This window comes from Aegilops tauschii, chromosome 7 (genome assembly GCF_002575655.3).
Source record: "Aegilops tauschii subsp. strangulata cultivar AL8/78 chromosome 7, Aet v6.0, whole genome shotgun sequence".
NCBI classification, from domain to species: Eukaryota; Viridiplantae; Streptophyta; class Magnoliopsida; order Poales; family Poaceae; genus Aegilops; species Aegilops tauschii.
Window position 1 is genome coordinate 556,144,234 of NC_053041.3, and position 70,134 is coordinate 556,214,367.

The following is a 70,134-nucleotide window of genomic DNA, read 5'->3' on the forward strand; positions in this document are numbered from 1 at the left end:
CGTTACTAAACGCTTCCACTTTCAGTCTACGAGGGTACGTAGACACACTCTCCCCGCTCGTTGCTATGCTTCTCCTAGATAGATCTTGCGTGATCGGAGGCAAAATTTTGAAATTACTGCGTTCTCCAACAATGACGTCATTCCTTGCTGCAACCAATGAAATATTACAGAATGATCTAAAGAGGGTCATAGCTTATTCAACTTACAGTCAATTAAGCTATATGACCTTTGCTTGTGACATCTTCAGCTATTCGGTTAGTGTTTTTCAGTTAATGAATCACCGTTTACGGGAATGTCATTTTCCTGTGAACGTGAGGGGATTTAGGGGTAATTATACAAGATCCCATAAAGCTTTTTAGGGTTTACGAGACCCGTTGGAGGCCTTTTTTTGCCTCGACTTTCTGGTGGTTTTCTTAACGATATGGGAGCTATTGGAGTTGCTAAAAGTACATAAGTAGCTTGGTCCATCTTTATCTTTACCTAATATTATAAAGGGAGGATTGTTTCTCCACTTTTTTTGGTTTAGTGTCGGACCCAACTAATTTCCGTCTGTCATTGAACGCTGGTTATTTTTCTCGTCTGTCATGGGACGCTGGGTATGCCCTGTGGGGGGTCGAACACAGGATGTCATACTACAACGTCACACCACAACCAGTTGACCTACCAAGCTTTACTGGTTATACGATAGTGCAAAACATTAAGAACCAATCTCCAGTGCAGATATGAATATTTTTAAAATTTTGAATGCAATTGTTTTTTAAAAGAATACCATAACGTTTTGTGAAACGCAAACACTTTACAAATTTGTAAAACTATTTTGAAAAAAACTGAAACATTTTCTGAAAATCATGAACAAGTTTTTCAAACAGGAATAGTTTTTAAACTCCCGAAAAAAACTGGTAAACACAAAATAAATGTAACTCCTGCAAAAAGGAAAACATGATTTTTTTAAAAAAATTGAACAATCTGTGGAAACGGGATTGTTTTTAAAATTCCACAAAAATTCTGAAAATTTTGAACAAAAAATTCCTTTTTTAAAAAAAACTTCAAGAAAATTTGAAAACACGTTTTTTAAAACATTTTTGAACAATTTTGGAAACGAGAACATTATTTGAAATTCCTGAAAAAATGAAAGCATGATCATTTTTTCAATTTGTGAACAATTTCTGAAATCAGGAACATTTTCTGAAATTCTAAACATTTTTTAAAAGTTGTGAAAAATCAGAACAAAACCATTCCGAACAAACTTTCAAAAACACGAACATTTTCTGAAAATTCCAAACATTTTTTAATTTATGTACAAATATGAAAACACGCCCATTTTTGAAAATTTTAAAAGTACGGTCATTTTTTTATATAGAGAGGGTTTGTTTCAATATTTATCCCACCTCGCTTCGATCCACAAAAATCTACCAGTTTATATACGCCGAAAAGTTGTCGAGTAATCATCAAGCCCAACAAAGGGTAAGGTGCGGGAGTGAAGGAATTAAGGTTGGCTCTAATGAAATGAAATTGTGGGAACGGAGCCTGGCGAAAGAATTAATGTTGGCTCTAAACAGAAATGTGGGAAGTATGGCTGGATTGTTGTCTCGTGATGTGCTTGCACGTCTCATGTTGTGTATGATATGGCTGAATCTAACTAACAAAAGATATAAGATACCTGGTTGCATTGGTATATATAACTGGGGAGTGACGGCTGAATCTTAATGCACGCTAATAAAACAACCCCCGAGATGTGTGCAACACAGGAGATGTTGCTGCGTTCTTTCCATGGGATCAATCGGGTCTCGCTAGCAAACTACTGAAAAACAAAAAAAGAAGCAAACAACCTGCCTTCAGCTTTGATTTTTTTGGACGGCCTGTTAACCTTTTCAATGTGCAAAGGAATGTTTTTATTTCTTAATGTTTTTGTCGCTATCAAGTTTTACTTTTTTGGAAAAAAATACTGGGTTAATCTACATGCAACTTTCCATCGACATTGTTGCTGCAAACAGCACAAACAACAGTTTTAGGCCCGCTGCTGTTGTACAAAGCACAAGACAATGTTGGAAGGCCAATCGCTTGCTATGTTCGGAAGCACGCCAATGTAACACCAGTCGCCGCTATTATTTTTCTATTGAGAAGTTGGACCTCCATGCTGCAAAACCGATTACATAAACGCTGCCAGGACAACCAGTCACACGGAAAACGTAGCAAAGACAACCACATGGACACAACAAGGACGACCGCCATTGCCGAACGCGTGTCGTCGCGAGGTCAATCAGTGTTGCTACAGGTTGGATGTGTGGAGGTGTAAAGCTAACTAAGTGTAGATGTTAGGATTATAAGCAAAACTAATTGATCCTTATCACCGGTGTTAAGGATTATTGCGTGATTAATGGTTGACTGATATGTCTTTTAGAGCTTGATGTGCGTCTACCGTGAATCTGGATGCTATCTTGCCACACTGACTTTTCCAGATACCGCCGACCAGTGGATCAAATTAAGTCCAGCCCGTGCATGTCTGTCTCAGTCTCATGCATGTCTTCGAAGCAAAGCAAGAAATTCCTGTAATAAGAAAGAAGAAGGATAAAAGCAAAGCTAAGGAAAAATTAAATCTTCACCACCCTGCCGATCCGGCCGTCCGTCCCTTGATCTTCGCACGCATGCCAAACATGTCCGGCGGGCAACGCAAGAACGCTGTCCATCCATCGATCCATCCATATCAGCAGTATAACATTCAGGAGTGCAAGCAAACCAATGCCCCGAAACAAATCCTTCCAAGCAACCCCTTCCATTACTCCGTCCACCCGTCATCCAACATGATACAGGACACAAGATTGCCATGCGGCAAGCAATCAACAAACGCCCGCCTATAAATCGTCACTGATCGCATCTCATTCCACCCACACCAAGATCGAGCAGCAGCAAAGACGAGCAGTGCAGTCTAGAGCGCAGGAGTCAACAGTGCGACCGAAGATAGGGAGCCACGACGCGACGCGGCGGCCACTGATGGCGGCACCGGCGGCGAGGAGCGTGGGGGTGGCGGAGCGGGCGCTGCGCGGGGTGGCGGATCTGATCAAGCTGCTGCCGAGCGGCACGGTGTTCATGTTCCAGTTCCTCAGCCCGCTCGTCACCAACAACGGCCACTGCGCCGCCTACAACAAGGTGCTCTCCGGCGCGCTCCTCGCGCTCTGCGGCGCCTTCTGCGCCTTCTCCTCCTTCACCGACAGCTACGTCGGCTCCGACGGCAGGGTCTACTACGGCGTCGTCACGCGCCGCGGGATGCGCACCTTCTCCACCGACCCGGACGCCGGCGCCGCCAGGGACCTGTCCGGGTACCGCCTCCGCGCCGGCGACTTCGTGCACGCCGCGCTCTCGCTCATCGTGTTCGCCACCCTCGCGCTGCTGGACAGGGACACCGTGTCCTGCCTCTACCCGGCGTTGGAGGCCGGCGAGAGGACCATGATGGCCGTGCTGCCGCCGGTCGTCGGCGGCGTCGCCAGCTACGCCTTCATGATGTTCCCCAACAACCGCCACGGCATCGGCTACCAGCCCACGCGCGCAACCGAGGACTTCGAGCACAAGCACTAGCTTGCTACTCCTGGCTAATCCATGGCGTGGCCTGAACTGAATTGATTCATTCTTGTCAATTTCTTCGCAGTGTTTGCGTGATCAACTTGGTTAAAGTGTGGTGGTGTGATCTGTGATGTTTGAGTGACGTGTCGTCGCCTTGTAGTTCTTGATTTCTCAAAGCTTGTACTGATATATACTGTGATGCACTGGAGGTTAACGCGCGCTTCGCCGCCGCGTCGTTCTTTACTAGTGGGAATAACTCTTTTTCTATAACGGGTTATTATGCCGTTTCTTTCGACTTGGTTTTACCTGCATTGGTTTGAGTTTTAATTATGTTCTGACGGTGTCATCTTTTCATTCCTATATCATGTTTGGCTGTCTTGTTGAAGACATTATTTGTTTTGAGAGTTGAGTGGACTTGTTTGATGATGGTTGTGGTGTCTTTACACGTTTCGACCTTGGTATACTAGGTTATGATTATGTGAGCCCCTTGTGAGCTCCTATTGAGCGTTGAAATTGCGAAATTGTTAATATAATGCTCACATGAGCTGCCCATAAAACTGTCACTCGCTTAGCTTGGCTCCTTGCTTCGCCCGTTTGCTTAGTATTTGTTTGCTGGCCAATGCTAACTCATAAAACCTTCTATCGTTTTTCATTTGAAAAAGTTAGCTAAATTAAAAGATGTTCAAGGATCTTTTTTTAAAGCTTGGGTTTTAAAAATGTTGTGAATTGAAAACCATGGTTTTAAAAAGAAAACGGTGCTTTTAAAATATTTATGTATTTCATAGAATATTCACAAATTTAAATAGCTGATGGGAAAAGGTTACCTTCAGCCGGCCGATCGCATGCAAGCGTCCGCCGCCTCCGCGTCCGTTGGATTGACTCATGATTAGAAGGTCAAGAGAAACCCCTTCCTGCCGACGTTTTCTGCAACTGAGCCTATGTTTTGAAAAAGGCGGAGAATCGTGCGGCTGGGAGGGCGATGACGACGAGGATGGCGCGCGGGCAGGAGGCGGGGACGTCTGTGAGCGACAGGGGCGGAGACTCGTGTGGTTAGGAGGGCGACGGCGCTGAGGATTCTAGTCAGATCTCGCCGGATCCGACGAGGATGACGCGCAGCAGGTGGTGGGGACGTTCGGGAGCGTCAGGGGGCTCGTCTCGGAAACAAATAGAAAAGAAAAAGGAAGGTTGTTTATATTATACTCAATTTGACTTGCATGCTAGATGCCCGCTATGAAACTAATTCATTATTCATGCATGACTACAGTTTTACTAGCGGTGTGTGTATAATGTCAAAATTATGTACTGATAATAGCACATGCTATAAACTACTCCCTCCATTACAAAATAAGCATCTCAAGCTTGAGACACTTATTTTGGGACGGAGGGAGTATCAAATATTATCTCTGTGTTTTTTGTTTGTGCATACTCTTATATATTACTCCTTTCGTTCAGAAATACTTGTCGGATAGATAAATGTATATAGACGTATTTTAGTTATAGATAGATTCATTTTTAACCATTTCCTCGACAAGTATTTCCAAACTGAGGGAGCATTATTCATGTTATATTGAGTTCAAAAAAAGATTAATTTCTTTGTAGGAAAAATGATTTGTCTTTTTTTTTAACTTTAGCAACCTCTATTAAACTAGGATCATGTCTGTGATTTGTCTAGTTTCACTGGTTCTTCCGCAGGTGCCTGTCCGCCGTCCAAAGTAGTTCCCCGTTACACACGGGGCATATCAGTTCCCCGTACCCCTAAAAAAAAAAAGAACAGTTCCCCGTCGCATTCTCCGCAGCCTCGTCGCCGCCGAAAATGCTCCGCCGCCAGCGCCACTTCCTCCCCGCCAAGCCCCGCCGCCGCCCTCCGCCCCGCCCCAAACCCTCCGCCGAGCCCTCCGCCCCGACGTACACCCGCGACGTCGTCCGCCGCGTGACCAACATACTCCGCGACCACCCCTGGTCGGCGGCGCGCCCGCTCCTCCTCTCCCTCCCGGGCCTCGTCTGGGACTCGCACGTCGTGGCGCGCGTCCTCAAGACCCACCCGCCGCTCCAGAAGGCCTTCCTCTTCTTCCGCCTCGCCGCCTCCTCCCCCACACCCGGGGCCGCCTTCCGCCACGACCGCTACACCTACACCTCCATGCTCCACCTCCTCGGCGAGGCCGGCCGGGTCCCCGCCATGCTCCACCTCCTCGCCGAGATGCTCCGCGCCGGGGTGGACCCCGACGCCGCCACGTTCACCACCGTCATGCACTGGCTGGCGCGCGCCGGGGACGTGGACGCCGCGATGCGGGTGTGGGAGGAGATGCGCTCCCGCAGGGGGAAGTGCCGCCCCACGCTCGTCAGCTACACGGCGTGCGTCAAGATCCTGTTCGACGCCGGGAGGGCCGCCGAGGGCAGGAGGGTGTTCGAGGAGATGGTGGCCGAGGGGCTGCGGCCCAGCTGCACCACCTACACCGTGCTCATCGAGCATCTCGCTGACGCAGGTGAGGTGCTCGACGAAATGCCCATTACGCGTTTTCTTGCTTACCTGTGCACTCCCAACGCGGCTTTCTGTTCGATGGAATGCTTGAACGGATGGCTCCTAGACATTTGCACTGCCCCATGATTTTTCATGTTCATTTACACTGCATAAATGATAGTTGGCCCCTAGACATCTTTGTTCATGTTCATTTGCACTGCAAGACGTAATCCTTGGACCATCATATCATATACTGACATGATTCTGGTTGTCATCAGGAAAATTCCAAGCTACTCTACAAATTATGAGTGACATGCAAGATGCAGGCGTAGAACCAGACAAGCCACTCTGCAATATTCTAGTCAAGAAGTGTGCCAGCGCTGGTGAGACGTCAGTGATGACCTTCATTCTTCAGCACATGAAGGAGAAAGGCATTGTTCTCCGTAGGCCTGTCTTTTTGGAAGCACTAGAAGCTCTAAAAGCTAGTGGTGAGAGCCCTAATCTTCTTTGGGAAGTGAATCCTCATCTTGCATCCGAAGGAATGGAATATGACCCAACATTTTCTCATCTAAGCTGCATTACTGACAGAAGTACGATTATATACCTTTTGGCTTCTAGAAACTGGTCTGCTATCGAACAGATGGTAAATGAATTGACCACGAGGAATGTGAAGTTTGAATCGCATATACTATCTGATATTATTCAGGCCAGCTGTGCAAACTGCAGACCATCATGTGGACTCACAGTTCTGTACTATAGCCTAAGAGTAGGCAGTGAACTTGACAGATCTGCATATAGTTGCCTTCTTGGTCAATACATCAGAAATGATTCGTTTGATTTGGTATCTAAGATTGTTGAAAGATTGATTAAACATGGCTGCAATCTTGGAGCATATCTGTTATCTGTCTTAATACTCAGATTGGGTTCTGCCGGGCATTCTTCATACGCGGCGCATATCTTTGGGTTATCACCTGCGGACCAGAATGTGATTACCTACACTGCCCTTATGAATGCCTATTTTCAAGCTGGCGAAGTTGATAAGGCTCTTGAACTATTCTCTCAAATGATAACTAATGAGATATCTGCTTCTGCGGGTACATATGAAGTTCTGATATATGGCTTACAAAAGGCTGGGCGGAAACAGGACTCTGACCGTTACCGAAGAGAAAGAATGGAGATGCAATGGCATCGTCAGTACCGTGACAAGCATTCCCCTGAAGATAGCTTATGTGACCATTTATTTTGTGGCTTTCATGGTTAGAAGATTGTTTGTTGGGTGATGTTCTATACTTGGGGTTTCCTTAGCTGTACTCACCCAGCTTCATGTTTTCACAGATTGAAGGTGTATAAATGGATCTCCTGATATTTGCTTTGACACAAAGTTATTAGACACCGAACATGTGATTACTTTTCCATGGCATGTTAAAAGAAAATAAAACTGGTTGATCTCTACGTGGTTACAAGAACCAAGGGATGGTGAAACTAAATCGAAAGAGTCTCATGAAAAGATTGCTGAATTTGGAACCTAGGATGTATAAGCCGACTCTTTATGTTAGTGAGGACTGCTGATGTAAAGGGAGAAAATCCATTAGAGCTGAACCGTGAAAGGGTGAAAGCGCATCATTGGAGCACTATGGAGGTCACGGAGCAGCTGGAAGTCTGGAAGTGCAAAGGAGCAACTTAGTTGTTGCATAGCTTGTTGAAATTTAAGGTAATACATCCATAGCTAGCTCAAAACACACACTTTGTAGTTTGTACCAAGTAATCTACAGTTGTTGTTAGGGAGGCCTTTCCCCATGTGTTGCTTGAATTTTCTATCTCAGTCTTCTGTTCAGTCCTCTATTTTCTTGTTTGTAACAATTATTTTGGCTGATTCTCTGTCAAAATTTGAGAATTGTAAATATGAGTTATCGTGAAAATTTTGGACGACGTCCTGTAACTTTTAACATTTCCTTTTTGTGGTTGGTGCAATGTTCAAATAGTTCTAAACTGATCATCTTAAATCAAACAGGGGCTGGTACTGATCACCTGCTACCATTCAAACCAATCAAGTACAGATGAATGCATAACAGAGGACACAACCTACCCCAATTTGCTTGGGACAAAAAGGCTTTGTTGTTGTTGCATTTCCTCTCCCTGCAATTTTAAGTGGGGTGAAAGATCTGAGCTCTCAGCGTTGGCTCACCAATGGTAAAACAATCAGGTAGAAAACCGCTGAAACAGGCGAGCTCTCCCTTGACCGACCCATCTCACCCAGCTATTCCTTCATGACTAGATGGGTAGACGTGCTTCACCATCTGCAGTAACATATATTCAGTGTACATAATTAGTTTATAATCTAGTAGGAAAGAAAGAGTCATAAAGTGAAAGTATATCCTTATATGTGTGTGAAAAACAGGAAAAGCTTTTACAAATTTTCTCGGTTCCAGGAAACAATCATGTGTGTTTATGCGCAGATGGCCCTGCAACCACTTAACCCGGTAATTCATATTCACCATGTGCCATGTGAAAGTTGTTTTTAACTCAGCATCCAAGAGAGTAACTTTAGCTTGCTTCTCTTTTCAGCAAGAGCTCAAGGATCCGTATCTACCTGCTGAATTAGGTACTGCAAACAAACAGCCAACGAATTATTTTTGCAAAACATTAACTGCAAGTGACACAGGCACGCGTGGTGGATTCTCTGTTCCCCGCCGTGCAGCTGAGAAAATGTTTCCTCCGCTGGTCTCTGCTGCTTCTCTGCGCTTTCCAGCTTGAATTTTGAATTTACTTGGTTTCATGGAGTGAACCGAATCATCAACACTTCTTGTAACTTGCCTATAACATTTTTTTTGTAGGATTTCACTAGAAGGCGTGGTTACAGCACAGGAGTTGTTTGCACAAGATCTTCATGGCAACGGGTAGAAACTCATTAGAGCTGACAATGGAGGGGATGTTGCATGGCAAGAGATGATCACCTGGAGCACCCCATCTCTTTCACTTCTTCACCCCCGTCATCCAAGTCGGCTATCATGATTCTAGGGGCTTTGAGCCTATTTTCAGCACGCGTGCAGTTTGACTGACGGTGATTAATTTAAACTTGGAGGTGTGAGATAATTAAGCTCGGCTTTGCTAACCGCTCCCTTCTACCACCTCGCAAGACCATTCGAAAGCAAGATGAACCGTACAAGCATTTGCTTTTCCTCAATGGAAAAAAAGGAAAGGTGGCAGTTTAGGCACCTCCTCAGCTCGAAGCTTAACCACAATATAAAATCAGCTGGTCAGTGTTATGTCATGCGTGATTTATTCCAGTCAGGAAGGGTAGCTGGTGCATGTGGTTGCAGTTACTGACATGGTTACCTGAAGATTTCCAACAAAGGAAAGGCGTTCTCCATGGGAAACTACGAACAAGGAAAGGCTTGAATTCTCTGGACACCCTGACAACAACCACAATAACTGCCGTGTATAAACATGTCACATCAGTGAAGAAATTTTGACGGAGTGACCCGCAGGTACTCACCTCTCACCTAGAAATAGCATCTGTGGCCTGGAATTTTCCAGGGTTTCTCTGGATTTGGAAGTTACACTTGGCAGATTTCCATGGGTGGTACAGATATAGGCTGAAGAAAATTGAGACGATGCACCATTGCAATCCAAATTGAAGTGAAGCACCTGAACTGACTCTGAAGAAAGTGATCTGTCTGCGAGTCTCACTTCTTGGCTTCAACAAGTAATCTATTTCCAGATACCTCCAAGCGTCAGCGATCTAGATTTCTCGCACACAACGTCACCTCGCTGAAGGAGGTAAATTCAGGCAACAATCACAGCCAAAGAACGTTAGTTAGCTGATTGCTTCAGAAGGGCAGCTTCCAGATTGTTGGACATGCTACGCTGATCCGCTATAAGTTCAGCAGAGATGACACCATGCACCTTCAGTCCAGCATCCTCGGATGCTTAAACCTTTTGTGAAGATGGCAACGGCATCATCTCACACCTACTCCCCTCTCCTGCTCTTGTTCCTCCTGGCCTGTTCATGCAGGGCATCATCCGGCCATGCGGTCGACCCTGCCTGCCCTCCGGCCAAGGCGTCGGCGCTGGCAGTGGAAACCTCGGACTGCGGCGGACCTCGGTGCCAGGCACCGGCTCCGCACGTCCCGGTCCCGGTGTTCCCGTACGACGTCGACCCGATGCAGTTCGCGCTGAACCTGGAGTACACCGAGGCCGAGTTCTTCCTCCACGCAGCGTTCGGTGTAGGGCTTGACCAGATCGCCCCGAACCTGACGTTGGGAGGGCCGCCTCCGGTGGGCGCCATGAAGGCCAACCTCGACGAGGTGACATGGCGCATCGCCGCGGAGTTTGGCCTTCAAGAAGTCGGCCACGTGAGGTGTGTAAAAGATGGCACTCAACTCGCCTTCACCATTTTGAATTGCGCTTCATACACTTGGATAGAAGCAAGTTGGTACTGAAAATCCATGTCTTGCGGTTTGTTTTCATTGTAGGGCTATCCAGAACACAGTTGGTGGGATTCCTAGGCCAAAGATAGACCTGAGCGCCAACAACTTTGCAAGGGTGATGGACCAAGCATTTGGTTACCATCTGGACCCTCCTTTCGACCCCTACATCGACAGCCGCAACTTCCTGCTGGCGTGCTACGTGATCCCCTACCTGGGCATCAACGGCTACACCGGCACCAACCCCATCATCGACGGCTACGAGACTAAACACGTAACCAAAGTCCACCATCCAACATCGTGTCCATGCACATGCACATTGAAACCTGCAAGTTACACACAAGTTGAGTTGAGGCCACTGTATCTGCTGCAGCTTCTTGCAGGGTTGCTAGGCGTGGAGGCGGGGCAGGACGCCGTCTTCCGCGCGCTGCTCTTCGAGTGCAAGAGCGAGACGGTGCCGCCCTACAAGGGGATCACGGTGGCGGAGTTCACCGACCGCATCTCCACAGCGAGGAACCAGCTGGGGAAGTGCGGGGTGAAGGACGAGGGGCTCACCGTGCCGCCCGAGCTTGGCGCGGAGGGGAGGATCTGCACCAACGTGCTCTCCGCCGACAGGGACTCGCTCTCCTACGCACGCATGCCGGCGGAGCTGCTCAGAATCCTGTACCTCACCGGCGACGAGCACGTGCCCGGCGGCTTCTTCCCGGAGGGCGCAAACGGGAAGATAGCACGGGAGTTTCTTCGCAAGCCGTTTGCAGCTGAGGGTAACAAGACGCCAGCAAATTAAGTAGGCCCGTATGAGTGATTGCAGCGTCAATCATCGGCCTGGATGAATAATAATGTAAATAGTGTGTGGATGGCATGCTCGATGGAATAAGATGGACAGTGTTTGTGCGGCTTCTGAGGTTGTCGAAATTGAACCGTTGCGCAGGCTGCACAATGTTTGTACGAAATTGAATGGCAAAACAGAAGTTGCAGTGTAAGAAATTGGCTTAAACGTCCATGAATTTGCGGCAGAACGTACATTTATTTGCTATGGGTTTTACTCGACTACATGCTTTTTTGCAAACTAAGAATAGCAAGATCAGGAAGTCTGGACAGTTTGATCGACAGTTGATACTCATGAAGAGCTTGCATGTTCTACTCATATTGTACTACTCGCCTCGTCCCATAATATAAGAATGTTTTTCAAGCTGTTTTAGCTTGAAAAACGGAGTAGTAAAATTAGGGCTCCATCATCGGTATAATACTTCCTTTCTAACTTATTATAAGACATTTTTTGACGCTGTCATGGACTCTAAAAACGTCTTGTAAAAGTTAGAGAGGGAGTATCACGCCAAGTGACATCAAGTCTTAGCTTCCATAGTACAAAATTGAAACCAGACACCCAAGAGCTAGGTAGACATGAGAAAGAAACAAGTTCCAGGTAAACTAGTAGTAGCAAAGATCTAGAGCTGCTTGATCTCTGCCGTCCTCTCCAGCCACAGCCTGCCCAGAGAGCCATCAGCATCACCCTGCCAAAACAGATAACAAAAGCATCACCCTGAAAGGGTGAAAGCGCATCAAACTAGGGCCGCGTTCGGTTTCCCTCTGCTCCATGGCTCCGCTCCCGGAGCGGTAGTTAAAATACTTGGAGCGATCAAACAGCTGCTCTGCAGATTCTAGAATTTGAAGGAGTTGGTGGACTGCCGAACGCGCCCTAGTACTATGGAGGTCACGAAGCAGCTGGAAATCTGGAATTGCAAAGGAGCAACTTAATTGTTGGATGGCTTGTTGGAATTTAAGGTAATACTACATCCATAGCTAGCTCAACACACACACACTGTACTGAGAAATCTAGTACTCTCCGTCCCCAAATAACTGTCTCAACTCTAATACTGAGAACGGAGGAAGTACACACTGTACTGAAAACGGAGGAAGTAGTAGGTAAAATATTTCGTAATTTAACAAATATCGCCTGGTTTGCACATAATTTGTTTGAGCTGGGGGGCCATGCCCAGGTTGGGCCTCATGAAGCTCCGCCACTGGGTGGTGTCCGGACACATCCACGGACATTTGGAATGTCCGATTTGATGTATGACGATTGAAGATGCCCATAAAGCTAGAAGAAAGCATGGAAGAAGAGTTTATGGAGGTGGCTACATCTTCTTTTCAGCTTGAGATCAAGTTTAGCATTTGTGCATACGATTTCGCTGATGGAAGTGTCATCGTCCACCGTTACAGAGACTCATGGTTGGCTCCAACCGATTACATGCGCTTTTTTGTAGCGGGTGAACCGATTACATACGCTGCTCCTGCAAAATTACTGTGCGCGGGGAACTCTGCTTGGATCTCAAAATTACTCTGCCCCTAGCGACCCGGGAGGCTAGGGGCAGAGTCTCGTCTCTGTTGAAACTTCAAAGAACAGAAGAAGCAAGAAATGTCGACAAATTCAAACAGATCTGAGTTTTTCCACCGCACCTATGCTCACATTGCAACAACAAAAACAGAAGAACAAACAATTTGCTCAAATCAGAGAGATTTCTGACTTTTTCCTCTTCGCAGCACAGATCTACATCGGCACAGCAATCACCGTTACTACATAGCACTACAGCGGCTAAGCCAATCGAAGAGAGATTTTCGAATTGTTTTCTTTCTTGGCAGCACAGATCTACATCGAAACCATTAGTTCTACAAAGCACGCGTCTCTAAGCCTTCTTGTCAGCCTTCTTGGGGGATTTGGCAGTCTTCTTGGGCGACTTGCCCTCCTTGGGCTCCTTCTCCGCCGTCTTCTTGGGGAGCAGCACGGGGTTGATGTTGGGCAGCACGCCGCCGTGCGCGATGGTCACGCCGGCCAGCAGCCTCCCGAGCTCCTGGTCGTTCCTCACGGCCAGCAGCAGGTGCCTGGGCACGATGCGCGACTTCTTGTTGTCCTTGGCGGCGTTCCCGGCGAGCTCCAGCAGCTCCGCGGCCAGGTACTCGAGGACGGCCGCGAGGTAGACGGGGGCGCCCGTGCCGACGCGCTTCGCGTAGCGGCCATTCTTGAGGTACCGCCCGATGCGGCCGACGGGGAACTGGAGCCCGGCCTTGACGGACCGCGTCACCGACTTCTTCCTGGGGCCGCCGGCCTTGCGCCCGGCCGCGCCCTTCTTCGCCTTCGCTCCCGCTCCGGTGGCTGAGGCGTCCATGTCTGGCGGCTGGTGCTCGTCGGGACGCGGGAGGGGGGATTTGGTTGGTGATTTGGGATTTGTGTTCTGATGACGAGAAGAGATGCGGATGGCTGGGTATTTAAAGGAACGGTGGTGGGCCCGTCGATCCGCGTGCTCGGGCATTCGACGGTTGGGCCGCGAGGGAAACGAACGGCTGCGATGTCCTCTGGGTCAAGATATGGATTTGTTGTAGTAGTACTATGTGTTTGTTGATGGTTTAATGATACGGTGCTTGTTTTTCTATGGGCATCTCCAAAGCAATACTCAAACCATCCCCAACCATTCAGACAGTTTGGTCCTATTTTTGTCATCCGAGACACGCCTTTATCAGTTTACAGTCTGGTTCAGACGTGTTTTTTCTCATGAACTGAAGACACGCTGGTTTTTTTTTGGCGCCTGGACCTCTATCATGCCCGCTTCTAACTGCCCAGGCCCAACAAAAAATCCCTTTCTCGCGCCCGCACGTGTTTCCCCCTGAAGCCACATGCCCGCATTCATGTCGACCCGAGCGGATGCGACCACTCACTGGAGTCGGCATTGAAGCGGCTCGCCGGCCACACGCCTTCTCTCCGCACTGAAACGGCATTCGTATGCCCGCCTACCTCCATTAAACAGGCGCGTGTGTTGAGGAACTACTATGATGCCCAAAGCGCCACACGTCTATTCCTGTGCCGGCAAGCATTAAACGCCTTTTTCGGCTGGCTCCGCGCATCTGCCTGCTATGTAAATGTGTCCATGTGCCGGGCAAGAACCACACCTAGCCTCCACTCTCTCCACATCCTCCTTGTACAACACCCGCCATGGCCTCCGGCGAACATAAGGAGTTCTCCGTCATTGCAGCCGCCTGGGTTGCTCGGCGAGCCAGCCCGGTACAGGTTGGCTTGCATGCAAAACCTCCAGATCTGGCGTCACCACCACTGCCATCGCCATTCCCTCCTCGCCCATTCAGGTTGGACAACTCCGTCTCCCAGCAAATCCGTCGCGTGCAATGGCGGCAACGCGTCAAGCAGATGGGGAAAGAAGCCATGTTGATGGAGGCCGGCACGTCCGCGACCACCGCAGACGGCGATGAAAAGTAGATGATGGGAGACCTTTGCCGTTTGGGTCCCACGAAGGCCAACACCACCGCGGCGCCTGGTTACACAGCTGGTGTCTTGCCCGATGAGCGGGGTCATAGGCCACGGCGTCCGTCTCCCCCCGCCCAAAAACACCTCGATACGTGCTTCACATAAGAGAAGGGAGGCTATTCTTCCCCTCTTGCTGAAGCATATCCCTCTAGGGCATCCGGCAGTCCGATGAGCGAACTGCCGAATATAGGGAAGAGATGCCGTGAGAGCGGCGATCCATCGCGGCCGACCATAGACTAGTTCTACCGCAACGCGGTATAGTTTTGTTAAAATATGCTTGAAATGTAACTGTTTTCGTCTTGTTTGAATAAAAAACATTCGGTTTGCATGTAATTCGTCTGATTTGTTTAACACCAGTTTGAAAATGTATGCATATAGCATTGGATGGCCGGCTCCCACATCCGTGTCCGCGAATTGGCCCTCCTATCCGCGGACATATGCGGTGTCTGGTTTGCGGGAGATGCCCTTACTAGGATGTACTCTGCATAAATAAAAATATTTCACGCTGAATGGTGAAACTCTTTTTTGTTGTGTTCTTGCATTGTCATGGTATCTCTAATGTCATGCATCAAACCACCTGTAAACGTCTATAACCGTATGGATTGCACTGTCCGAATACTTTGTGCCCTCTGGCGTCGTCCATCGAACGTCCGTGGACTTGTCCGCGCATCCGAATTCATGAAAACCAAAAGCAAACCTGGCGGAGGTTTGCGGACATCCGGACAGCAGCCATGTCGGATTCCGATACCCCAGGCCCATAGACCCCCCCCCACACACACACATGAATCCTCGCTTTTCTCACTCTGTCCCTTCGTCCTTGTTGTGTATCCACGTAGTCCGAGGTCCCCGTCCCCGGAAGCAACCCAGAAAAGATCGAAACACAGTTCTTTTCGCCGCCGGTGAAGCCTCGACGACTCAAGTCGCGACTCGCCTAAGACGATGCAGATCTTCGTGAAGACCCTGACAGGTAAAACCATCACTCTGGAGGTGGAGGGTAGCGACACCGTGGACAGCATCAAGGGCAAGGTCTAGGACAAGGAAGGGATCCCGCCGGACCAGCAACGGCTCATCTTTGCCGAGAAGCAACTGGGGGATGGTCGCTTGTTGGCGACTACAACATGCACAAGGAGTCAACGCAACACCTGGTGCTCTGCCTCCGCAGTGGCACCACCATCAAGGTGAAGAGGCCCACCGCCAAGGAGATCGACATCGACATCAAACCCACTGACACGGCCGACTGGATCAAGGAGCGCGTCGAGGAGAATGAGGGCATCCCGCCCGTCCAGCAGAGGCTCATCTTCGATGGCAAGCAGATGGCCAGCGACAAGACGACGCAAGAGTACAAGGTCAAGGGCGGCTACGTGCTCCACCTCGTGCTCGCCCTCAGGGCCGGTGGCTGCTAGAATTTGGGTCTTACGGTCGCTCGCTTTTCCATGAGGGTGTAGCTTTGTGTTGGAAACGAGAGTTTTGGCAATGCTTCACGATGTATTGATCAATGCATAGCGCACGTATATATGGAGTACAAGGTGGGCCACAACCTCAACTATACAAAGACTAGGAGGTGGGCCAAGCTATACAATATACATGCACAAACCATATATTCAACACCCCCCGCAGTCGAAGCGTCGCCGGAGACGCAAAGACTGGACCTGAACTCCTCAAAGACAGAAGTAGGCAGTCCTTTCGTCATGACGTCGGCGAACTGCTGCGTCGTCGGGACGTGGAGGACCCGAATGCGCCCAAGAGCCACCTGCTCATGAACGAAGTGTATATCGAGCTCAATATGCTTCGTTCGACGATGATGGGCCGGGTTGGCGGAGAGGTAGACGGTGGAGACGTTGTCGCAGTAGACGAGTGTGGCCTTGTGAACGTCACAAAGCAACTCCTGAAGCAGCTAACGAAGCCAAGAGCATTCAGCAACGGCATTAGCCACTGCTCAATACTCAGCCTCGGCACTCGAGCGGGACACGGTGGGCTGTCGCTTGGAGGACCAAGAGATCAGGGACAGCCCAAGGTAGACACAGTATCCCGAGGTGGAGCGCCGTGTGTCCAAGCAGCCGGCCCAGTCCGCATCAAAGTAGGTAACGAGGTCGGTGGAGGCGGAGGCCGTCAGCGTAAGTCCCAAGGACTGGGTGTCGCGTATGTATCGGAGGATACGCTTCACCAGAGTCCAGTGAGAGTCGCGCGGAGCATGCATGTGAAGGCAGACCTGCTGAACAGCATACTGCAAGTCGGGGCGCGTCAGGGTCAGGTACTGCAAGGCACCCACAATGGAGTGGTAGAAGGTCGCATCAGATGCAGGCGAACCCTCCAAAGCGGAAACCTTGGCCTTGGTGTCGACGGGCGTAGGAGCGGGCTTGCAGTTAAGCATGCCAGCTCGATCGAGAAGCTCATGGGCGTAGCGCTGCTGGTGCAGGAAGAACCCATCGGGTCGTCGAACCACCTCAATGCCAAGGAAGTAATGCAGGGGACCCAAGTCCTTCAGGGAAAACTCATCGCGGAGACGAGCAGTGAGCCGCTGGAGGAGCGCGACAGTGGATGCCGTCAGAATGATGTCATCGATGTATAGCAGCAAGTAGGCCGTGTCAACTCTGTGATGATACACGAAGAGGGACGCATCGGAGCGAGTCGATGTAAATCCGAGCGTCTGCAGGAAGGCGGCGATGCGCTGGTACCAGGCCCGAGGTGCCTGCTTCAACCCGTAAAGTGAACGGGAGAGCAAGCACACCTGATCTGGATGCGTGGCGTCGACGAAGCCAGTAGGCTGCTCACAGAACACCTGCTCAGCTAGGTGATCGTGCAAGAAGGTGTTGGACACGTCCAACTGATGCACATGCCAAGCTCGGGACACGGCTAGCTAGAGCACAGCGCGGATCGTGCCCGGTTTAACAACCGGGGCAAATGTGTCGGTGAAGTCCACGCCCGCGCGTTGCCGAAAGCCCCGAACCACCCAGCGAGCTTTATAGCGCTCGAGAGTGCCATCCGGACGAGTCTTGTGCCGAAAGACCCACTTGCCCGTGATGATGTTGGCACGGGGCGGCCGAGGGACGAGCTGCCATGTACGGTTCCGCTGGAGCGCGTCGAACTCTTCCTGCATCGCAGCGAGCCAATGAGGATCCCGAAGGGCTGCTCGAGCTGACGATGGGAGAGGGGACGGCTCAGAGACGGAACCAGCGAGAAGGTACTCATCGCTGGGGTACCGTGTGCTCGGGCGGAGGTGCCAGCCCGAGAGCGAGTCATCGGGCAGGGCAGCGGGTCCGGAGCGAAGACGGGCGACGACAAGTAAGAGCCCGCCTCCTCCGAGGCCGCCGGGGAGGCCGACAGCGTGGTCGGGGCCGGGGATGTCAAGGGCGTCGCGGGCGCCGAGGGAGGTGCAGCCCCCAGGGCAGCCAACCGGGGAGAAACTCGACCCGTGGCGCGGGGGGCACCCTCAAAGCCGGGGGGCGGCCCAAGAGAGGCACGTGAGCAGCCGTCACCGGGAGCGGGCAAAGCCGCAACATCCGAAGGTACCTGCTAAAACGGAAAAACCATCTCATCAAAGTAAACGTGTCGTGAAGTGATCACCCGGTGTGAGATAGGATCATAGTAGTGGTAGCCTTTGGTGTTGGGGGGATAGCCGAGAAAGATGCAGGCCACAGACCGAGGTGCGAGCTTGTGAGGAGTAGTGGAAGCGATGCTGGGGTAGCACCGGCAACCGAAAATGCGGAGCTCAGCATAGGAAGGTGGCGTGCCAGACAAGAGGTGATGAGGTGCAAAATTCCCGCGAGTGCGACAAGGACGAATGTTGATGAGTAGTGATGCGGTGGCGAGCGCGTCGAGCCAAAAACGCGGTGGCACGTTGGCGTGAAAGAGGAGGGTGCGAACGCAGTCGTTAAGAGTGCGAAGCACACACTCAGCGCGGCCATTTTGTTGCGAAGTGTACGGGCAAGTGAGACGAAAGATCGTGCTGTGTGTGGCGAGAAGGTTGTGGATCGCAAGGTTATCAAACTCCTCCCCGTTGTCTGTTTGCAACGCATGAATGGGACGTCCAAACTGCGTGGAGACATAGGAGTAGAAAGCGGTGAGAGTGGCAAAAGAGTCCGACTTTCGCCGCAACGGGAAGGTCCACACATAGTGCGAAAAATCATCAAGTATGACAAGATAATAAAGATAGCCTGTGTTACTTGCAACAGGAGAGGTCCAAACATCACTATGAATTAACTCAAACGGGTATGATGCGACATGCGAGGAATTGCTAAAAGGAAGACGAACATGTTTGCCGAGACGACCACCATGACAAGTGTGATCGTCGATCTTATTACACGTGAATGAAAAACTCCGAAGAATATGACGAAGGGTGGTTGTAACGCCCGGATAATCATGCTACAGTAATCTCACGCTAAGCTTGCCACGTTACCTCCGTTACTGTTGCTAACCTCGCAGCATTTCGAAACGGAGTCAAATTCAAATTTAAAATTAAATCAAACGATAAAAGTTTTCAAACATCAAAACAAAAATGTTCGGTGGGTGCCAAATAATACACTGTTAATTATTGTGGAGAAAACTCCTTTTTAGAAAATGCCTAAGTATTTTAAAATGGATTAAAAGGTGAAAGAAAATAAATAAAAGAAAATGCAAAACAAAACAGAGAACAAAAAAAAAACAACAAAAGCACCCCCGAAATATCTGCTCCTCCTCCCTCCCCCGATCCAGAACGGGATCGAGAGGAGGCCACCGCTGCCGACCGCCCCCGCCGGCCTCGCCCTCGCCTCGCCGGAGCGCTACCTCGCCGGCCTGCACCCCGACACCGCATCGCCGTCGTCTCCGTCTCCTCCCCGCGCACCGCTGCCACCTCCCTACGGCCCCAGTGAGCCGCACCTTCCTCCCCCCTTTCTCCTCTGCCCCCGCGCGCACCCCGCCGCTGCCGCCAGCCCCGTGCATCACCGCCGCACGCGCGTACGCGCATCGCCCCCCAGCGCCCGTCTGCTCCCGCCTCGCCGCACCCTGTGCGTGCCGCCCGCCCGTGCTGCGCCCCTGCTCGCGGTGCGCGCCCTCGCCCCGAACCGCACGCCCGTCGACCGGCCTCCGTCGCCCGCCCCCTCTCCTCTCGGTCACCGCCGCCCCGCTCGCGCTCCGGCCGCTCCAGCCGCTGGCTGCGCCCGTCGCCCCGCCCCGCCGCACCTTGCTCACCGGCGGCGCGCCTTGGCCGCGGCCACGCCTCGGGCGTGTGCTCGCGAGCCCTCGCGGGTTCGCCCGCGCCCGCGCCCGTAACCCGCACCCGCACCCGCATCGCCCCCTCTGGGCCACTGCCAGGTGGGCCTCGCCCCACCTGAGCCACTGCCCACTGGGCCCGACCCCGTGGGCCTATGACAAACGGGGCCCAGCCCACAGAACGAATATACAAAAAAATAAAAATAAAAATAAAAATAAATAATAAATAATAAATAATAAAAATAAAAATAAATAAAAATAATAATAATAATAATAATAATAAATATAATAATAATAAGAATAAATAAATTAATAAAAATAATAAATAAAATAAATTAATAATAATAATAATAATAAATTAATTAATAAAAATTAATAAATAAATAAATAAAGAAAATAAAAATAAAATAATTTTAATTAATTAATTAAGTTAATTAATCCTGTTTAATTTAATTAAACAGTAATTAATTAGCTAAACCCTAATTAACCTAAACAGTGAATGACAGGTGGGTCCCACTGGACCCACATGTCAGTTTGACTTAGTCAACCCCTGTTGACTGCTGATGTCAGCATGACATCATGCTGATGTCATAAATCCAAATTTCGAATTAATTTAAATGATTAATTAAATTCCAGAAATTAATAAAATCTTTAGAAAATCATATCTTTTAATCCGTAACTCGGATTAAAATATTTTCAACATGAAAGTTGCTCGGAACGACGAGACGAATCCGGATACGCAGTCCGTTCGTCCACCACACCTCCCTAACCTATCGAACTCGCAACTTTCCCCCTCCGGTCCGTCTGTCCGAAAACGCGAAACATCGGGAATACTTCCCGGATGTCCCCCCCCTTCGCCGGTACCACCTACTGTCGCGTTAGGACACACCTCGCACTGTTCATTGTCATGTCACGCATCGTCATGCTTATGTTTGCATTGTATTTACTGTTTCTTCCCCCTCTTCTCTCCGGTAGACTACGAGACCGACACTGCTGGTGCCCAGTTCGACTACGGAGTCGACGACCCCTCCTACTTGCCAGAGCAACCAGGCAAGCCCCCCCCTTGATCACCAGATATCGCCTATGCTTCTCTATACTGCTTGCATTAGAGTAATGTAGCATGTTACTGCTTTTCGATATCCTATCCTGATGCATAGCCTATCCTTGCTACTACTGTTGATACCTGTACCTGCAATCCTACATGCTTAGTATAGGATGCTAGTTTTCCATCAGTGGCCCTACATTCTTGTCCGTCTGCTGTGCTATACTATCGGGCCGTGATCACCTGGGCGGTGATCACGGGTATATACTTATATACTATATACATGACACATGTGATGACTAAAGTCGGGTCGGCTCGTAGGAGTACCCGCAAGTGGATCTTTGTGGCGGAGCGACAGGGCAGGTTGAGACCGCCTAGGTGAGAGGTGGGCCTGGCCCTGGTCGGCGTTCGCGGATACTTAACACGCTTAACGAGATCTTGGTATTTGATCTGAGTCTGGCCATTTGGTCTATACGCACTAGCCATCTACGCGGGAGTAGTTATGGGTATCCCGGCGTCGTGGTATCAGCCGAAGCCTTCGTGACGTCAGCGACTGAGTGGCGCGCGCCGGATTGGACTGGAACGCCACTAGGCTAGGTCTGCTTCCGGTCGCGTACGCAACGTGCAGGTGTGCATAGGGGATGGGCCCAGACCCCTGCGCGCATAGGGTTAGACCGGCGTGCTGACCTCTCTGTTGTGCTTAGGTGGGGCGGCGACGTGTTGATCTTCCGAGGCCGGGCATGACCCAGAAAAGTGTGTCTGGCCAAATGGGATCGAGCGTGTTGGGTTATGTGGTGCACCCCTGCAGGGAAGTTTATCTATTCGAATAGCCGTGTCCCTCGGTAAAAGGACGACCCGGAGTTGTACCTTGACCTTATGACAACTAGAACTGGATACTTGATAAAACACACCCTTCCAAGTGCCAGATATAACCCGGTGATCGCTCTCTAACAGGGCGACGAGGAGGGGATCGCCGGGTAGGATTATGCTATGCGATGCTACTTGGAGGACTTCAATCTACTCTCTTCTACATGCTGCAAGATGGAGATGGCCAGAAGCGTAGTCTTCGACAGGACTAGCTATCCCCCTCATATTCTGGCATTCTGCAGTTCAGTCCACTGATATGGCCCTTTACACATATACCCATGCATATGTAGTGTAGCTCCTTGCTTGCGAGTACTTTGGATGAGTACTCACGGTTGCTTTTCTCCCTCTTTTCCCCTTTCTATACCTGATTGTCGCAACCAGATGCTGGAGTCCAGGAGCTAGAGATCCCGAGGATGATGCTACATGGAGTTCGGCTTCGAGGAGTAGTTAGGAGGTCCCAGGCAGGAGGCCTTGCCTTTTCGATCGTTGCTACTTTTGTGCTAGCCTTCTTAAGGCAAACCTGTTTAACTTATGTATGTACTCAGATATTGTTGCTTCCGTTGACTCGTCTATGATCGAGCACTTGTATTCGAGCCCTCGAGGCCCCTGGCTTGTATTATAATGCTTGTATGACTTATTTATGTTTTAGAGTTGTGTTGTGATATCTTCCCGTGAGTCCCTGATCTTGATCGTACACATTTGCGTGCATGATTAGTGTGCGGTCAAATCGGGGGCGTCACAAGTTGGTATCAGAGCCGACTGCCTGTAGGAATCCCCCTTTCCACACTCCTTGGCCGAAGTCGAGTCTAGACATTCCAAAACTTTTACTAACATGGCTGTGTGTCTTACGGGCCCACGTCGCCATTGGGTGGTACTAGGATCTTTTACTCCTCGACCTTTACTCTGGGACTCTGAGCTCTCTTCTACTCGGGTTAAACGAATTTACTAACTCTAACACTAGGATCCCGTGACCGCATTCACCCCAAAGTTGGATAAGCCATAGTTGTTTCTTAGAATAGTATTTTGAACAATTCACACACTGTCATTTGACTCCTTTGAAACGTCTTTGCTTTCAGATGGAACCCACGAGGCAGGTCGTTCGCCACACGACGGCCATTGGTGCCTCGGGATCACCTGCGGTGCTAGCTGAGATGATGCCCTATCTGGGTTATCGCTGGCACCCTGAGTACACCGTCTACGAGGAGTACCAGGATTTTAACCAGGAGCAGTACCGTGCCATCGTCCACCTCTACTCTCGGGAGTATGACTCCACTACTGTGCTGCACACCGCACATGGTGTTGGTGTGACCATCGATATGGCTGTCCACGATGCTGCCTATGCTGCTCTGACACGTCTTCGTGGAGAGTATCGGGAGTTGGACACCTCCCCTTTCAGGCACATTGCTATCGCATCTGATGTTGGTGCGGAGGGATACTATACTGCTGCCTACTCCATTGTCACCCGAGAGCCCTTCTACCATCAGAACCTGGTTCTGCATGCTGATGGGCTGGATCGAGCTAACCGAGCTCTTCGTCACGAGATGTACACCACCCGACAGCACCTTTACCGTGCCCTGACGCTGCTGCACCCCTTTGTCCGATCTGGACAGGTACCGCGTACTGCGATCTACCCAGCCAGGACCGTGATGCCCCACGGTGTCGGTTGGCCAGAGGTGGGAGGCTACTCTCCCGCACTTGGTCCTCTTCTGCCACCTGAGCGTCGGGCTCTACACCTGAGTATCCGTGGCCCCCAGTCTGCTGACGTGGAGGGCTATCCGTTGCCTCACTACCAGCTGTCGGGCTACGATTACCTCCACAGTACCTCTTGGGACTGATGTAGGCTTGCTTGTAGTGTTAGATGCATTCGCCGCGAGCCTGTGTGCCGCCTATGATGTTTTAGTCTATGTACTGAACTCTGTGTACTGAACTCTATGCATGACCCCTTTTGTAAGTTATGCCAACTACTATGTAGTAGCTATCTTGCTCCTCTCGTTATGCATGTTTCATCATGAATGATTCTTGTCTTTGCAAATGTTTCTCAAATGCTGAACTACCCCTGTTATATATTAGCAGGATGGTTAGACCAGGTGGTCGTGGTCGTGGTGGCAATGCCCCACCACCACCTGAGTACATGGCTGGTATGATCCAACAATTTGAACTGAACCGCCAGTTCATGGAAAATATGATGGCTCAGTTTCCTCGCCCCAATATGAACCAGCAGCCAGCCCAAGTGACTCTTCAAGATTTCATACGCCTCAACCCAACCATCTACCGCAGCTCAACTCAGCCTCTGGATGCTGATGACTGGCTCCGTGACATCACCTATGAGATGGAGTCTGCTGATGTAGCCCCTGCCAGCTATGTCACCTTTGCTTCCTTCTTCTTGAAGGGACCCGCAGCTCAATGGTGGGACAGCCACAGGCGTACTCTGCCAGCTGGAACAATCATCACATGGCCAGACTTCCAAGCTGCTTTTCGTGCCCGCTTCATTCCTCAAGGAGTCATGGACCGGAAGAAGCGTGAGTTCCGCAACCTCACCCAAGGCAACAAAACTGTCGAAGCTTATCAGCGGGAGTTTCTGGACTTGTCCCGCTATGCTGAAGAAGACATTGCCACTGATGCACGCATGCAGGAGAAGTTCCGTGATGGCCTTCATGCTGACATCAAGCTCGCACTTCTAGTGCATGACTTTGCTGATTTCGCCACCTTGGTGAACAAGGCCATCAATGTCGAAACTGGTCTGCAGGAATACCAGAGCTCTCACAGGCGCAACCGTGACACGGGCTCATCTTCGGGCTCGCCCGCACAGAAGCGTAAGATATGGATCCTGAACAGCATGTACCATCCAAATGCATCTGCCCCAAGGCAGACCTATGCTGCACCTCGTCTGCCTCCACCACCATCTAGGCAGTCAAGACTTCCAGCTCCACCATCCCAAGCTCCTGTTCCCACTCCGAATAATGGCTTGTGCTTCAGGTGTTGTCAACCAGGACACCGTGCTAGAGAATGCAACCAGAACCAGAATCAACTGGCCCTTCCAGCAACTGGCCGTGGTAACAATCAGCCCCGCAACAACAATGCTAAGTCTTATGGTCGTGCTCATGCCAACCACGTTGATCTCAACGAAGCTCAAGACCAGCCTGCTACTGTGATGGGTACACTCCTCGTAAATTCAGTACCAGCATCCGTTTTATTTGATACAGGTGCATCGCATTCATTCATGTCAGAAGATTTTGCATACAAGCACGACGTTAAATGTGAGGAGATGAACACCTCTGTATTGGTCAAAACCCCCGTGGGACAGTGTCAAACCTCCCTGGTTGGCATCGATGTCCCCGTGGAAATCGAAGGGCTGGAATTCTATGCCTCTCCCATTATCTTGAAGTCGTCTAACATCGACCTCATTTTGGGTATGGATTGGTTGAAAGCGCATACTGCTTCTATAGTTTGCGCCACTAAGACCGTCCATCTGCTACACCCTTCAGATGAGATAGTTACTTACCAAGCCCATCTGGTGCAAAATGCCGAGGCAAGGCTCTATGCATTGAATGCATTGAACGCTGCACCACTCGAGGGCATTGAAAACATTCCCGTCGCGCGTGAATTCCTCGACGTCTTCCCTGAAGAACTTCCGGGGATTCCCCCTGCTAGAGCTGTCGAATTCATCATCGACTTGAAACCAGGCACCACTCCTATAGCCAAGCGACCCTACAAAATGTCGCCGCATGAACTCCTTGAGCTTAAGGAGGAAATCGACAAATCTCTTCGCAAAGGATTCATTCGCCCAAGTTGCTCTCCTTGGGGAGCACCTTCTCTCTTTGTCAAGAAGAAGGATGGGACAAACCGGTTAGTTCAAGACTACCGTCCTATAAACCAAGCTACCATTCAGAATAAATACCCCCTTCCTCGGATCAATGATCTGTATGATCAACTGGCGGGTTCGTCAGTGTTCTCTAAGCTCGACTTGAGGTTGGGCTACCACCAGATCCGTGTTCGCGAAGAGGATATCCCAAAGACCGCCTTCGTGACTCGCTATGGTTCATACGAGTACACCGTCATGTCTTTCGGTTTAACCAATGCTCCAGCCACCTTCTCTCGTCTGATGAACTATATATTCATGGATTACCTCGACAAGTTCGTCGTGGTTTATCTGGATGATATCCTGGTATTTTCCAAGAACGAAGAAGAACATGCTGAACATCTTCGACTTGTGCTGGAAAAGCTACGAGAGTATCAACTATATGCCAAGTTCTCCAAATGTGAATTCTGGCTACCGGAAGTAACCTATCTTGGGCATGTCATCTCTAAGGATGGTATTGCCGTCAACCCCGAGCGAGTTCAGGCTATTCTTGATTGGACTCCTCCCAAGAACGTTAAGCAAGTCAGAAGTTTTCTCGGTCTCGCCAGCTATTGCCGTCGATTCGTCGAGAACTTCTCCAAGATCGCCAGGCCTCTGACTAACCTGTTACATAAGGGCGTCAAGTTCCAATGGACAGACAAATGTCAGGAGAGTTTCCAGGCACTCAAAGACAAGTTGACTTCTGCTCCAGTTCTAGCTCCACCTGATACTAAGAAGGACTTTGTCATTTACTGCGACGCTTCCCGTCAAGGATTAGGCTGTGTCCTAATGCAAGACCGCAAAGTGATTGCTTATGCCTCTCGGCAATTGCGCCCTCACGAAGAGAACTACCCAGTTCACGACCTCGAACTTGCTGCTGTCATTCATGCGCTGAAGCAGTGGCGACATTACCTTCTCGGTAATCGTTGCGAGATCTTCACTGACCACCAAAGTCTGAAGTATCTGTTTACTCAGCCAGATCTGAACCTCCGTCAACAGAGATGGATGGAGCTTGTTGCAGACTTTGACTTGGGTATTTCCTATACGCCAGGCAAGGCTAATGTAATGGCTGATGCCTTGAGCCGCAAGTCTTACTGCAACCACCTCCAGATTCATAAAGTTCAGCCCTCGCTTGTTGAAGAATTCAGGAAGCTGAACCTCCATATTGTTCCTCCGGGTGCACTCGCTCCCCCTCCTAAGGAGTTTGGCAAGGTGAACCTCCACGTTGTTACCCAGGGTTCCCTCAATACCCTAGTTGCTAAACCAGATCTCGAGGACAGCATCAAAAGGCTACAGAAGTATGACTCTGAAGCCCACAAGATTAAGCGCTACCTCGCAGAAGGAAAGCCCTCATTCTTCACCATTGTTGCAGATGGCACCTTATACTTCAAGGGCCGCCTAGTGGTGCCATGTGCAGAGAAAAACCTGGATATGACACAGGAAGTTATGAAAGAAGCTCATGATACGCCTCTATGTATCCATCCTGGTAGTACAAAGATGTACCAAGACATCCGTCAGAGATTCTGGTGGTCTAATATGAAGCAAGACATTGCTCGATATGTTGCTGAGTGTGACGTTAGCCGTCGTATCAAAGCAGAACATCAAAGGCCTGCTGGAACTCTGCAACCTATCTCTATTCCTGAATGGAAATGGGACCATGTTGAGATGGACTTCGTCACTGGATTTCCCAAGTCACAGAAAGGTAATGATGCTATTCTTGTCGTCATTGACCGGCTTTCCAAAGTTGCACATTTCCTGGCGGTCAAGGAAACGATCACTGCTAGTCAACTGGCAACGCTCTATATGTCCAGGATTGTTTCACTCCACGGTATTCCATTGGTTATCAGTTCAGACCGTGGCAGCTTGTTCACTTCAAGATTCTGGGCAAGTTTCCAAGAAGCTATGGGAACTCATCTGTCATTCAGTACTGCGTTTCATCCTCAATCGCAAGGACAAGTTGAACGCGTCAACCAAGTTCTTGAAGACATGCTTCGAGCTTGCGTTATTTCCTTCGGCAAGAAATGGGAGGAATCTCTCCCGTATGCTGAGTTCTCTTATAATAATAGCTATCAAGCTAGTCTGAAGATGGCCCCCTTCGAAGTGTTATATGGACGAAAGTGCCGAACCCCTCTGAACTGGTCAGAAACTGGGGAACGTCCACTCTTCGTTCCGGATATTATCCAAGATGCCGAAGAACAAGTCCGCATTATTCGCGAGAATCTCAAGACTGCTCAGTCACGTCAAAAGAGTCAGTATGACCGTCATCATAAAGACATGGTCTATCAACCTGGCGAAAAGGCTTATCTTCGAGTCACACCTATGAAGGGTGCTCACCGCTTCGGGATCAAGGGCAAACTAGCTCCTCGCTATATTGGCCCATTCACTATTCTCGAAAGGCGTGGAAAAGTGGCATACCAACTGGAGCTACCGCCGAACCTTTCTCAGGTTCACGATGTGTTCCATGTGTCACAGCTCCGCCGTTGCTTCAAGGACCCAATCCGAGCTGTGGATCATGAAGTGCTCGAATTGCAGCAAGACCTCTCCTATAAGGAGCATCCGGTCCGCATTCTCGACCAAGCTGAACGCCGCACACGTCAGAAGGCGATCAAGTTTCTCAAAGTCCAGTGGTCGCACCATTCTGAAGATGAGGCCACTTGGGAACGAGAGGATCGTCTGCGCGAAGAATACCCCACACTGTTTCCTTCTACCTCCTAAATCTCGGGACGAGATTTCTTGTAGTGGAGGAGATTTGTAACGCCCGGATAATCATGCTACAGTAATCTCACGCTAAGCTTGCCACGTCACCTCCGTTACTGTTGCTAACCTCGCAGCATTTCGAAACGGAGTCAAATTCAAATTTAAAATTAAATCAAACAATAAAAATTTTCAAACATCAAAACAAAAATGTTCGGTGGGTGCCAAATAATACACTGGTAATTATTGTGGAGAAAACTCCTTTTTAGAAAATGCCTAAGTATTTTAAAATGGATTAAAAGGTGAAAGAAAATAAATAAAAGAAAATGCAAAACAAAACAGAGAACAAAAAAAAACAACAAAAGCCCCCCACTGGACCTGGCCCAACTGGGCCAACCCCCCCAGGCCCAGCCGGCCGGCCCACCCCTATCCCCTTATCCACTCCCCAGCCTCCCCCCCACCGACAGCCACCCCCACCCCCGAAATATCTGCTCCTCCTCCCTCCCCCGATCCAGAACGGGATCGAGACGAGGCCACCGCCGCCGACCGCCCCCGCCGGCCTCGCCCTCGCCTCGCCGGAGCGCTGCCTCGCCGGCCTGCACCCCGACACCGCATCGCCGTCGTCTCCATCTCCTCCCCCGCGCACCGCTGCCACCTCCCTACGGCCCCAGTGAGCCGCACCTTCCTCCCCCTTTCTCCTCTGCCCCCGCGCGCACCCCGCCGCAGCCGCCAGCCCCGTGCATCACCGCCGCACGCGCGTACGCGCATCGCCCCCCCAGCGCCCGTCTGCTCCCGCCTCGCCGCACCCTGTGCGTGCCGCCCGCCCGTGCTGCGCCCCTGCTCGCGGTGCGCGCCCGCGCCCCGAACCGCACGCCCGTCGACCGGCCTCCGTCGCCCGCCCCCTCTCCTCTCGGTCACCGCCGCCCCGCTCGCGCTCCGGCGCGCCCAGACGCGCCCCCGCCGCGCCTGGCCACGCACCGCGCTCGCCCGCTCCAGCCGCTGGCTGCGCCCGTCGCCCCGCGCCGACGCGCCTCGCCTGCGCCGCTCGCTCGCCGCGCCACCGCCTTCGGCCGCCGCAGGCCCCGCCCCGCCGCACCTTGCTCACCGGCGGCGCGCCTTGGCCGCGGCCACGCCTCGGGCGTGTGCTCGCGGGTTCGCCCGCGCCCGCGCCCGTAACCCGCACCCGCACCCGCATCGCCCCCTCTGGGCCACTGCCAGGTGGGCCTCGCCCCACCTGAGCCACTGCCCACTGGGCCCGACCCCGTGGGCCTATGACAAACGGGGCCCAGCCCACAGAACGAATATACAAAAAAATAAAAATAAAAATAAATAATAAATAATAAAAATAAAAATAAATAAAAATAATAATAATAAATAATAATAAAAATAAAAATAATAAATATAATAATAATAAGAATAAATAAATTAATAAAAATAATAAATAAAATAAATTAATAATAATAATAAGAATAAATTAATTAATAAAATTAATAAATAAATAAATAAAGAAAATAAAAATAAAAATAATTTTAATTAATTAATTAAGTTAATTAATCCTGTTTAATTTAATTAAACAGTAATTAATTAGCTAAACCCTAATTAACCTAAACAGTGAATGATAGGTGGGTCCCACTGGACCCCCATGTCAGTTTGACTTAGTCAACCCCTGTTGACTGCTGATGTCAGCATGACATCATGCTGATGTCATAAATCCAAATTTCGAATTAATTTAAATGATTAATTAAATTCCAGAAATTAATAAAATCTTTAGAAAATCATATCTTTTAATCCGTAACTCGGATTAAAATATTTTCAACATGAAAGTTGCTCGGAACGACGAGACGAATCCGGATACGCAGTCCGTTCGTCCACCACACCTCCCTAACCTATCAAACTTGCAACTTTCCCCCTCCGGTCCGTCTGTCCGAAAACGCGAAACATCGGGAATACTTCCCGCATGTCCCCCCCCTTCGCCGGTACCACCTACTGTCGCGTTAGGACACACCTCGCACTGTTCATTGTCATGTCACGCATCGTCATGCTTATGTTTGCATTGTATTTACTGTTTCTTCCCCCTCTTCTCTCCGGTAGACTACGAGACCGACACTGCTGCTGCCCAGTTCGACTACGGAGTCGACGACCCCTCCTACTTGCCAGAGCAACCAGGAAAGCCCCCCCCTTGATCACCAGATATCGCCTATGCTTCTCTATACTGCTTGCATTAGAGTAGTGTAGCATGTTACTGCTTTTCGATATCCTATCCTGATGCATAGCCTATCCTTGCTACTACTGTTGATACCTGTACCTGCAATCCTACATGCTTAGTATAGGATGCTAGTTTTCCATCAGTGGCCCTACATTCTTGTCCGTCTGCTGTGCTATACTATCGGGCCGTGATCACCTGGGCGGTGATCACGGGTATATACTTATATACTATATACATGACACATGTGATGACTAAAGTCGGGTCGGCTCGTAGGAGTACCCGCAAGTGGATCTTTGTGGCGGAGCGACAGGGCAGGTTGAGACCGCCTAGGTGAGAGGTGGGCCTGGCCCTGGTCGGCGTTCACGGATACTTAACACGCTTAACGAGATCTTGGTATTTGATCTGAGTCTGGCCATTTGGTCTATACGCACTAGCCATCTACGCGGGAGTAGTTATGGGTATCCCGGCGTCGTGGTATCAGCCGAAGCCTTCGTGACGTCAGCGACTGAGTGGCGCGCCCCGGATTGGACTGGAACGCCACTAGGCTAGGTCTGCTTCCGGCCGCGTACGCAACGTGCAGGTGTGCATAGGGCGATGGGCCCAGACCCCTGCGCGCATAGGGTTAGACCGGCGTGCTGACCTCTCTGTTGTGCTTAGGTGGGGCGGCGACGTGTTGATCTTCCGAGGCCGGGCATGACCCAGAAAAGTGTGTCTGGCCAAATGGGATCGAGCGTGTTGGGTTATGTGGTGCACCCCTGCAGGGAAGTTTATCTATTCGAATAGCCGTGTCCCTCGGTAAAAGGACGACCCGGAGTTGTACCTTGACCTTATGACAACTAGAACTGGATACTTGATAAAACACACCCTTCCAAGTGCCAGATATAACCCGGTGATCGCTCTCTAACAGGGCGACGAGGAGGGGATCGCCGGGTAGGATTATGCTATGCGATGCTACTTGGAGGACTTCAATCTACTCTCTTCTACATGCTGCAAGATGGAGATGGCCAGAAGCGTAGTCTTCGACAGGACTAGCTATCCCCCTCATATTCTGGCATTCTGCAGTTCAGTCCACTGATATGGCCCTTTACACATATACCCATGCATATGTAGTGTAGATCCTTGCTTGCGAGTACTTTGGATGAGTACTCACGGTTGCTTTTCTCCCTCTTTTCCCCTTTCTATACCTGATTGTCGCAACCAGATGCTGGAGTCCAGGAGCTAGAGATCCCGAGGATGATGCTACATGGAGTTCGGCTTCGAGGAGTAGTTAGGAGGTCCCAGGCAGGAGGCCTTGCCTTTTCGATCGTTGCTACTTTTGTGCTAGCCTTCTTAAGGCAAACCTGTTTAACTTATGTATGTACTCAGATATTGTTGCTTCCGCTGACTCGTCTATGATCGAGCACTTGTATTCGAGCCCTCGAGGCCCCTGGCTTGTATTATAATGCTTGTATGACTTATTTATGTTTTAGAGTTGTGTTGTGATATCTTCCCGTGAGTCCCTGATCTTGATCGTACACATTTGCGTGCATGATTAGTGTACGGTCAAATCGGGGGCGTCACAAGTGGTGTTGGGATGACCGAGACGGGCGTGCCAAAGGTCCACTCCGACGGAAAGCGCCATGGGTGCAGCGACAGAGGAGGTGGATGAGTGGACCGGGTAGAGCTCGTCGTGGCTGTCACATTGGTGGAGCACCATCCGGGTACGGGCATCCTTAACAGAAAAGCCAAACATGTCAAATTCAACGGTAACAGGATTTTCACGTGTAAGAGAACGAACGGAAACAAGCTTTTTAATGATGTCAGGAGAGACAAGTACGTTAGAAAGATATAACGACATGGAGTTAGAAGGAAAAGCAGCATGGCCGACATGAGTAATAGGCATGGAAGAACCGTCACCCACGGTAATGCGAGCAGCGGTGTGAACGGGGTGAGCGGCAAGAAGGTTACCGGGGTTGGCGGCCATGTGAGCCGTGGCTCCGGTGTCCATATACCAGTCGCCACCGCCAGTGTACTGCTGCGGCGTGGGGGCGGTGTGGAGGGCCGCTAGGAGCGCGGGGTCCCAAGGCGCCGGCGGAAGAGCCGGGGCGGACGACGCCGACTGAGGCGGTGGCGCCACGAACCCACCGGCCGAAGGCAGCCCATAGGCCGCGGAGGGGCCGTAGAGCGGCACGGGCGGATACGGCTGAGGGGCCGCATGAAGCGCCCGATGAGCGGCTGGGCGGGCGCCAAAGAGGCCCGGAACGGGGGCACGCGGTACAGGCATGGAGTACGCATGCACAACCCTGGTTCAGGGGTTCTGGCCGGCCTGCCAGGGCGCCGGTGGGAACTGCTGCTGCTGCTTGCGGCCGCCTCGTCCACGGCGGCCCCCGCGGCGCTGCTGCTGCTGCTTGGCGGGGGGCTGCGGCGGGGCCGACAGCTACTGCGGGTACGGGAACCCGGGCGGCGGCGACGCCTGGAAGGGGCCCGGAGCGGGCCTCAGCGGGGCGGTGGGCGGCGCACCACCGCGGGTACCGGCGGTAAGGGCGGTGTGGTTGGCCTGGGTGCGTGACATCCGCATCCTCCGCTCCTCCAACTTCAGGTACGCAACGATCTTCGGGAACGTTGGGTTGGTGATGAGGGGGATGTTGGAGGCGGCGTTCCCGAAATCGTCGTTCAGGCCGGCGATGAGGGTGCTGAGGAGGAGCTCGTCGGAGACCGTCTCACCAAGGTCACGGAGCTCGTCAACAAGCTTCTTGAGGCGCATGCAGTAATCGTCAACAGACGTGTCGAGCTGCTGGCACCCAAAAAACTCGCCGTGCAAGAAAACCTTGCGTTGGAGCGCGTTGTCGGTGAAGAGGCCGTTGAGCTTGGTCCAAACGGCGTGAGCATCATCGTCGGCGGAGACCACCGTGTGGAAGAGGTCCTTCGAGATGGTGGTGTAGAACCAACGGATGAGAGTGGCGTCGATGGACATCCACTCCTAATCGTCCTTCATGAAGCGGGAGTCCATGGAACCATCGATGTGATCCCGGATGTTGTACTCCCGAAACACAAGGGAGAAGTACGTCTTCCATGCATAGTACGTGGAGGTGAGGTGGTCGAGGACGACGGGAACCCGGGCGAGGATGTTGAGGTCGCGGATGACGACGGGATCGGGACCTTCGAAGGGGTTGGTGCGACGGCCGCGGGTGGTGCCAGAGGAGCCGGGGGAGGCCATGAGGGGATGGGGGTGGCGACGTCTCGCGGGGGAGCGGCGCGGCCGAGGGGTGGAGGCGCGGCCCGAAGGGCGGCGCGGCAGAGTGGAGGCGGAAGCGGGGGCGGCGGCGCACACAGGGGCGGCGGTCGTGGCGGCGTGGGATCGTGGCGGCGACGGCGGTGGGTGGTGGCGGCGGCGGCGGCGCACGAGTTAGGGTTAGGATCTTAGATATGATACCATGTTGGAAACGAGAGTTTTGGCAATGCTTCATGATGTATTGATCGGTGCATAGCGCACGTATATATGGAGTATAAGGTGGGCCACAACCTCAACTATACAAAGAGTAGGAGGTGGGCCAGGCTATACATTATACATGAACAAACCATATATTCAACACTTTGGTTTGATTTCTTGCGTACAATTTTGTGTGTCTATAAGATTTTGGTTGGAACTTTTTGAACAATGTTTGAGTCTCTTTTAAAGCAATAATGTTTGAGGTTACATGTACGTACAATCACAACAGTTGTCTGCACAATAATCTTTTCCCACCGTTCATATATTTTTACCACCAATCCACTAAATCAAAGATATGAAAATTTGTATTGAGCCAAACGTTGCCTCGCCGTTTGAATATATGCAATTTTTACCGCTATAAGGCACGGCGCTGACCGTCCGACTGGATCGGACGGACGAGAACCACGCGGGAATGCTGTCCGGCATTCAGTCGTAGAATGGACCAATTTTGATCCCAAAAAATAGAATGGACCAATTTCGCCTCCAGGCTACAGCCTGGTTGACTCTATATCTATGGTCGCAGAAAATGGTTTTTCTTTTGGGTGAATTTATTTGTTGGGCCAGTTAAGTTAATATATAACACCAACAGATTTTGTGCTGAGTTATGAAAATGTTTTTCAGTGTATTTTCTGCTATATTATGAAAATGTAAATTATTTATGCACTATTCAAATGAGAAATATTAGCCTAAATTTATGTTGAAAGTTACTTTAATGATGAGATAATTTTATAACGTTTTTCCATGGGTTATAATGGACCTAATTATGGTATCAATCATTTTATTTATCTTTAGTGCTTTCTAAGTTGTTTCAGTTCTCTTTATGTTTATGCATTGAAAATAAATCTAGTATTATGCTAAAAATCATGTTTTAATTTTTGAATACGGTTGAACCAATTGGAAATTATATTAAAAATTCATGTGGCATTAATGTTAAAAATGTCATTTCATGGCAATTTTTTAATGATGATCGCCTTTTAGCATCATTTTAATGTGAAAATTCATCTTGTAAAATGATATATTCACCATTATTACTCATTCACTAAATTTTCAAAAAAATATTATTTGAAAAATTTAGTTTAGTGTGGTGTTTATGTTGATGGCATCCTTGTGGTATCTTTTTAATGATGCGATCATTATCAACAAGCACATGCCACCTTAAGGAAATGTTAATTTTCGTGTGGTTTGGTTTTCCACACCGCACCATGCGGCACAATATGTTTGGCCGACATGCCTAACGGGCAAAATTAATGTTTTCTGATGTTGCATTTTGTCTTATTGAATGCACTGTAGAACTAGAATGGCGTTGATGAAATTATGGTCGATTCTCTAAACTAGCTCGCTCCAGAATAAGTATAATAGAGTGTGACTCGCTCTACTACTGATACTCCCTCCGTCTCAAAATAAGTGTCTCAACTTTATTATAACTTTGTACTAAAGTTAGTACAAAGTTTAGACACTTATTTTACGACGGAGGGAGTATAAACTAGCTACAGTTGGTAAGTTCTTTGTCAAGTGATTAGAGATAAGTTTACGAGGCGAATATTCTTTTCCCTGGTTAAAATTTCATCAAAAAGGGAGCTGACCTCTACACAAGAAGCCGGTCCATAAAAGTTACAGTCTCGAATGTAAGCAGTCCAACACTGAACAAACACTTGTTCCAAAAACGGCGCGGCAAGTCGCGCAACAGCTTCTAGTAAGTACACTATTCTAGTAAGTACACTGTAGCCAATCTGTTGAAAATGGAACACAAAATTTGACGACGAAATCCACGTGACTTTTACAACCCCTGCAACCTTTCTGTGTTCCATCCAAACTCAAACATGTGAGAGAAAAACAAGAAGCAAGCAAAAGACGCTCCGCAATTGCTTACCGAAAGTTGTTATACAACTATTGCAGTAGATAAAAAATCTCTTAATTTTATTAAACAAAAGTCAGCTGATGTACAAAGCATGCGAACAACGTAATCTGCAGAAACTAGCATTCTTGTAGTGTTATATGGGATCAAACCTGAATTTTGTTCGCATGTTATTCAGAAGATTTACGACATGTGCTAAACCAAATATACTCCAGGTGCGCAGCAAAATGCAGCAAGTCGCCTGCATTTTCATTTTCTGAGTAAACATGGGTGTATTAGCATCGCCATATTCAGAATGATAGGTGCTAATGAAAATGACTGAAACTTATAGGCTGAGTGTCCGGCCGCATCAGCATCACCATGTTCAGAATTCAACCTTTGTGAAAACACAAATTCATTTTCTGCTGATGGACTCAAACTTTCAGCAGAGTTTCATCTAAGACACCACATCTGTGCCAACACCAGATGCTTCATCTAAGACTAAGAGAAATGCAGGTGGCAACGTTGAAGTAGTGTCCATTGTCGAACACATTACAGACTAATGTCACTGCACCACTGATCAAACAGTTTCGGAATATTAGAACCGTGATGCCAACGCAAATAGGTTTCTTATTATACTGTCTGGAGAACAAACCAAGTTTAGCTAGTAGAAACACAACAACTGCTTGGTTTTCCTAAACCCATTTCTCAGTGGAAGGAACTGGGTTCTAATGTGCCGCAGTCATACCCAAAATATAAAATACTTGTGCCCTGCATTAGGGCAACCCAAAATAAAATTCAGCAACTTTTGGTTTTGGGGCAACTGTTTTGGCCGAAGAGGGACTTCATCAAATTCATACTGACACAGATTTTGTTAGATCTGGTATAGGAGGCACTGCGGTGGCTGTATGCATGGACTCTTCTGGAAATTACTTGGGATCATGTACGCCAGTAATTCATGGCATGAGAGAAGTTTCAACTCTAGAGGTATCGCTTGCAGGGAAACTCTATCTTTGGCGGATGATCTTCTACTAAACAATTTTCTAGTGGCTACTGATTCTAAGCAGGTGGCTAATGATATCAACATATGCTGCACTGGTATTCATGGTCTGATTGTAGCTGAGATTAAGTTAAGGACAACCAAATTTAATTGTAGTTTTTGTTTTTGAGTGTCAGGCCTTGAATACAGAAGCCCATTTACTAGCCAAGCTTTCTGATTCTTTAGATTGTGGTAGACATGTCTCATGATCACAGTTATTTTCCCAGTTTTGTGAACTATGAATAACAAAGTTTGGTGGTTCTTAAAAAAGAAGTTGCTGGAGCCGTTTTTTGCCCTCCAAATAGTCAAAAAACGACTGAGATGCTCTTACTGAGAACGAACAACACTATGTACAGATACCAAAACCAGTGTACTCCAAATGGATAGGATTGTCAGGTAATAGTACTGAAACATGTTAACCAGAAACATGTAAAGATACTCTAAATAGTTCAACAGTGTCCACGATCGATTCACTCTAGACTGTTGACCGGGTCTTGGCCCATTCCTTAGACACCACTTTTCGACAAACTTTATTCAAGCCCTGCAATAAGCCTACGGGAGAGTCGACCAAGTCACCTTCACTGAGATCAACCCAAAACCAGTCTTTATCTGTCGAGTATCAAGTCCATGCGTGCCTGCCATGAAGGGACAACAGTCCTCCACTGAATCGGATGACTTCGAGGCCACCTTGAACTTCAAAACCAGAGTGGAACCATTCTTTACAGCAACCACAGACCTCTTTAAATGACGTGACTCACCAATTGTACCCTTGAAGAGCCGAATTCCTTCGTTATAACCACCGATAAAACAACGCAAGCGCAGATCAAAACTGCTCTGCACTTCTGACACAGCAACTTCAATATTCGCCATGACTGCGTTATCAACACGTGCTATGGTTAAGTCAACCGCACCACAGTCGCCTTGGATGCGACATTTCAATGCACAATTCCTTAGGTCCTGGTCGTCTATGTCTGTTACACCATCAATCAGCTGGTAATCATCCCTTTCTTCCTCACCTACCTTGATCCGCATGTCATATTCCACTAGAATAGTGGAAATCAAATCTATCTCTCGCTTAGGGCCAGCCATGCCGATGAGAGAACCCTACAAATTTGTTACTGTTTAGTAGCTCTTCATATGGAAGTAAGAAACAACTAAAGCTTTATACTACCTCTGTTTCTAAATGTAAGACGTTTTGGCAATTCAAATTGAACTACCAAAACACATCTTACATTTAGGAACAGAGGGTGTACTTCTCTAAGCTGTTTTACTTGCAACATTAATTTTGTAATACTTTACAATTGCTGACCAACATCTTTGCCACATATCAAACTGACTGGTTACATAGTGTACACCAGTGTTTGGGAGGGGAAATTGGCCCTCGGTATTTATTTGACATTGTTCAGATCCCAATTTTTACATAAGCATGTCGAAATGAGAAGAGAAAACAAAATGACTTAATGGTGATGCAATGATTCATGCTGGTGTGTTAAGTAGCAACTAAGAGCCCGAACTATTCTGTTTGATTTTGTTTGGAATACATGATATACTCACTCAGTTCCATAATTTATAAGTTTCTCATAGTAAATCACCTTTCCACAATATAAACTTGGTGTAATGGTGGCCTAAACAATCCAAACTACCATTCTGATACGTCTGTACAGATAAATCACAAGACTTGAGAGTGCTTGCTGTTCCATGCATACACCATACAGTAGGTTTGGCCTTACAATGTGAAATGAATAGATTTGACATAAGTCAGGTATTTTGGATTGTGAGAACTTCCCCAGTGGGTACTTTATACCATATGGAATGCTTCAAGGGGACAAATACATTGTTTTATACTTGAGGGGGTTATTAAGTAGACTTATTGCTTGAAATAATCGTAGGTAAGTATGGATTCGCACCTGCTTCACAATGATGGGATCATCCCTGCTTATATTGACAACATAATTACGCAATGTATCCAGACCATCCCGCACTGCTATGTATCCATACAACTCTACTGGGCCAAGATCCACAAGTTCAGCCAACTTTAATGAGAAAATTTGTAACACGCGATTAGGTTGATGCCGAATGCATTCTCCATTGCTGATGTCGCAATCTGTGGGATCTGGTAGCCGAGCTTCATAAAAAAAGTAAAGAAATAAGTTAAATTGTAATGGAAAACAATACAGGAAAAAAAAATAGTCGTCATACAAAAAGTAAGCGTGTCACTAGAGGATTCCATGGCCCTATTGGAAGTTTCCTTTTCATCCAAATGAAAATTATCGATGTTCTTTTTACTATGAATATCACTCCATCAAAGGTTTTTGTTTTAGGAAACCCAAAGAAAAAGCGGGTAACATTTCATCATGTTAGCAAGTAAAGGTCCATTTCACCCTCCCAGGTTATTTCATAACCCCCTAAACTTATTATTGGTTATGTCTACCCCAAGAATTACTAAAACAAGTCAATTCAGCCCTTGATGAAAATATTCTATTGTTTCACTTTCTAGAAGTCTTATTGTAAGTTGTTTATTTTTTATTTTGATGGTAGATAACATCACAGTCTATATAATAAAAAAAATCATAATTTTCCATCTTGCATACTTGGGAGCAACTAAACCTACTTCAACGCTCATGGTACAAAAATATGTGCTAAAAATGCAAGTTTATGAACATATTTCTGTACGGTACATGGTGACAACAAAAAGGGCAAAACCTAACAAATGCAACTCCTGAATGCCAATGCATCTACATTTAACTTGTAAAAGTAAGGAAAGTAAAGAAAAATAGCCAGATGATTTCAACTGAGAACACATCAGTTGACACTATAGCTTAAAAAGGTGCTTGTAACAAATTGAAATAGGTAAAGAGAGATTATTTACTTACTCTCACTACGGTCATCAACATTATAAAACCTTTTCCACGAATGAGTGTTCCTGTATAAAGAACCATCACGGTGTCTGCTTTTTGGAAGAACTCCCAGGTCAAGTACATCATCTTCTTCGCCATCGCTTGCTACCAATGCGCTCCTTCTATTGGTTGCACTCCTTCCGTTTTCATCACAACCAGAGATGTCCACAATATTCGAAGATGCATCATGTTTGCCGGCTATAGTATTCATATCTTGCAAGGTTGTCCCACTAGTCATGCTCCGAGATCCAGGTGGAAATCTATCACCAAAGAGAATAAAGAGCAAATAATCTGAGCACCAGACAAAAAAAATCAATTCTTTTTCGGTTCCCCTTTTATTTCGTGGGAATGGGATTAACTATAAGACCCCACACCCCCTGCCTTATTATTTACAGAAATCAACACACGAAGGATAATTAAAAGGGATTTTTCTCGAATATACACGCAGATAATTAAATGAAAAGGGATAAAAACCCACAGTTGGTCAGAATCCAGATCCAAAACTATAGCAAGAAAAGAAGCTAAAGGCGCAAAATTCGGCATCAGATGATGAGAACGTACATACCGGGAAACACGACGGACGGGTAGATCTGGAACCATCATGAGAGGGAAAGGTCGGCGTGCAAGCGGTGGTGGCGACCAGCAAGGCGGGGCGGAGGCCATGAAAGAGAGGAGAGGTCGCGAGGTAGAGGAGAGGCGGCACGGTGGGTCATGAGAGACGGCGACGCCAGGCCGCCGGAGGAGACGGAAAATCTGACGGGGGACTGGCATCTGAGCGCGCGGCGGCGGGAGAGGTGGGGGTGTGCCGGTGTGGAGAATGGGGAGTCTTATCAGGTTTTCGCTTTTGGAGAGGCGGCGCACCATGATGAACCTATCGCGGACGCTGGCGGCGATAAGCCTGCACGCACGCACGCCTTCAGCCTAGATGAGCCCAAAGTTCGTCATGAAGAACTTGTCCACTCCCAGTTCCCCAACTTCATCGGTGAGGGCGGCTTCCACCCCGTCTTCAAGGCTGCAGCCCACACGCAGGTCTCGGCCTGCACAAGGTCATCGTCGTTACCTCGACCTCGACGACAACGATGGCGTCCGGGAGAAGCGCGAGGGGCCGCTAAATGTCCTCCGTACTTGTGGTGTGATCGATTGCAAAAGTCGGAACGAGATCCTCTGACTTATAGATCGATCTACTGCCGAGGGACGTAGTCCGTACGCCTTGCGTCGTCCGGCGATCTGACGACTCGCTGTGATGTGCGCTCTTTTTTGTTGTTGAGAAATTGATGTGCGCTCTTTCTTTCTCTCCTGCTCGTGTCCACACGAACACAAGCGGCCCATGCGGCCCAACAGGACGGCACCCATTCGAGTGTGGTGTATTGACCGACTTGGCGTGCATGGATAAATTTTGGAATGAATAACATGGCATTGTCATTGTTATTGATTTGGATTCTTCCCAACGCGTTATGCTGCCGAAATTTTCAGCCAAATGTCCGTGACGTCGCACCTCCGCCTGCTAGTCTATGTATAGTCTATCTACACGAACCCATCGACTCGCACACTCCTGACACGATCCCGTCGAACGGAAGCAACCCAGAAGAGAACGAAGCACAAGCCTTTTGGCCGCCCGGTGAAGCTTCGACGACCCAAGTCACAACTCACTCGGGATGATGCAGATCTTCATGAAGACCCTGACGGGCAAGACCATCACGCTGGAGGTGGAGAGCAGCGACACCGCGGACAATGTCAAGGCCAAGATCCAGGACAAGGAAGGAATCCCACCAGCTGGACGACGGTCACACGCTGGCCGACTACAACGTGCAGAAGGAGTCGACGATGCACCTTGTGCTCCGCCTCCACGGCGGCACCACCATCAAGGTCAAGACGCTCACCTGCAAGGAGATCGAGATGGACGTCGAGCCCGCGGACACAGTCAACGGGGTCAAGGAGCACGTCGAGGAGAAGGAGGGCATCCCGCCCGTCTAGCAGAGGCTCATCTTCGCCGGCAAGCCGATGGTCGACAATAAGACGACATAGGACTACAAGGTCAAGGGCAGCGACGTGCTCCACCTCGCGCTCGCGCTCAGGAGCGGTGCCTGCTAGAGTCTGTGTAAGCTTTTCCACGAGGGTGTAGCTTTGGTTTAATTTGTTACGTACGTTTTTTTTTGTGGGGGGGGGGGGGGGGGGGCTATGATTTTGTATGGAACTTTATGAACAATAACGTTTTAGCTTTTTAAAGCCATAATTTATGAGATTACATGTACTCTTTTCCCATCCGTTCATACTCACTCCATCTCAAAATAAGTGTTCTGATTTAGTACCAAATGGTATTAAATAAATGACACTTATTTTGGACAAAGGGAGTATGTTACTACCAGCGATCCACTAAAGCAAAGATATGATATTTTGATTTGAGCCAAACATAGCCTCGCTGTTTGCATAACCTTACTTGCACTAACCTATAAAAGATATGAAATTTTTACCACTAAGGCATGGCGGAGACCATCTGATCAGATCGGATGGACGAGAACTACGCGGGAATGCTGGCAGGCCTTTGGTCGCAAAATAGACCAATTTCGAGTTCGGGCTACGGCCCAGGTTGACTTAGGTTGCTGACCTAAAAAAAAGTTGAATTAGGCCGCAGAAAAATGATTTTGTCCTTTGGATGATTTATCTGCTGGGCCAGAAAGTTAATATGCCACCAATAGGTTTTGGGCCAAGTTATGAAAAAGTTTTTCAGTGTATTTTGTACTATATTAAGAAAATGAATATTATTATGGACTGTTTAAATAAGAAATATGAGCCCAAAATTATGTTGAAAATTACTTTAAGGATGAGAGTGTTTTATAATGTTTTCCTGTGCGTAATTGGCCTAATTATGTTATCAGTCATTTTCTTTATCCTCAGTGCTTTCTAAGTTGTTTGATTTTTTTATTATGTTTATGTACTGAAAATAAATTTAGTTGTGTGATATTATGCTAAAATCATGTTTGAATTTTTTGAATATAATTGAACCAAATTGTATTTAAAAAATTCATGTGGTGTTAATGTTGAATGTCATTTCATGGCATTTTTTTAATGATGATCACCTTTTAGAATCATTTTAATTTCTAAATTCATCTTGTAAAATGGTAAAATTTTCACCACTATGACTCACTAAAATTTCCAAAAAATATTATTTGGAACATTTAGTTTAGTGTGGTGTTTATGTTGATGCCATCCTTGTGGTAATTTTTTAATGATGCGATCATTACCAACGAGAACATGCCACCGCTTCTAGTAAGTACACTATCCTTCAACTGTCCAAAATTTCAACCAAATTGTAGTCAATCTGTTGAAAATGGAACACAAAATATGACGACGAAATCCACGTGGTTTTTGCAGCCCCTGTGGCCTTTCCGTGTTCAATCCAAATTCAAACATGTGAGAAAAACAAGAAGCAAGCAAAAAATGATCCGCGAGTTCTTAGCAAAAGTTATTATACAACTATTGCTGCAGATAAAAAATTCTTTTTTTTTTGGACAAAAAGTCAGCTGATGTAGTACAAAGCATGTGGACAATGTAATCTGCAGAAACTTGCATTCTTATAGTGTTATGGATAAAACCTTAATTTTGTTCACATGTTATTCAGAAGATTTAGAACATGCTAAACCAAATAACAATGCAAGGAACACCAGGCGCGCAGCAAAATGCAACAAGTCGCCTGCATTTTCAATTTTTGCTTTCAGTTGAGTAAATATAGGTGCATTAGCATCACCATGTTCAGAATTATAGGTGCTAGTGAAAATGATTGAAATTTATAGGCAGAGCGTCCGGACGCATCAGCATCGCCATGTTCATAATTCAATCTTTGTCAAAACACATATCATTTTCTGCTGTTGGACTGAAACTTTCAGCAGAATAACGAAACTCAAGTGCTCAAGTCACTGCAAGAACCACCACATTTGTGTCAACACCAGATGCTTCATCTAAGAGAAATGCAGGTAGCAACGGTTAAATAGTGCCCATTGTCAACACACTACAGACTAATGTCGCCATACCACTGATCAAACAGTTTCTGAATATTAGAACCGTGATGCCAACGCAAATATGTTTCTTATATACTGTCTGAAGAACAAACCAAAGTTTAGCTAGCAGAAACACAACAAATGCTGGGTTTTCCTGAACCCATATCTCAACGGAAGGAACTGGGTTCTAATGTCATCGTATCCGAGGCGGCGACGCTTTTGAAGGCGACTTCTAGCTAGGGGTCCTGGCTCTGGTATCTCTCTACTCTGCATCGACATCCGCATACCGCATCGCCGCGTGGGCTGAATTAGCAGAAAAATAGTTAAGAAGTTAGGCATGAGGTTTCACAGATACCGCGACAAGTTTAAATAAGAAGATCAAAAGGAAAGCTGAAGTACAAAACCTCAAAACAATGTAATGTGTTGTGGAACAGAACCTGAATTTTGCCCAAGCGTTACGGTTACAGTAGGCTAAAAAACAGAAATAATCTTCTCTATGAAGCTGAACTAGGCAGACCGAACTTGGGTTTTCAACTTCAGAAGTTTTCCACTAGCGGCGTATGGTATTAAATTGAAGAACTGAATCATCTGAATCAAAGCACAATAGTTGCAATACCAAGGTTCAGTGTGGATTTTTGACTTATGAAATGATTTCACCCCAACAAACAACTAGCTTCAGACAGCCTTCTAGCATAATGCCGTGCCTGTTGAACACCTACTGACTTGATTCAGCAACTTTTACTGATGTCTAGGAGTATAATCCTACAGCAGTTCAGATTCATCCCTGAAACAGATTAGTAGCAAAAGTTTTTCAGACTACTACGTAATTTCGAACACTGTTTTCCAAGCACGGGCAGATGAGCACTCAACTTAAATGACTGAAACCCCAAAAAACATCCGGACAAGATCAAGACTGCTGCAAATAAGAGTTTCTTGTCAAAGGAGAAGAGCAGGAAGTTGAGGGTATGCATGGAGGGGCTCTCACTGGGCGTCTCGGTGATGGCGATGGCGATGTGGAGGCTCTGGCGGCTGTTGGGCAGGTCGACGACGAGCGGGAAAAGCCGGGCATCACGTGTGGGGAGGCACATGACGATGTCGTCGGCGCCCAAGTTTGCAAGGAGGCCCACGCCCAGGCCCAGCCGCCTGGCCAGCTCCTCCCTGAGGCAGAACACGGATCTCCCCCTGAACACGATGGTGCCGCTGGCGAGGAGGTCCCCGTGGAAGCTCCTCCACGCGTACGTGATCACCCGCGACGGCACCATGGCGGCGGGGAAGGGAAGCTGCAATACGAACTTGAGATGGGGAAGCCAAAGAAGGCGCAAATTCGGCAAGAACAGAGCCAAGAATTTGCGATATCTGCGTCTGCGACTGAAATTAACTCGGGAAGAATCAAGAAGCGGGCATGGCGGACACGGACTCACCCCAGTCGGAGGTGGAAGGGGAGGCATGGCCTCCCTCGCGGGGACGTGCTCCACGGCCCAGTGCATCATCGTGCTGACTCGATGGATGTCGCTGATGTAATCGACGCTGGCGCCGTCGTTCCAGGGGAGGTACCTCCCGTTGGCGCGGAGGAAGCGGCCGTTGAAGTGCTGGAGCAGGACCTCGTCCCCGGAGTCCGACAGGATGGCCAGCCAAACGAGTGCGGTCTCATCCGTATGGTTGTAGTTGCGCTGCTCGACGCGGAGCCCGCGGTGGCCGAGCGGCGCCGGCGCGGTCGCGGAGGCGGCGAGGTAGCGGCCGTAGGCGGCGCTGTGGAGGTGAAGGTAGTGCACGTCGTCACCCTCGACCAGATGGACCGCCCAGGCCACGTTCATCGAATCCCGGCGGCCGTGGAGGGAGACGCCGTGGCCGTCCTCGTCGGCGTGCAGGTACGCGCCGCGCACGGGGCTGCGCAGCCGCACGTGGTGGCCGTGATGGAACTGATCCATCGGTCGCCGGCGCCTCTGGAGAGCAGGGAAGGATAGGTGGGGATGGTGACGGCGGGTTCTTGGTTTCTTGGCGCTCCGGCGAGTCGGCGACGGGGAGAGGATGAGAAGCGAAAGCTGTTGGTCAAGACGGTTATGTTCGGGCGCCAAGGCCGAGTATTTCAAGAAGCCGTCAGCAGGTGGGTTTGCGGGCTTTTGGGCCTAGGAATTCCATCCAGCGGCCCGCATGCCAAGATCAACTTCCAACAAGAGTGTCGCCCATCATGAATCGATGGCCACGCGGCTCTGTCTCGAACACCCCTAATAAAACAAAAAAGGCTCTGTCTCGAACAGAAAAAACCCTGTGTTTTTTCTACAGATGAATATTTTTAGATTCTTATTGAAAAAATTCATGAAGTTGAAAAAGATCATGAATTTTAAGAAAAAAAGTTCATGAATTTTAGAAAGCTCACCAATTTCGCCTCCAGGCTACGGCCTGGTTTGACTCTATATCTATGGTAGTAGAAAATGGTTTTCCTTTTGGGTGAATTTATTTGTTGGGCCAGTTAAGTTAATATATAACACTGATAGGTTTTGGGCTGAGTTATGAAAATGTTTTTTAGTGTATTTTATGTTATATTATGAAAATGTAAATTATTTATGCACTATTCAAATGAGAAATATGAGCCCAAATTTATGTTGAAAGTTACTTTAATGATGAGAGAATTTTTGTAATATTTTTCCGTGGGTTATAATGGGCCTAATTATGGTATCAGTCATTTGCAGATGGCCCAAGACGCGGTGCTCACTAGAGCGGTGATGAGGAGGAAAAAATGGCCGGGGAACCCTGTGTGTTCCTTCTGTAACAATATTGAAACTGTGTCCCACCCATTCTTTACGTGTCCTGTGGCGCGTGTTGCCTGGAGGGCAGTTGGAGTTGTGTTGGGGACTGACTTATGCCCAAATAACACCTGGCAATTCTATGTGTGGTGTAATATGTTCCTACCCAATGAAACTAGATTTTATACGGTTGGTTTGGCGGCAGTAACTTGGGCTATTTGGCTTGCGCGTAATAAGGCTACTTTTGAAAAACAATTGATCAATTCTCCTTTTGAGATTGTGTATTAGGCTTGTTCGTTTCTCTTGTATTGGGCAGGTCTTCAGCCGGTGGAAGAAGTGGCAAGATTGCGACTCGGAGCTGACATGATTAGAGCGAGCACAACCAAGTTGATGGCAATGTGTGAAGGGGCCAGCGCGCAACGGGAGACGAGGGTGAGGTGTTCTCTGGATGATGCTGCTGCTGTGCTCTACATTCTGCCTTGGTTGTGATAGGGGGCGTTGTGCTAGGGTCTAAGTCTCAGGCTCCACTGTTAGGAAACTTTTGAAGTCTACATGCTTTTGTTCTTCTGGCACCTCGTGTTTGTGCCTTTTCCCCTGGTTTGTAATAGCTAGATTCAAACTAAGTAGGTGCTGTCAGGTTTTCGCCCCATGGTGCTCGTTTCGATGGCGGGCGAGCACAGTGGGTTTCCTGGCAGTGCGTTGAACTCGCTGCTCCTCTTTCCTTGCTTGGCTGTATTGGAGACTGTTGTATTTCCGTTTATCTTAATGGAAAGGGGTACGCCCGGTTCAAAAAAAAAATATTTATCTTTAGTGCTTTCTAAATTGTTTCAGTTTTTTCTGTGTTTATGCATTGAAAATAAATCTAGTTGTCTGATGGTATTATGCTAAAATCATGTTTGATTTTTTTGAGTACGGTCGAACCAATTGGAAAATGTATTAAAAATTCAAGTGGCATTAATGTTAAATGTCATTTCATGGCAATTTTTTAATGATGATCACCTTTTAGCATCATTTTAATGTCAAAATTCATCTTGTAAAATGATATATATTCACCATTATTACTCACTTACTAAATTTTCCAAAAAAATATTATTTGGAATATTTAGTTTAGTGTGGTGTTTATGTTGATGCCATCCTTGTGGTATTTTTTTAATGATGTGATCATTATCAACGAGCACATGTCACCTTAAGGAAATGTTGATTTTCGTTTGGTTTGGTTTTCCACACCGCACCAGGGATGGCAATGGGTACCCATTACCCGAGTACCATGCGGGTAAAAACCCTATTAGGGTAAGGGTATGGGACATAAATTTACCCATGGGTACTTAAATGGGAAAATATGATACCCATGGGGTAGAGAGGGTACGGGTATGGGATCATATAATCAATGCCCGTGTACCCATGTACCCATTTAAAATGTTGACAAGTGGGTTTTCTTTAATATCCTAACATATTAACTTTCCCCCCTAAACATGCTAGGTAAAAACCTCTAATGTGCAGTCAAATTATCTCTATCTTTTCATGATTTTGTGAAATTAAAGTGTATGACCATGTGTTGTTATTTATGATTATGTGTTGTTTAACATTTTTATGTGGTTCTTTATAGGCAAGTATTTTTTTGTTTATGAGAATGTGTTGTTGTACATTGTTGTTTAAAATGTATTGCTATTAATAATTTATGATTATATGTTGATTTCTACAACTATTTTCTGTTAAATTTGATGTGTTGTAAATGTGGGTATTTTTACCCACGGGTACCCATATACCCTGTCGGGTGATGTGTATGGGAAAAAGTTTTATCCTTGACAGGTATGGGTATGGGTGATAGGTAAGTTTAGGGTGGACGGGTAAGGTTATGGGGTGGCTCCACCCGTACCCATACCCTGCGGGTGCCATCCCCTATACACCATGCGGCACAATATGTTTGGCCGACATGCCTAAGGGGCAAAATTAATGTTTTCTGATGGTGCATTTTATCCTATTGAATGTACTGTAGAACTAGAATGACGTTGACAAAATTATGGTCGATTCTCTAAACTAGCTTGCTCCAGAATAAGTATAATAGAGCGTGACTCGCTTCTATTACTGAATACTCCCTCCGTCTTAAAATAAGTGTCTCAACTTAATTATAACTTTGTACTAAAGTTAGTATAAAGTTTAGACACTTATTTTGGGATGGAGGAAGTATAAACTAGCTACAGTTGGTAAGTTATTTGTCGAGTGATTAGAGATAAGTTTACGAGGCGAATATTCTTTTCCCTGGTTAAAATGTCATCACAAAGGGAGCTGACGTCGACTCAAGAAGCCGGTCCATAAAAGTTACAGTCTTGAATGTAAGCAGTCCAATACTGAACAAACACTTGTTCCAAAAACGGCGTGGCAAGGCGCTCAACCGCTTCTAGTAAGTACACTATCTTTCAACTGTCCAAATTCAATCAAACTGTAGCCAATCTGTTGAAAATGGAACACAAAATTTGACGACGAAATCCACGCGATTTTTACAACCCCTGCGACCTTTCTGTGTTCCATCCAAACTCAAACATGTGAGAAAAACAAGAAGCAAGCAAAAGATGCTCCGCAATTGCTTACCGGAAGTTGTTATACAACTATTGCAGCAGATAAAGAATTTCTTAATTTTATTAAACAAAAGTCAGCTGATGTACAAAGCACGCGAACAATGTAATCTGCAGAAACTAGCATTCTTATAGTGCTATGGGATAAAACCTAAATTTCGTTCACATGTTATTCAGAAGATTTACAACATGCTAAACCAAATATACAATGCAAGGAACACCAGGTGCGCAGCAAAAGGCAGCAAGCGCCGGCATTTTCAATTTTTGCTTTCAGTTGAGTAAATACAGGTGCATTAGCTTATGACTGAAACTTGAGGCAGAGTGTCCGGGCGCATCAGCATCGCCATCTTCAGAATTCGATCTTTGACAAAACACAAAATTCATTTTCTGCTGATGGACTGAAACTTTCAGCAGCATAACGGAACTCAAGTGCTCAAGTAACTGCAAGAACCACCACATTTGTGTCTCTGTCAACACCACATGCTTCATCTAAGAGAAATGCAGGTAGCAACGTTAAACTAGTGGCCATTGTCAACACATTACAGACTAATGTCGCCGCATCATTGTTCAAACAGTTTCTGAATATTAGAACCGTGATGCCAACGCAAATATGTTTCTTATATACTGTCTGGAGAACAAACCAAAGTTTAGCTAGCAGAAACACAACAAATGCTGGGTTTTCCTGAACCCATATCTCAACGGAAGGAACTGGGTTCTAATGTCATCGTATCCGAGGCGGCGACGCTTTTGAAGGCGACTTCTAGCTAGGGGTCCTGGCTCTGGTATCTCTCTACTCTGCATCGACATCCGCGAACCGCAGCGCCGCGTGGGCTGAATTAGCAGAAAAATAGTTAAGCAGTTAGGCATGAAGTGTCACAGGTACTGCGACAAGTTTAAATAAGAAGATAAAAAAGGAAAGCTGATGTACAAAACCTCAAAACAAGCTGATGTCACAGGTACTCGAAACAGATACAGTGGGCTAAAAACAGAAATCATTATCTTCTCTGTGAAGCTGAACTAGGCAGACCGAACTGATTTGGGTTTTCAAGTTCAGAAGTTTTCCACTAACGGCATATATGGTATTAAATTGAAGAACTGAATCATCTGAATTAAAGCACAATAGTTTTCCATATCAAGGTTCAGTGTGGATTTTTAAATTATGAAATGATTTTCACCCCAACAAACAACCTTCTTTCTAGTATAATGTCGTGCCTGTTGGGCACCTACTGGTTTGATTCAGCAACTTTTACTGATGTCTATAATCCTACATCAGTTCAGATTCCTAACTGAAACAGATTAGCAGCAAAAGTTTTTTCAGACTCTGTTTTCCAAGCACTCAGCTGAAATTAAAATCCGGACAAGATCAAGACTGCTATGGGAAATAAGAGTTTCTTGCCAAATTAAAGGAGAAGAACAGGAAGTTGAGGATATGGTGGAGGGGCTCTCACCAAGCGTGTCGGTGATGGTGATGGCGATGTGGAGGCACCGGCGGCTGTTGGGCAGGTCGACGAGGAGCGGGAAAAGCCGGCCGTCACGTGTGGGGAGGCACATGACGATGTCGTCGACGCCCAAGTTTGCAAGGGCAAGGGCGCCCACGGCCAGCCGCCCGGCCAGCTCCTCCCTCAGGCGGAACATGGACCTCCCCCTGAACACGATGGAGCCGTTGACGAGGAGGTCCCTGTGGTAGCTCCTCCACGAGTATGTGATCACCCGCGACCGCACCATGGCGGCGGGGAAGGTAAACTGCACGCAGTTGAGCCGCAAAGAACCATCTCATTGTCATCAGGAGATCAATCAAATGCGAATTTGAGATGAGGAAGCCAAAGAAGGCGCAAATTTGGCAAGAACAGAGCCAAGAATTGCTCCCAATTCGCGCAGATTCGGGAAGAATCAAGAAGCGGGCATGCATGGCGGGCTCACTCACCCCGGTCGGAGGTGGCGGAAGGGGAGGCATGGTGTCCCTGGCGGGGACGTGCTCCACGACCCAGTGCATCATCGTGCTGGCGTGGTGGATGTCGCTGATGTACTCGACGCTGGCGCCGTTGATCCAGGGGAGGTACCTCCCGTTGGCGCGGAGGAAGCCGCCGTTGAAGTGCTGGAGCAGGACCTCGTTCCCGGAGTCCGACAGGACGGCCAGCAAAACGAGCTCGGTCACCTCCGTGTAGTCGAAGTTGCGCTGCTCGACGCGGAGCCCGCGGTGGCCGAGCGGCGCCGGCGCGGTCGTGGAGGAGGCGAGGTAGGCCGTAGGCGGCGCTGTGGAGGTGCAGGTTACCCTCGACCAAATGAACCGCCCAGGCTACGTTCATCGAATCCCGGCGGTGGTGGAGGGAGACGCCTTGGCCGTCCTCGTCGGCGTGCAGGTACGCGCCGCGCAGGGGGTTGCGCAGCCGCACGTGGTGGCCGTGATGGAACTGATCCATCTGTCGCAGGCCGGTGCCGCTGGGGAGCGGAGGCGCGCGGCGGAGAGGGAAATCGAGCGGGGAAGGAGGGGCGGGGATGGTGATGGTGGGTTCTTGGTTTCTTGGAGCTCCGGCGACGGGGAGAAGATGAGAAGCGCCAAGGCGAAGTATTTCAAGATGCCTGAGCAGCCGTCGCCTTGCTCACCTTTCGGCCCCAGGTGGGTTTCCGGGCTTTTGGGCCTAGGAAATCCATCCAGCACGCCTAATCATCCACGCTATTTTTCATGTAACATATGGTAAGCAATTTAAACAATTCAATTCAAAAAAAAAGTAACCCCGAATTGTAGCCGGGAGGGACTCTCTCTTAATTATCCTTGATCAATAAAGCGCGATATTTCTCAAAAAAAAATTTGTCCACGCGTCTCGGTCTCGAAGGGAAAAACCCATGTGTTTTTTCTTGAGAATGAAATGAAGGATCCCGGTGCGTTGGGGCTGTGGGTATCGCTCAAGACCCCACTGATAAGTTGCTAGCCCATTGGTCTGTATGGCTGCTATGTGGGCTCTTAGCATTAGTCGATAGTTATCCAGCTCTCCCCGTCTCTCTCTCGGGAGCTCCTATTTAGCGCTTCGAACGTCGGGTGGCCGAACCAGCACTCACGCATGCCGTCCATGTCGACGGACCCAACTGTGCCAGTTGTTCCTCACTCGACTGCTCCCCGTCCTTCGTTCGTTCGGGTGACAGGTCAACTTGTCGACCGATTGACTTCTGCGAGAAAAGAATTTAGAAAAATTTGTAAAATAAAAAAAGGTTTAAAAATCTTGAATTTGATTTTCATTTGAAAAAGTTCAACAGCAAAAATATCGTGGATCTTAAAAAAGTTGATTTGCAAAACATGTTCATGAATATGATTTTTTTGAAAAAAATCATGAAATTTTAAAAATGTTCATGGATTTGAAAAAAGTTCATCGATTTTGAAACAAAAGTTCACAGATTTCAAAAAAGTTAAAAGATTTTTAAAAAATTTCACATATTTGAAAAAAAACATGAATTTGAGACATTTTTATCAATTTGAAAAAGTCCATGAATTTAAGAAAAAAAATCATGAATTTTAGAAAAGTCCACGAATTTGGAAAAGCAAAAAAAAACATGAAAACTAATGAAAACAATTTGACCAAAAAACAACATAAATGGGCTGCCTCGTTTCAGTCGAGGGGGGGGGGTGTGTGTTTGCGCCACGTACCCGAATACACTCTATTTGGCATTGAAGGCGCCAAATAGGATCCAAGCTCTCTTTTCGGCCATCCTTCCTCTTCATCCATAATTTCAAGTCACTGCTATCTCCCCTCAAACCCCGAAACCCTTTGACATGCGCGTGGCCTAACTCCTTGGTGGAGATGATGGTCCATTGTGGGATGCCTCCTCCATGAGCACGACACTACTACTTGGTGGCGACGGGGTTGTAAGTGCATCTAGTGCCCCTTAATGATTTTGGTGTATTGAAGACTTATAGGTTAAGGGACTGATGCGTTTGTGAGTGTACACAGGTCTATAAGTCTACGAGGAGTTTGATATTTACAGAGAAAGTCGACCCCTAAAAATGAATGTCTTCAACTAAAGACTTTGGATTTCTGAAGACTTTGAAAGTGAAGAAATTGGTGTGACCGTGAAGACTTGATATTCATGCGAGGAATATGAAGCGTGAAGACTTTTGTTTTCATAGTTTTATTTTATCTTTCTTGAGTCATAGGAAACACCGTACTGTTAAAGGGGGTCGAGAAAAAACTAAGGAAAAGTTTTCAAGTGATGCTCATCTCAAAATCCTACACCTACCAATCCTTTCGAGTGAAGCCATTGGAAATCTCATGCAGTTCAGTCAATTTCTTCAGTGACAAAGACGAAGTTCTTCTGGTCTCTGAGGAATTTGCTCTGACTAAGGAGTTAGGAATTCGCTAGTGTGGATTGCCTACAAGTGAGGAACATGATAGCCCTGAGGAATTTGATAATCAAATTTCCGACCGTTGTTGTGCTATGCGCTGATAATCCCCAAGTGCAGGGAATCATCGTAGCAATTCCCAAAGGTGGAATTGATAAGTATGGAGTGTCGAACCCACAAGGAGCTAAAGGTAAGATCAATATTCTCTCAAGTCCTATTTGCCACTCATACGACTCTACGTACACCAAACGTTTGCTTCCAACTAGAAACGAGAAATAAAACTACGTTGTGGGTATGAAGAGGATAACTGTGCATGATACCGGAGAGCTAAAATATAAAAGTAGGTGCTGTTATCATAAAGTTAGAATATATTACTAAATAATATAAATAGCGAGTGTGGAATAATGATAGATCGGTGTGCGGAATTGTCCTAGGCAATTGTTAACAAGACCGGTAGTCGTCATTGAAATTTCATATGAGGGAGAGGCATAAGTTAACATACTTTCCCTTCTTGGATCATATGCACTTATGGTTGGAACTCTAGCAAGCATCTGCAACTACTAAAGATCATTAAGGTAAAACCCAACCATAGCATTAAAGCATCAAGTCCCCTTTATCCCATACGCAACAAACCCCTTACTCGGGTTTAAGCTTTTGTCACTCTAGCAACCCACTATAAGCGAATCATTAACGTATTGCAACACCCTACAGCGGGAATCCCTCACGCTTGCGCGACACGGAGGGCACCATAGAACAGCACCAAAATAAAACATACAACTCATACCAATCTAGATCATCAATCAACCCAAAGACAAAGGATATCTACTCAAAACATCATAGGATGGCAACACATCATTGGATCATAATATGTGGCATAAAGCACCATGTTTAAGTAGGGATTACAGCGGGGTGTGGGAGAGTGGACCGCGTAAAATAGATGAGGATGGTGATGTTGATGAAGACGATCACCACGGCGATGATTCCCCTCCCGATGGCACTCCGGCGCCACCGAGAGAGAGGAGGAAAGGTTCTCCCCCTTGTGCTTCCTCCTCCTTGGCCTCCCCCCTAGATGGGGAGAGGTTCTTCCTCTGGTCCTTGGCCTTCATGGCGATGATGGCCCCTTCGGGATCCTCCTCCATGGCCTCCGGTGATGATGGCCCCCTCCGGCAGGGTGCCAGAGAGGGCCTAGATTGATTTCTCGTGGCTACAGAGGCTTGCGGCGATGGAACTTCCGATCTAGGTTATTTTCTGGAGGTTTCTGTATTTATAGGATTTTTTGGCGTTGGTTTCACGTCAGGGGGGTCTCCGAGTCGTCCACGAGGCAGGGGCCCATGCCCAGGGGGGTGGGCGCCCCCCACCCTCGTGGACAGCCCGGGACTCTTCTGGCCCAACTCTTTTACTCCAGAGGCTTCTTTTGGTCCATAAAAAATCATCAAAAATTGGCATGTCAATTGGATTCCGTTTGGTATTCCTTTTCTATTAAACTCAAAAACAAGGAAAAAACAGAAACTGGCACTGGGCTCTAGGTTAATAGGTTAGTCCCAAAAATCATATAAAATAGCATATAAAACATCTAAGATGGATAATATAATAGCATGAATACTTCATAAATTATAGATACGTTGGAGACGTATCAGCATCCCCAAGCTTAATTCCTGCTCGTCCTCGAGTAGGTAAATGATAAAAGAAATAATTTATGAAGTGTGAATGCTAGCAAGTGCATAAGTTTGATCAATGATAATTCCAATCACCTTTTCTAGCATGATTATATATCATAACAGTAGCTCAACTCATAAAACTTCTCATGATCAAGTAACAAGCTATTCACATGTTAAATTATAGATCATAAACTTTCTTGAAAACTAACAAACCGTGCTCTTAGTCATCAAACAATTGCAATTCATCTTATTTTCGGGAAGGGTCTATGTAAGAGCCTTGATTCAGCAAACTCCACATACTCAACTATCATTTAATCTTTCACAATTTCTAACACTCATGTGATATATATGGGTTCAAAGTTTTATTCAGACACAAAGAAAGATAGGGGCTTATAGTTTCACCTCCCAACCTTTTACCTCAAGGGTAATGTCAACAATAATAACTCATGAAAACCTACATCCAAGTGGATATATATGTCCGGATCGCTCCAACACAAAGTGCTTGCCAAAGGAAAAAGTGTAAAAAGGAAAGGTGATGATCACCGTGACTCTTGTATAACGGTAGAAGATAAAAGTAAAAGATAGGCCCCTCGCAGAGGGAAGCAGAGGTTGCCATGCACTTTTATGATTGGATGCACAAAATCTTAATGCAAAAGAACATCACTTTATATTGCCCCTTGTGATAAAGACCTTTATTATGCAGTCCATCGCTTTTTATTACTTCCCTATCACAAGTTTGTATAAAGCTTATTTTCTTTGCACTAATAGATCATACATATTTAGAGAGCAATTTTTATTGCATGCACCGATGACAACTTACTTGAAGGATCGTACTCAATCCATAGGTAGGTATGGTGGACTCTCATGGCATAACTAGTTTAAGGAATGTTTGGAAGCACAAGTAGTATTTCTACTTGGTGCAAAGAATTTGGCTAGCATGAGAGGGAAAGGCAAGCCCAACATGTTGGATGATCCAAGACAATATAATGTTTCGGATATAGGAAAACATAACCCATTAAGTTGTCTTCCTTGTCCAACATCAACCTTTTAGCATGTCATATTTTAATGAGTTCTCACAATTACAAAAGATGTCCATGATAGTGTATTTATATGTGAAATCTCTCTCCCTTCAATATTCTTTCATGAATTGTTCAAGTGACCAATACAATGTTTGCTAACCTTTAATAAATTTACCACCTCTACTTCTTATATGTGAAGTCATTACTCCCCATGGGATAAGCATATGAAACATATATAATTTCAGATTTATTATATTCAATTCATTCAACCATTTACTCATAGGATAAATGTGAAGCACATGAATAAATGACAAACTACTCCAAAAGATATAAGTGGAGAACACTGAGTAGTTAACTAGCCATGGGAGGATTCTTTTTCGTTCAAGATTTCAGATCCAATGATTTTATTCAAACAGCAAGTAAAATTGAAAATACGCTCCAAGCAAAACACATATCATGTGACGAATAAAAATATAGCTCCGAGTAAGGTATACCGATAGTTTTGAAGACGAAAGAGGGGATGCCTTCCGGGGCATCCCCAAGCTTAGGCGCTTGAGTCTTCCTTGAATATTACCTTGGGGTGCCTTGGGCATCCCCAAGCTTAGGGTCTTTCCACTTCTTATTCTCCTCATATCGATATCTCACCCAAAGCTTGAAAACTTCAATCACACAAAACTTAACGGAACTTCGTGAGATAGGTTAGTATGATAAAGAGTAAACCATTCACTTTGGTACTGTCAAAGACAAATTTCATAATTTTTCTCACACAATTCCTACTGTACCATATCATTTCTACAATTTATATTGAGAAATATAAGCCGTAGAAACTAGAAAACAAGCGAACTATGCAATGGAAACAGAATCTGTCAGAAACAGAACAGTCTGTAATGATTTGAAGAGCAACCATACTTCTGCTACTCCAAAAATTATGAAATAAATTGGTGGACATGAGGAATTTGTCTATTAATCTTCTGCAAAAAGAATCAACTCAAAATCACTCTTCTGTAAAAAATGGTAGCTAATCCCGTGAGCGCAAAGTTTCTGTTTTTACAGCAAGATCACATTAACTCTCACCCAAGTCTTCCCAAAGGTCTTACTTGGCACTTTATTGAAACAAAAAGCTATAAAACATGATTACTACAGTAGCTTAATCATTTAAACACACAAAAACAGTAAGGGTAAATATTGGGTTGTCTCCCAACAAGCGCTTTTCTTTAATGCCTTTTAGCTAGGAATGATGATTTCAATGATGCTCACATAAAAGAAAAGAATTGAAACATAAACAGAGCATCATGAAGAATATGACTAGCACATTTAAATCTAACCCACTTCCTATGCCTAGGGATTTTGTGAGCACATAATTTATAGGAACAAGAATCAACTAGCATAGGAAGGCAAAACAAGTATAACTTCAAAACTTTAAGCACATAGAGAGGAAACTCGGTATTATTGCAACTCCTACAAGCATGTATTCCTCCCTTATAATAATTTTCAGTAGCATCATGAATGAGTTCAACAATATAACAATCACATAAAGCATTCTTTTCATGATCTACAAGCATATAAATTTTTCTACTCTCCACATAAGCAAAATTCTTCTCATTCGGAATAGTGGGATCACTAATTCCTAAAGTTGACACTCTTCCAAACCCGCTTTAGATGATAGTATTATTCATTCCAAAAGATATAAGTGAAATTCATGGAGCATTCTACAATTAATATAGACTAACCAATATCCAAGCTCAAAATATATAAGTGAAGCACACGAAGCATTCTATAAAACCATAGTCAAAAGATTTAAGTGAAGCACAAAGAGCAATTCTATAAGATCATACTTAAAAGATATAAGTGAAGCACATGAAGTATTCTATAAATAAATAAAGGGCTATATAATGCTAGCATGGTTCTTAAAGGAAAAACAAGAACACACAGGACACAAATCATGTGAACAAAAAAACCCGAGGTATACCGATATTTGTTGAAGAAGAAAGATGGGATGCCAACCGGGGCATCCCCAAGCTTAGATGCTTGAGTATCCTTTGAAATATTTACTTGGGGTGCCTTGGGCATCCACAATCTTGAACTCTTGCCTCTCTTTATTCTTCTCATATTGATAGCTCCTCGATCTTCGAACACTTCATCCACACAAAACTTCAACAAAAACTTTGTGAGATCCGTTAGTGTAATAAAGCAAACTACCACTTTAAGGTACTGTAATGAACTCATTCTTTATTTATATTGGTGTTAAACCTACTATATTCCAACTTCTCTATGGTTCATACCCCCCCCCCCCCCCCCGATACTAGCCATAGATTCATCAAAATAAGCAAACAACACGCGAAAAACAGAATCTGTCAAAAACAGGACAGTCTGTAGTAATCTGGAAGTTTAGTAAACTTCTGTAACTTCACAAATTATGAAATAAATTTGACAATTTGAAAAATTTGTACATAAGTAACGTGCAAAAAGTTTCAGACCCATTTGACTTTCCAGTAAAAAATGTAAATTCACGCACTACAACCAAAGTTTCGGTTTTTGTACTGCACATAGTAAACAAGCAATCTAATCATCTAAAACCGAAGCTTGGCACATTATTTTTATAATACAATGGATATATACAAGGGGATAATTATTTACAGAGAAACTTCCATGAAAAATTCTACATTGTTTCTGTGAGCATGAACACAAGTGCTCAAGGTCGACCCTCACTTCTTCAATGCATAACTTTCCAATCAGTTCTCTTTTTGAAAAACCCTTTTTTAGGCATGAAAGGCAAGTAATTTTTTTTGTATTTTCATTCTTAAAAAAAAATTGTATGTTTTACCCACAACTAAACAGAAACAAAAAAGGTAAAATAAAATTTACTTAGTGAAGAAAGCAAACAAGCACACATGAGAAATCAACCCCACGCTATTGCTCCCCGGCAACGGCGCCAGAAAAGAGCTTGATAATCCCCAAGTGCAGGGAATCATCGTAGCAATTCCGAAAGGTGGAATTGATAAGTATGGAGTGTCAAACCCACAAGGAGCTAAAGTTAAGATCAATATTCTCTCAAGTCCTATCTGCCACTGATACGACTCTACGTATACCGAACGTTTGCTTCCAACTAGAAACGAGAAATAAAACTACGTTGTGGGTATGAAGAGGATAACTTTGCATGATACTGGAGAGCTAAAATATAAAAGTAGGTGATGTTATCATAAAGTTAGAATATATTACTAAATATTATAAATAGCGAGTGTGGAATAATGATGGATCGGTGTGCGGAATTGTCCTAGGCAATTGTTAACAAGACCGGTATTCGTCATTGCAATTTCATATGAGGGAGAGGCATAAGCTAACATACTTTCCCTTCTTGGATCATATGCACTTATGATTGGAACTCTAGCAAGCATCCACAACTACTAAAGATCATTAAGGTAAAACCCAACCATAGCATTAAAGCATCAAGTCCCCTTTATCCCATACGCAACAACCCCCTTACTCGGGTTTAAGCTTCTATCACTCTAGCAACCCACTATAAGCGAATCATTAACGTATTGCAACACCCTACAGCGGGAATCCCTCATGCTTGCGCGACACGGAGGGCACCATAGGACAGCACCCAAAAAAACATACAACTCATACCAATCTAGATCATCAATCAACCCAAAGACAAAGGATATCTACTCAAAACATCATAGGATGGCAACACATCATTGGATCATAATATGTGGCATAAAGCACCATGTTCAAGTAGGGATTACAGCGGGGTGCCGGAGAGTGGACCGCGTAAAATAGATGAGGATGGTGATGATGATGGTGATGTTGATGAAGACGATCACCACGGCGATGATTTCCCTCCCGATGGCACTCCGGCGCCACCGAGAGAGAGGAGGAGAGGTTCTCCCCTTGTGCTTCCTCCTCCTTGGCCTCCCCCTAGATGTGGAGAGGTGCTCCCTCTGTTCCTTGGCCTTCATGGCGATGATGGCCCCTATGGGATCCTCCTCCATGGCCTCCGGTGATGATGGCCCCTTCCGGCAGGGTGCCAGAGAGGGCCTAGATTGATTTCTCGTGGCTACAGAGGCTTGCGGCGGTGGAACTTCCGATCTAGGTTATTTTCTGGGGGTTTCTGTATTTATAGGAATTTTTGGTGTTGGTTTCACATCAGGGGGGGTCTCTGAGTCGTCTACGAGGTAGGGGCCCATGCCCAGGGGGGTGGGCGCGCCCCCCACCCTCGTGGACAACCCGAGACTCTTCTGGCCCAACTCTTTTACTCCAGAGGCTTCTTTTGGTCCTTAAAAAACATCAAAAATTGGCACGTCAATTGGACTCCGTTTGGTATTCCTTTTCTGTAAAACTCAAAAACAAGGAAAAAACAGAAACTGGCACTGGGCTCTAGGTTAATAGGTTAGTCCCAAAAATCATATAAAATAGCATATAAAACATCTAAGATGGATAATATAATAGCATGAATACTTCATAAATTATAGATATGTTGGAGACCTATCATGCGCCAGCTGTCCCAAAATATCTACCCACCTAACGGTCATATCATTGAAGGGCATTTATGTCTTATCATGTCGGGCTGCTCCCTAGGCTATAAATAGCCGCCCCCTACAACCACTAGCTGGTTGGCTGCTCCGAGAGAAACTGATGTTGGGGAACGTAGTAATTCAAAAAAATTCCTTCGATCACGCAAGATCTAACTAGGAGATGCATAGCAACGAGAGGGGGAGTGTATCTTCATACCCTTGAAGATCGCAAAGCGGAAGCGTTTATCAACGCGGTTGATGTAGTCGTACACCTTCACGATCCGTCCCGATCAAGTACTGAACGTATGGTACCTCCGCGTTCAGCACACGTTCAGCTCGATGACGTCCTCGCCTTCTTGATCCAGCAAGACGGGCGAATTAGTTGATGAGTTTCGGCAGCACGACGGCGTGGTGACGGTGTTGGTGAAGAACAATCTCCGCAGGGCTTCGCCTAAGCACTACAGAAACTATGACGGAGGATAAACTAGAGGGGACGGGGTTGCCGGCACATGGCTTTGTGTTTCTTGATGTGTCTTTGGTGCTAGCCCTGCCCCTCTATTTATATGTTGAGCCCTGGGGTCAAAACTTGGAGCAAAAGCCTCCTCAAAGTCGGTTTTGCCCGAAAGGCAAGAGTCCCACTCGGACTCCAGGACCAAACGCCACAATCCTTGGCGTCTGGCCCAGACGCCATGGGACTCGGCGTCTGGCCCAGGGCCAGACGCCAGGGTCTCCGGCGTTTGGCCCCCTGGCCTCTGCAAAACTCCTTTTGCACCGACCTAAAGCCTCGTGGGCTTCACCCCTTGGCCGAACCATATCATCCTATATATCAATATTTACCTCCGGACCATTCCGGAGCTCCTCGTCATGTCCGTGATCTCATCCGGGACTCCGAGCAACATTCGGTCACCAACATACATAACTCATATAATACTATATCGTCAACGAACGTTAAGCGTGCGGACCCTATGGGTTCGAGAACTATGTAGACATGACCGAGACATCTCTCTAGTCAATAACCAATAGAGGAACATGGATGCCCATATTGTTTCCTACATATTCTACGAAGATCTTTATCAGTCGAACCTTATGACAAGATACGTTATTCCCTTTGTCATCGGTATGTTACTTGCCCGAGATTCGATCGTCGGTATCTTCATACCTAGTTCAATCTCGTTACCGGTAAGTCTCTTTACTCGTTCTGTAATACATCATCCCGTAACTAACTCATTAGTCACATTGCTTGCAAGGCTTATTATGATGTGCATTACTGAGAGGGCCCAGAGATACCTTTCCGATACTTGGAGTGACAAATCCTAATCTTGATCTATGCCAACCCAACAAACACCTTCGGAGACACTTGTAGAGCATCTTTATAATCACCCAGTTACGTTGTGACGTTTGATAACACACAAGGTGTTCCTCTGGTATTCGGGAGTTGCATAATCTCATAGTCAAAGGAATATGTATAAGTCATGAAGAAAGCAATAGCAATAAAACTTAATGATCATTATGCTAAGCTAATGGATGGGTCTTGTCCATCACATCCTTCTCTAATGATGTGATCCCGTTCATCAAATGAAAACACATGTCTATGGTTAGGAAACTTAACCATCTTTGATTAACGAGCTAGTCAAGTAGAGGCATACTAGGGACACTCTGTTTGTCTATGTATTCACACATGTGCTAAGTTTCCGGTTAATACAATTCTAGCATGAATAATAAACATTTATCATGATATAAGGAAATATAAATAACAACTTTATTATTGCCTCTAGGTCATATTTCCTTCAGTCTCCCACTTGCACTAGAGTCACTAATCTAGTTCACATCGTCATGTGATTTAACATCAATAGTTCACATCTTTATGTGATTAGTTCACATCTCCATGTGACTAATATCCAAAGGGTTTACTAGAGTCAATATTCTAGTTCACATTGCTATGTGATTAACATCCAAAGAGTGATCATGTTTTGCTTGTGAGAGAAGTTTAGTCAACGGGTCTGCCACATTCAGAGCCGTATGTATTTTGCAAATTTTCTATGTCTACAATGCTTTGCATGGAGCTACTCTAGCTAATTGCTCCCACTTTCAATATGTATCCAAATTGATACTTAGAGTCATATGGATAAGTGTCAAAGCTTGCATCGATGTAACCCTTTACGACGAACTTTTTGTCACCTCCATAACCGAGAAACATATCCTTATGCCACTAAGGACAATTTTGACCCCTGTCCAGTGATCCACTACTGGATCACTATTCTACCCTCTTGCCAAACTCATGGTGAGGTACACAATAGGTGTGGTACACAGCATAGCATACTTTATAGAACCTATGGCTGAGGCATAGGGAATGCCTTTTCATTCTCTTTCTATTTTCTGCCGTGGTCGGGTATTGAGTCTTTACTCAACTTCATACCTTACAACCCAGGCAAGAACTCCTTATTTGACTGATCCATTCTCAACTCCTTCAAAATCTTATCAAGGTATGTACTCATCGAAAGTCTTATCAAGTGTCTTGATCTATCTTTATAGATCTTGATGCCCAATATGTAAGTAGCTTTACCGAGGTCTTTCTTTGAAAAACTCTTTTCAAACACTCCTTTATGCTTTCTAGAAAAATTATACATCATTTCTGATCAACAATATGTCATTCACATATACTTATCAGAAAGGCTGTAGTGCTCCCACTCACGTTCTTGTAAATACAGGCTTCACCACAAGTCTGTATAGAACTATATGCTTTGATTAACTTATCAAAGCGTATATTCCAACTCCAAGATGCTTGCACCAGTCCATATATGGATCGCTGGAGCTTGCACATTTTGTTAGCACCTTTAGGATTGACAAAACCTTCTTGTTGCATCATATACAACTCTTCTTTAAGATATCCGTTATGTAATGCAGTTTTGACATCCATTTGCCAAATTTCGTAATCATAAAATGTGGCAATTACTAACATGATTCAGACAGACTTAAGCATCGCTACAGGTGAGAAGGTCTCATCGTAGTCAACTCCTTGAACTTGTCGAAAACCTTTCGCAACAAGTCGAGCTTTGTAGATAGTAACACTACTATCAGCGTCCGTCTTCCTCTTTGAAGATCCATTTGTTCTCAATGGCTCGCCGATCATCGGGCAAATCAATCAAAGTCCATACTTTGTTCTCATACATGGATCCAATCTCAGATTTCATGGCCTCAAGCCATTTCGTGGAATCTGGGCTCATCATTGCTTCCTCATAGTTCGTAGGTTCGTCATGGTCAAGTAACATGACCTCCAGAACAGGATTATCGTACCACTCTGGTGCGGACCTTACTCTAGTTGACCTACGAGGTTCAGTAGTAACTTGATCTGAAGTTTCATGATCATCATCATTAGCTTCCTCACTAATTGGTGTAGGAATCACTGGAACAAATTTCTGTGATAAACTACTTTCCAATTCGGGAGCAGGTACAATTACCTCATCAAGTTCTACTTTCCTCCCACTCACTTTCGAGAGAAACTCCTTCTCTAGAAAGGATCCATTCTTAGCAACGAATATCTTGCCTTCGGATCTGTGATAGAAGGTGTACCCAACAGTCTCCTTTGGGTATCCTATGAAGACACATTTCTCCGATTAGGGTTCGAGCTTATCAGGTTGAAGCTTTTAAACATAAGCATCGCAGCCCCAAACTTTAATAAACGACAGCTTAGGTTTCTTGCTAAACCACAGTTCATATGGTGTTGTCTCAACGGATTTAGATGGTGCCCTATTTAACGTGAATGCAGCTGTCTCTAATGCATAATCCCAAAACGATAGTGGTAAATCGGTAAGAGACATCATAGATCGCACCATATCTAATAAAGTACGGTTACGACGTCCGGACACACCATTACGCTGTGGTGTTCCAGGTGGCGTGAGTTGCGAAACCATTCCACATTGTTTCAAATGAAGATCAAACTCGTAACTCAAATATCCGTCTCCGTGATCAGATCGTAGAAACTTTTTTTCTTGTTATGATGATTTCACTTCACTCTGAAATTCTTTGAACTTTTCAAATGCTTCAGACTTATGTTTCATCAAGTAGATATACCCATATCTACTCAAATCATTTGTGAAGGTCAGAACATAACGATACCCGCCGTGAGCCTCAACACTCATCAGACCGCATACATCAGTATGTATTATTTCCAATAAGTTAGTTGCTTGCTCCATTGTTCCAGAGAACGGAATCTTAGTCATCTTGCCCATGAGGCATGGTTCACAAGTATCAAGTGATTCATAATCAAGTGATTCCAAAAGTCCATTCGTATGGAGTTTCTTCATGCGCTTTACACCAATATGACCTAAACGGCAGTGCCACAAATATGTTGCACTATCACTATCAACTTTGCACTTTTGGTATCAATATTATGAATATGTGTATCACTACGATCGAGATTCAATAAACCATTTACATTAGGTGTATGACCATAGAAGGTTTTATTCATGTAAACAGAACAACAATTATTCTCTGACTTAAATGAATAACCGTATTGCAATAAACATGATCCAATCATATTCATGCTCAACGCAAACACCAAATAACATTTATTTAGGTTCAACACTAATCCCGAAGGTAGAGGGAGTGTGCGATGGTGATCTTATGAACCTTGGAATCACTTCCAACACACATCGTCACCTTGCCCTTGACTAGTCTCTGTTTATTTTGCAACTTCTGTTTCGAGTTACTACTCTTAGCAACTGAACCAGTATCAAATACCGAGGGGTTGCTATAAACACTAGTAAAGTACACATCAATAACATGTATATCAAATATACCTTTGTTCACTTTGCCATCCTTCTTATCCGCCAAGTATCTAGGGCAGTTCCACATCCAGTGACCATTTCCTTTGCAGTAGAAGCACTCAGTTTCAGGCTTGGGTCTAGGTTTGGGCTTCTTCATGGGAGTGGAAACTTGCTTGCCATTCTTCTTGAAGTTCCCTTTCTTTCCCTTGCCCTTTTACTTGAAACTGGTGGTCTTGTCAACCATCAACACTTGATGCTTTTCTTGATTTCTACCTTTGCTGATTTTAGCATCGCGAAGAGCTTGGGAATTGTTTTCGTTATCCCTTGCATATTATAGTTCATCACGAAGTTCTAGTAACTTGGTGATAGTGACTAGAGAATTATGTCAATCACTATCTTATCTGGAAGATTAACTCCCACTTGATTCAAGCGATTGTAGTACCCAGACATTCTGAGCACAGGCTCACTAGCTGAGCTATTCTTCTCCATCTTGTAGGCAAAGTACTTGTCAGAGGTCTCATACCTCTTAACACGGGCATGAGTCTGAAATACCAACTTCAACTCTTGGAACATCTCATATGCTCCATGTCGTTCAAAACATTTTTGAAGTCCTGCTTCTAAGCCATAAAGCATGGTGCACTAAACTATCAAGTTGTGATTATACCGAGCTTGTCAAACGTTCATAACGTCTGTATCTGCTCCTGCAATAGGTCTGTCACCTAGCGGTGCATCAAGGACATAATTATTTTGTGCAGCAATGAGGATAATCCTCAGATCACGGACCTAGTCCACATCATTGCTACTATCATCTTTCAACTTAGTTTTCTCTAGGAACATATCAAAAATAAACGGGGAGCTACATCGCAAGCTATTGATCTACAACATAGATATGCAAAAACTATCAGGACTAAGTTCATGATAAATTGATGTTCAATTAATCATATTACTTAAGAACTCCCACTTAGATAGACATCCCTCTAGTCATCTAAATGATCGCGTGATCCATATCAACTAAACCATGTCTGATCATCACGTGAGATGGAGTAGTTTTCAATGGTGAACATCTCTATGTTGATCATATCTACTATATGATTCACGTTCGACCTTTCGGTCGGCCATATCTGCATACGCTAGGCTCGTCAAGTTTAACTCGAGTATTCTGCATGTGCAAAACTGGCTTACACCCGTTGTATGTGAACGTAGAGCTTATCACACCCGGTCATCACGTGGTGTCTCAGCACGAAGAACTGTCACAACGGTGCATACTCAGGGAGAACACTTATACCTTGAAATTTTTGTAAGGGATCATCTTATAAAGCTACCGTCATACTAAGAAAAATAAGTTGCATAAAAGATAAACATCACATGCAATCAAAATATGTGACATGATATGGCCATCATCATCTTGTGCCTTTGATCTCCATCTCCAAAGCACCGTCATGATCTCCATCGTCATCGGCTTGACACCTAGATCTCCATCGTAGCACCATTGTCGTCTCGCCAACTATTGATTCCACGACTATCGCTACCGCTTAGTGATAAAGTAAAGCAATTACATGGCGATTGCATTTCATACAATAAAGCGACAACCATAAGGCTCCTGCCAGTTGCCGATAACAGTTATATAACATGTTCATCTCATACAACAATTTATATCTCATCACGTCTTGACCATATCACATCACAACATGCCCTGCAAAAACAAGTTAGACGTCCTCTACTTTGTTGCTGCAAGTTTTACATGGCTGCTACGGGCTTCTAGCAAGAACCGTTCTTACCTACGCATCAAAAACCACAACGATTTTTCGTCAAGTGTGCTGTTTTAACCTTCAACAAGGACCGGGCGTAGTCAAACTTGATTCAACTAAATTTGGAGAAACAGTCACCCACTAGCCACCTGTGTGCGAAGCACGTCGGTAGAACCAGTCTCATGAACGTGGTCATGTAATGTCGGTCTGGGCCGCTTCTTGTAGGATCGAAAGTATGTCTAGAGGGGGGGTGATTAGACTACTTGACCAAATAAAAATCTAGCCTTTTCCCAATTTTAGTTCTTGGCAGATTTTAACAACTTAGCACGAGTCAAGCAATCAACCTACACATGCAATTCTAAGAGTATAGCAGCGGAATGTAAAACAATTGCATATGAAGGTAAAGGGAGGAGTTTGAGGGAGCAAACACAATGTTGACACGGAGATTTTTTATCAGTGGTTCAGATAGGTGGTGCTATCGTACATCCACGTTGATGGAGACTTCAACCCACGAAGGGTAACGATTGCGCGAGTCCACGGAGGGCTCCACCCACGAAGGGTCCACGAAGAAGCAACCTTGTCTATCCCACCATGGCCGTCGCCCACGAAGGACTTGCCTCACTAGGGTAGATCTTCACGAAGTAGGCGATCTCCTTGCCCTTACAAACTCCTTGGTTCAACTCCACAATCTTGTCGGAGGCTCCCAAGTGACACCTAGCCAATCTAGGAGACACCACTCTCCAAGAAGTAACAAATGGTGTGTTGATGATGAACTCCTTGCTCTTGTGCTTCAAATGATAGTCTCCCCAACACTCAACTCTCTCTCATAGGATTGGATTTGGTGGTAAGAAGATTTGAGTGGAAAGCAACTTGGGGAAGGCTAGAGATCAAGATTTATGTGGTTGGAATGGAATATCTTGACCTCAACACAAGTGTAGGTGGTTCTCTCTCAGAAAATATTTATTGGAAGTGTAGGCATATTCTGATGGCTCTCTCCACGAATGAAGAGTGGGTGGAGGGGTATATATAGCCTCCACACAAAATCTAACCGTTACACACAAATCACCAAACTCGGTGGGACCGATTCAGAGAACTCGGTCAGACCGATTTGGTTCATAATGTGACCGTTAGGTGTTTCGGTGGGACCAACATGTCAACTCGGTGGGACCGATATCATTAGGGTTAGGGCATAACGTAATCTCGGTGAGACCGATTACACAAACTCGGTGGGACCGATTTTGGTAATAGACTAACAGAGAGTTGGTCAGGCAAACTCGGTGGGACCGAAACGTTATGAAGAGGAAACAGAGAGTTTGCATTGCAATCTCGGTGGGACCGATCGCTCATCTCGGTTGGACCGAAAAGTTACGAAGGGAAACAGAAAGATTACAATCCCATCTCGGCGAGACCGAGATCCCTATCGGTGAGACTGAAAAGACTAGGGTTTCTGGCAGTGGCTATGTCAAGTGAACTCGGTGGCTCCGGATAGAAAGAATCGGTGGGGCCGAGTTGGACTTTTGGTTTGGGACATATGTGGATATGAGAAAGTAGTGGAGGGTTTTGGAGCATATCACTAAGCATTTTGAGCAAGCACCTCATTAAGCAACACCTCATCCCTTCTTAATAGTATTGGCTTTTCCTATAGACTCAATGTGATCTTGGATCACTAAAATAGAAAATGTAGAGTCTTGTGCTTTGAGCTTGAGCCAATATTTTGTCCTTAGCATTTTGAAGGGTCCACTTTCTAATCCATGCCATGCCAATCACTGAGCTTTCCTGAAACATTTATCTTGAAATAGCATTAGCTCAATGAGCTATATGTTGTTAGGAATTACCAAAACCACCCAGGGATAGTTGCACTTTCAATCTCCCCCTTTTTGGTAATTGATGACAACATATAGATCAAAGCTTCGACAAATGATAAATAGTATTGAAAAACATCGTCGCTTTGAGAAGTATGTGATAAGCAAGAGCTCCCCCTAAATTTATGCATTATTTAAAATTTGCTTTTGAATGCAAATGCACAATCGATTAGGATCATGGGTTACTCTTCCATGTCACATACATCTTGGTGGAGCGCTCAAAATGATAGAAGTTAAAACACATGCACTCATCACCAAGCAAAGTGAATGATCATAAGAGGATATAAAGATAATGTCATCCAACAAGCATTAAGGGTAGCATATGATCAAACACATGATCAACAAGTATCTCACAAGAACATAAAGTAGCATCACAAGCACACAATAAAGTTTCAAACCAAACCAAATAAGTGCAAAGAGAGATAAAAACCAACACACTCTCTCTCTCGAAGCCTATGATCTATACATTTTTCTCCCCCTTTGGCAACAAGTTACCAAAAAGTTCAAAAATGCATAGTGCTAAACGACTCTCAGGCTTGATCTTCGGTAGGAGGTGTTGAGAGAACTCCAAGGACGAAGGCTTCTGATGAAGTAGCTGGAGCTGGTGGAGTAGCTGCTGGAGGTGGAACTAGAGCTGTAGCTGCTGGTGCTGATGTTGTGGCTCTAGTGTCTGTCACTGGCACTGCAGCAGATCTCTGTCCTCTGGGCACTCTGGCAAAAGCATCTGTGGTAGACTTGCCCTTCTTCTCCTCTGCTTCCTCCTGAAGTTGCTCAACTGCAGTTTGGATCTCTGTTAGCTTGACATCAAGGTCATAGAATTTTGTCTCAATAATCCTTTCCAAGCTCTCCTGGTTCTTGGTCAAGGTGGCCAAGCCCTTCTCAATCCTCAGGGTGGATTGGATCAGATATCCAAGCTGGTCTTGCTTGCTCTTCAAGAATACCTGAGATGCCTCTTCCACAGTTGGCATCTTTGCAGCCTTCTCTGCCTTAGCCTTCTCTCTCTTTTCATGTGCTTGAGCTGAAGATGGTTCATTCTCATTCATCACAACAGTGTTATCTTCAAATTCAGGATAGATGGGCAGGTGCTC

The 70,134-nt window shown here is 46.4% G+C and overlaps 7 protein-coding genes and 1 pseudogene across 8 annotated transcripts; 4 read left to right on the forward strand and 4 right to left on the reverse strand.

The window, feature by feature from the left end:
• The first annotated feature begins 2,877 nt into the window (after positions 1-2,877).
• Positions 2,878-3,828, forward strand: LOC109766138 (protein DMP2). Its single transcript, XM_020324909.4, has one exon. It carries the CDS (start codon positions 2,992-2,994, stop codon positions 3,571-3,573), a length of 582 nt encoding a protein of 193 aa, XP_020180498.1. The 5' UTR covers positions 2,878-2,991; the 3' UTR covers positions 3,574-3,828.
• Positions 3,829-5,281: 1,453 nt separating this feature from the next.
• On the forward strand, positions 5,282-7,945 carry LOC109766137 (pentatricopeptide repeat-containing protein At2g01390). The gene is made up of 2 exons (XM_020324905.4): positions 5,282-6,041; positions 6,295-7,945. Exons 1-2 carry the CDS (start codon positions 5,372-5,374, stop codon positions 7,275-7,277), a joined length of 1,653 nt encoding a protein of 550 aa, XP_020180494.1. The 5' UTR covers positions 5,282-5,371; the 3' UTR covers positions 7,278-7,945.
• LOC109756440 (ferritin-like catalase Nec2) lies at positions 7,464-11,430 on the forward strand. Of its 2 annotated transcripts, XM_073505159.1 has the most exons (7): positions 7,464-7,727; positions 8,028-8,219; positions 8,446-8,496; positions 8,582-8,618; positions 8,851-10,376; positions 10,492-10,717; positions 10,817-11,430. In XM_073505159.1, exons 5-7 carry the CDS (start codon positions 9,943-9,945, stop codon positions 11,228-11,230), a joined length of 1,074 nt encoding a protein of 357 aa, XP_073361260.1. In that variant the 5' UTR covers positions 7,464-7,727; positions 8,028-8,219; positions 8,446-8,496; positions 8,582-8,618; positions 8,851-9,942; the 3' UTR covers positions 11,231-11,430. The 2 variants fall into 2 exon arrangements, with proteins under 2 accessions (XP_073361260.1, XP_040250622.1); XM_040394688.3 differs by having other exon boundaries at positions 8,028-8,496.
• Positions 11,431-12,944: 1,514 nt separating this feature from the next.
• LOC109766135 (histone H2A) lies at positions 12,945-13,680 on the reverse strand. The gene has a single exon (XM_020324904.4). It carries the CDS (start codon positions 13,608-13,610, stop codon positions 13,131-13,133), a length of 480 nt encoding a protein of 159 aa, XP_020180493.1. The 5' UTR covers positions 13,611-13,680; the 3' UTR covers positions 12,945-13,130.
• A 2,017-nt stretch (positions 13,681-15,697) lies between these two features.
• LOC109776028 (ubiquitin-NEDD8-like protein RUB2) lies at positions 15,698-16,161 on the forward strand (annotated as a pseudogene).
• A 16,850-nt stretch (positions 16,162-33,011) lies between these two features.
• Positions 33,012-33,548, reverse strand: LOC109773101 (uncharacterized). The gene has a single exon (XM_020324900.1). It carries the CDS (start codon positions 33,546-33,548, stop codon positions 33,012-33,014), a length of 537 nt encoding a protein of 178 aa, XP_020180489.1.
• Positions 33,549-37,268: 3,720 nt separating this feature from the next.
• Positions 37,269-40,980, reverse strand: LOC109784196 (uncharacterized). The gene is made up of 4 exons (XM_020342797.4): positions 40,400-40,980; positions 39,811-40,094; positions 38,845-39,062; positions 37,269-38,041 (listed from the first exon to the last, which is right to left on the reverse strand). The coding sequence occupies exons 1-4, from the start codon at positions 40,696-40,698 to the stop codon at positions 37,490-37,492; spliced, it is 1,353 nt and encodes a 450-aa protein (XP_020198386.2). The 5' UTR covers positions 40,699-40,980; the 3' UTR covers positions 37,269-37,489.
• A 3,111-nt stretch (positions 40,981-44,091) lies between these two features.
• LOC141027382 (uncharacterized) lies at positions 44,092-45,757 on the reverse strand. The gene is made up of 3 exons (XM_073504388.1): positions 45,251-45,757; positions 44,815-45,109; positions 44,092-44,132 (listed from the first exon to the last, which is right to left on the reverse strand). The coding sequence occupies exons 1-3, from the start codon at positions 45,755-45,757 to the stop codon at positions 44,092-44,094; spliced, it is 843 nt and encodes a 280-aa protein (XP_073360489.1).
• Positions 45,758-70,134: the final 24,377 nt, after the last annotated feature.

What these genes read in the sequence shown, in the direction of transcription:
- LOC141027382 (XM_073504388.1), bottom strand. Translation starts at nt 45,757, where the DNA reads ATGGATCAGTTCCATCACGGCCACCACGTGCGGCTGCGCAGCCCCGTG. An exon ending in CCCTTCCACCTCCGACTGGG is followed by an intron (nt 45,110 to 45,250) that starts GTGAGTCCGTGT and finishes TTCGTATTGCAG; the next exon opens with CTTCCCTTCCCCGCCGCCAT. An exon ending in CGCCATCACCGAGACGCCCA is followed by an intron (nt 44,133 to 44,814) that starts GTGAGAGCCCCT and finishes CTGCTAATTCAG; the next exon opens with CCCACGCGGCGATGCGGTAT.
- LOC109773101 (XM_020324900.1), bottom strand. Translation starts at nt 33,548, where the DNA reads ATGTCCATCGACGCCACTCTCATCCGTTGGTTCTACACCACCATCTCG.
- LOC109766137 (XM_020324905.4), top strand. Translation starts at nt 5,372, where the DNA reads ATGCTCCGCCGCCAGCGCCACTTCCTCCCCGCCAAGCCCCGCCGCCGC. An exon ending in CGAGCATCTCGCTGACGCAG is followed by an intron (nt 6,042 to 6,294) that starts GTGAGGTGCTCG and finishes GGTTGTCATCAG; the next exon opens with GAAAATTCCAAGCTACTCTA.
- LOC109756440 (XM_040394688.3), top strand. Translation starts at nt 9,943, where the DNA reads ATGCTTAAACCTTTTGTGAAGATGGCAACGGCATCATCTCACACCTAC. An exon ending in CAAGAAGTCGGCCACGTGAG is followed by an intron (nt 10,377 to 10,491) that starts GTGTGTAAAAGA and finishes TTTTCATTGTAG; the next exon opens with GGCTATCCAGAACACAGTTG. An exon ending in ACGGCTACGAGACTAAACAC is followed by an intron (nt 10,718 to 10,816) that starts GTAACCAAAGTC and finishes TATCTGCTGCAG; the next exon opens with CTTCTTGCAGGGTTGCTAGG.
- LOC109766135 (XM_020324904.4), bottom strand. Translation starts at nt 13,610, where the DNA reads ATGGACGCCTCAGCCACCGGAGCGGGAGCGAAGGCGAAGAAGGGCGCG.
- LOC109784196 (XM_020342797.4), bottom strand. Translation starts at nt 40,698, where the DNA reads ATGGTGCGCCGCCTCTCCAAAAGCGAAAACCTGATAAGACTCCCCATT. An exon ending in TGTTGATGACCGTAGTGAGA is followed by an intron (nt 39,063 to 39,810) that starts GTAAGTAAATAA and finishes TTTTTTATGAAG; the next exon opens with CTCGGCTACCAGATCCCACA. An exon ending in ATCCCATCATTGTGAAGCAG is followed by an intron (nt 38,042 to 38,844) that starts GTGCGAATCCAT and finishes ACAAATTTGTAG; the next exon opens with GGTTCTCTCATCGGCATGGC.
- LOC109766138 (XM_020324909.4), top strand. Translation starts at nt 2,992, where the DNA reads ATGGCGGCACCGGCGGCGAGGAGCGTGGGGGTGGCGGAGCGGGCGCTG.